Source organism: Uranotaenia lowii, chromosome 3 (genome assembly GCF_029784155.1).
Source record: "Uranotaenia lowii strain MFRU-FL chromosome 3, ASM2978415v1, whole genome shotgun sequence".
Classification (NCBI taxonomy): domain Eukaryota; kingdom Metazoa; phylum Arthropoda; class Insecta; order Diptera; family Culicidae; genus Uranotaenia; species Uranotaenia lowii.
This window is the reverse complement of record NC_073693.1, coordinates 121266376-121338464: the sequence shown is the minus strand read 5'-3', so window position 1 is coordinate 121338464 and position 72089 is coordinate 121266376. Positions and strand designations below refer to the sequence as shown.

The 72089-nt window shown below is 35.4% G+C and overlaps 3 protein-coding genes across 3 annotated transcripts; 2 read left to right on the top strand and 1 right to left on the bottom strand.

The window, feature by feature from the left end:
• The first annotated feature begins 8150 nt into the window (after window positions 1-8150).
• On the top strand, window positions 8151-8834 carry LOC129758410 (claw keratin-like). The gene is made up of 2 exons (XM_055755911.1): window positions 8151-8302; window positions 8421-8834. Exons 1-2 carry the CDS (start codon window positions 8294-8296, stop codon window positions 8667-8669), a joined length of 258 nt encoding a protein of 85 aa, XP_055611886.1. The 5' UTR covers window positions 8151-8293; the 3' UTR covers window positions 8670-8834.
• Window positions 8835-17296: 8462 nt separating this feature from the next.
• Window positions 17297-32844, top strand: LOC129757938 (keratin-associated protein 19-3-like). Its single transcript, XM_055755343.1, has 2 exons — window positions 17297-17365; window positions 32481-32844. The coding sequence occupies exons 1-2, from the start codon at window positions 17357-17359 to the stop codon at window positions 32799-32801; spliced, it is 330 nt and encodes a 109-aa protein (XP_055611318.1). The 5' UTR covers window positions 17297-17356; the 3' UTR covers window positions 32802-32844.
• A 344-nt stretch (window positions 32845-33188) lies between these two features.
• Window positions 33189-55366, bottom strand: LOC129754529 (toll-like receptor 13). Its single transcript, XM_055750659.1, has 5 exons — window positions 54916-55366; window positions 35298-35427; window positions 33786-35236; window positions 33589-33716; window positions 33189-33527 (listed from the first exon to the last, which is right to left on the bottom strand). Exons 1-5 carry the CDS (start codon window positions 55273-55275, stop codon window positions 33320-33322), a joined length of 2277 nt encoding a protein of 758 aa, XP_055606634.1. The 5' UTR covers window positions 55276-55366; the 3' UTR covers window positions 33189-33319.
• Window positions 55367-72089: the final 16723 nt, after the last annotated feature.

Sequence of the window (72089 nt, the reverse complement as noted above, 5' to 3'; positions counted from 1 at the left end):
TCTCAATTTCCAATTTTAAGTTCGAAAAAGCAAATATGTACAAGAAATAAGTTTATTAAAAAATTGCTATAAATTGCTATAAATATGAATATAAATGTTGTTAAATCTTTGATATTTTCTTATTATTCTGATTTATATTTCTCAATAGGTCTTGGGAAATATTAATTTGTTTTTATAAATTTGAAATTCATTTCGCATTGCGAATTGTGTTCGAAAACTTTTATTTCTAAATCTTAATTCAGTTCTAAAATTAATTTTTAAATGGAATTTTGATGTCTGGAGCATTTGGAGATCTACTTTCATTGATTGGCTCTTGAATTTCAAGCTCTCATACTACATATTTAACATAATTTAATCTGGCATGATTTGAATGAAATTCCAACAAATCGTTTCCAAAATCAACAAATCTGCAACAAAGAATGTATGAACAAAGTGCCAAATCGGTTTATATTCCTTGATGAACACATTATTCCCATTTTTTAAGAATGATTTTGAAATTAATGATAAAAATATGATATATTGGATCTAAAATCAAAATAAAGGTTTTAAATCAAAAATAAACTTTTTCGATGACTGTAAGTTATTTTGATGCTAGAAAAGACACTTTTTTTTTCTAGTACTACGATAATTCAGTAGTATGACGACACTTCAAAAAAAATTAAACCAACATGAATTCTTGATATTTTTGAAAGCAAAACGCTTTGCAGTCTTCAACAAGACTTTTAAATGATTTAAAATCTTTAATATCAAAAAATTAAAATGCTGTATTGTGGTATCAGTAACATATATTTTCTAAAATAAATTTTCTAAAAAATTTACATTTTTTTTTTCATACGTTTTGTTTCTACAAAATTAAAAAATGAGGCCAAATCTAGATTCTTCATGAAACAAATAAAGAACGAAAAAAAGGTATGAAATCAGTGTTTAGTTTTTACGCAGGTTTATTAGTATATTAGCCATCAACCACTGCCATCAGTAAAAATTAGTGTATTAGAAAATTTTAACGATTTTTTTTAAAGTGGTGATAAACAAACCTAACCAAATATTCTAATTTATAATGCTGAAATATTACAAAATCAGATTTTTTAAAATAACAAAGAGTCATAATCAATTGCAATGAAAATAATAGGGGAGAGTGAGGATACTTGATTCCTTAGCTATATCTCGAAACTAGAATGACCTACAAGGATCTCATGTTCTAAAAAAATTGCTAAATGGAGCAAAACAACTATGCTATAAGCTCAAAGCATGTAAACATAATATTTTTTTTTTGAGTTATTGAACTTAGTTTGAAAAATTTCAAAAAATGCGACTTGAAGATCTTTTTTAATCACTTTAAAATGTATCTGACATGAAAAACTTAAAAAATAAATAAATATTCCAATGCATAATTCGTTAGATTGTAATATGAACTTCATAATGCCATATATTCAAAACAATGGTAAACTCTCAACATTTCAAGTTTTCTAAAATTTTCATTATGGGTTCAATTGATCCCTAGAAATCGAAAGGTTTTTTTTTTCTTCTAAATAAATCGTGATCATTGCTGATTACAAAACTACGATTATTTGAATCAAAGCAATCGAAAGATTCCTTTTAATTCAACCACGGTAAATGAAAAGTTCATATACCAGTATTTCGATAGCAACTTACTACCTTCTTCAGTGAACGTTTTCGATTGATCAATTGAAAACGTTCACTGAAGAAGGTAGTAAGTTGCTATTGAAATACTGGTATATGAACTTTTCATTTACCGTGGTTGAATTAAAAGGAATCTTTCGATTGCTTTGATTCAGTTGAATCATTCAACCAAGTAGGCTCATACCACAACAGAACGATTATTTATCCAATAACTGATATTTATACCACAATTGTCTGGCAAAAAGGACTAAGAAAGTTGAAGTATGCAATGACTCTAGGGTTGAGACATAGTTTTGGAATTTTTTTCTTCTGACATATATACATTGTGAAAGGAGAAAAAAACATGATCAAATAAGTTATTTTTTTGGCAGGAGTTTAACCCGTTAGGGTCATTCTTCCTCGTCCAAATAAGTCGATTAACATTCTTTTTTGAAATTTTGTTTATTTTTTTCCAAGGACAAGGGCCCCCGGAATTAGCTTAGCTTAGCTTGATTGACTAGTCACATCCACCAAAAACCATTGAGTACGAAATGCTTTATCATCAATTCTCAACAAAGTAATGCTTATGAGACAATAATCAAGTGGTCCTTTTTTCATTACATAGTATTGACCGAGGCCATCAGTTTTGTGCAACGGTCAAAAGAATAATGCTTGGGAGTAGCAGCTCATTCTCATTGCACAAAACTGATGCTCTCTCTTTGAACATCAATAACGGCGCCGGCTACGTCCTAGTAGTCAATAGATAGATAGGAAAAAAGAGAAAAGGATGAAAGAAATAAAATCGTGCTTTAGGACCGAGGTCACCTCTGAATCCTAGCAACATAATTTTGGTTTGGAGAGTTGGGTGGCAGGATATGATCAGGAGACACTTTTGACTAGTGTGATCGATAATTCGAATTCCCTCCTATGTTCCTATTTGATATTTGTGAATGAACTTCTTGAACACAATAAATATTCTTGTTTCCTAATCTTATACTATTTTAATTCAGGAATTTTTAAACTGTCAGATTATTCATAATAATTCATTTCAATTAAAAATTGTATGAGAAAAAATAAACTAGCCTAAAAATGTAACTAACGAATGTAAAATTTTATTATCACTTTAAAAATTTTTTGCCTTTCTGAAATTGGAAAAAAAATCAATTGTCGAAAAAATTTCCTTTCTACTTTCGTTGATAAAAGAATTGAAACGAAAAAAGATGCCTTTAGGGTTCTGGTTTCGCAGACACATATTTTCTTATAATCGGAAATAAGATTAAAATTCATCCGTCATGCTTTATGGATTTAAGTTTTTTTTGTAGAAAATATAAAAAAAGTCTTATGATTTTTTTTCTGAAAGGTTCTTTATAAGGTCCCTTACTAAGTTCAGTTTAACAATATATAACGCGGTATAGGGAGTTCATCAAAACATTTCCTATCTTTTTCAAGTAAATAAACTAATAGGTATTTTCATATGTAATTATCAGTAATTTGATTATTTTGATTTTGTTAAAATAAAATTACTAATTGAAATTGCTAAGTATACATGCCAAGAAACAAAAATCACCAGTGATTGACTCGATAATTTATAAAAAAAATGAATGGAATAAAATGTCTAAAAATTTTATAGTTAGATAGCCCTTAATCAAATTCCAAAAAGGTAAGCTCAAAAAAATTGTAAAATGAAGGTCAAAATTGCCTGCTACATATAAAACGATACATGCAATACAGAGAACTTATCGGTTTAGTTTGGTTTTAATTCATACTTTCTTTTACAGTTGACAATTGAACAATCCTTTTAACAAATTAGGAATTTTCATGCGACGATCGAATTATCTGTGCAGTTGTGAAAATAACTATTCATCTTGCATAAGAAAATTTAAACAAAAAAAGCTAACATTATTTATTTGTACTATCGTACCTATCGTAGTAGATATTAGCTTTAATATTTTGAGATATCTAGCGTTGAAAATTATATTCTGCTAATTTAATTGTTTGGAATTTCATCTCATGTCATATTCTTAAAAATTAAAGTTAAATGACGTAGTTCAGTTTTGTAGAAACCCTTCAATATTTTCCACATTTTCACAGTTTAGTTTCTCCTTTCAATGACAACCACATTCTGACAAATTTGAAACTTTTCTGCTCTTAATTATTTGTAAACCATTCAAAAACTAAAAAAACTATATGATATTGGTAGGATCAGTTTTGGAAAAAATAAAAAAATCAAACACTATCATAACAATTCCAGAATAGAATGACCACCAAAAATTTAAGCTTTTTATTAAATGACTGAACAAAAGTCGTAAAGTTAAAAAGAAAATATTTTAAATATCAAAAACTCAATTAAAAAAAGTCAATTAAAAAAAATGTTTCACTGAACAACAAATTAAAGGCCTCTATGAAGAAAAAAATTAGCATACTAACGATTCTACAAACGAAATTTACTCCCACATCGCTCGGTAAATCTCAAGCATAAAAAATTAAACTACTCATGTGTTAAGAAAACAAAATTCGCACTATAGTTCCCTTATCATAAAATAGACAGATGATGCTGGACATTGTGGTAAATAAATAAAATATTTAGATAGAATTAAAATAAGTTTACAAGGAATATCGGCTTCGAATCAGAAAAACACTCACAAGATAAAGCGTCCCGTAAATCATTAACAACACTTAATTTGTTAAAATTGATCACTGAATGATAATCTTGAAATTGAAAGAGAAGTAATTGCAATAAAATTCACTTATTCATGCTTTGAAAGACTACATTTTTTTTCTGGAATTTTCATCCTGTTGGACAAAGACTACATTCAATTGAAAAAACCCTTATATACGAATCACTTTGCATTTTGAATGATTAAATGATTAATGATTCACAAATAATTACAAAAATGGAATAAAAATACTTATCTGTCCGTCTGCTACCCCATTGAAAATTTCGAACATGTCATGAAACTCCTCTGCTGGGCTGCTCGTCAATCCATCTAATAATCTGCTCACGAATTTCTCTGCAAGGACTAGGGCCCCCGGAATTAAGGATGAAGTCTCCTTCAATGAAGGATCAAGTCTCCCTTAACTTAAAAAATATCGCTTTTTTTACTTCCACGAAAATGCTTCTAGTTCATCTACGGGTTCATGTATCGTTCCAACTTTTGCAGCATATTAACTTAAAATTACACCCTGTCTGAAAATGCAAAAGACGTCAAGTTGTCAATTTTTTTCAAAAAGATATGATAAAAATAAGAAAAAGGGATCAAGTATCGCCATTCTCCCCTAAACCTATGTTTTGTCAAATCTGAAACAGGATTGTATCTCAATTTTAATTTTCATCATGAGTACCCAAGCAACCAGAAGTCCCATAAACAGGTACAAAATTAACGCTTACTCAGCCCCATCATTGATATGAAGTACGTTCTATGCAGCTCAAAATTTAAGTTCTTATTTATACTTTCAAGTTCCAAAACAAGTCTTAATGATCTTCTATTCAGCTTAAAGCGGCCTCTTAATTCAACTTCCAAAATATCGCAGAATGAGCAAAAAATCTCTCTATCTGAACTGAACCCTTGGCATCGGTTCATATCACCTTCTCTTGATTATTTACTGTGTTCTGTACCGGTGCCGCCATGATGCCACGCGCCGGATTCGAAACTCGACAAATTGCTCAATTGCTTCTTTCCTACATTTTCTTACATATATCCCATCAGAATGGTCACTCAATTACTAAATTACTAATTGAAAAAAAAACTTGGCCGGCTTGGGGATCAATGCCCAACCTTCGTGGTGAGAATCGAAAACGTTACCACAAGACCACGTCTAGATGTTGTTCTTACTGAAACTAAAACTCGAAGTTGTGATTGGATTTTGAAAGCACATCAATGCACTTTTTGTGACTTACCAAATCCCGTATTGAGCACTTTTATGCCCTTTATGTGACATAAGTCCCGTAAAACGTACGTATAGATCACTTTTGCAACTTTCAAGTTCGTTAATGAGTACATATAGTTCACTCATGGGAATTGGGCAAAAGATTGCTAAAATGTCCTGCAAATTTTTCTCCGATCAGCGAAAAGTGTTGTCTAGCTATGGCTATTAAAATCTAACCTCAAACAACAATTTTTTGCTCATTCCAGAGCTTGTAAACTGTTAAGCTGGTACCGAGCAATTTTATCTTGTCTTGTGTTATTTTATCCATCCAATCTCATGTTATCTTATCAAGTCTTGTCTTATTTTATCTTTTCTTATCTCATCTTATTTAGTTCCATCCCTCTGGTTTGCATCTTTAATTACTTTATCTGGACTCGTGTGATTTTCTTGAACATTGTTTTGGTAATTTTTCCTAGATTCAAACTTAATATACCAATGGTTGAGTGAAATTTTCACAATTTAAAATAATCAAATTTAGTCAAAAACTCTATCTAAATAACACTAAATTCCTTTACCGTTACAGTAGCGTCTGCAAAGATCTAAATTTGCATCGTCACCTTAGGCGATGTTTGACGAAGCTCATGACTGATTTACTGGGATATATCGCACGCCTACTAATTAATTAACACTCTGTGACTCTGTTACTCATCTCCGAGTCGGAAGCTGTGCGGTGATTTACCCGGCCGAACCGCGTCTTGTTTACCAATATTGTGCGCCACAACTTTCGCACCACGAAGATGACGATGATGTCTAGTGGAATGATAGAAACTTAAATGTAAAAAAATAGTCGCAGAACGATTAGGGGACGTTGTCTATGATAACAAATCTGAATCACGTGTGAAATATTTTGATACTTTACCTGATCTCTTGTCAAGTTCAACGTTCATATGAACTTTATAATTAAGTTATAATTTTTTTTTCTAGAAATGATGGTACATACACAGCAAAAAAAAAGTGTTGCGATATTACATCGAAAACGTGCACATAACTTGAGTTGCAAAAAGTCTCTAATATTACATTCTTATTATGTAAAAAATCGCAGTAAACAAATTCGAGCACGACGATAATGTTGAGTTCGTATAAATGTTCCAAATGAGTTTGGAGGTTTCGAAATTCCCATAACTCTCTTATAAATTCGATTATTTTTCCGGTTTTTCGTATTTGGAAGTGAATTTTAGGGCCCAGATTTAAGGTGGGGATTTGTATCAAGGTAAAAGTATAATCATCAGGATATTGAGAACAAAGATGAGCAATTATATTCAAACTGTTAATTTCTCATTTATTTAAAATTTGAAACAGAATCTGCATCTGCTTTCTTGCGTTGTTAGTACCCAAACATAAGAATATTTTTTTTCGTGGACAGCACGGACCGGATACACAGTAGTTACTGTCTTGAGCAGTCTTACTAACACTTTAAGCAGGAAGGCTCTCGTGCTTCAAGAATTCAGCAATCGCCGTTGCGTTGAATGTATTTGAATTCTATGGAGTCTGGTGATACATGGCATCTTCAACTGCCGGAACCTGAATTTTCATCTGCAGAATTTTTGATGAAACTATAGCTGTATAAATCAATCCCGAACGGTATCGTCACAGCTCCGTATCCTTGACAATTGGGCCAGTTCGAGGTTCCGTATCCTTGAGCTCGTGTATGTTGTTTACCCGTCACACAAGGGGCACAAGGTGCATTATAAGTAAAAAGAAACCACTCATCTTCACTTCCGAATGTTTATACATTTTAATGCTCAACGGTGTCCTTCCGAAAATTGACCTGGAATGAAAAATAACAAGTAAAACCTTTTCCAATTTTTGCTTAGTTTTTCCGAAAAGAATGATTGTATCTACCAGAAAAACAAACCCTTCTGAGCGTCGCATTTCCATTCCAACTTTTCAACACGTAAAACAAATCAAATGTCAATTTAGAAGAACATTGACTACTTGATGTAATATTATAATGCTGGTTGTGATATTACACTCAAAGACATTGGGTACATTAAAAAGATGTATTATTATAACGAAAATCGCAAATATTACATTAGTTGTCCTACATCATCCAAAATTACATCGGCCATCGTTACATTTTTTTGCTGTGTATAGATAACATAACTGAATTCAGCACAAAATTGCTCATTCTACATTTTTGTTGTAGAATTGATTAAGCTTATCCCAGAATTCTTTCACTTAAAACACAAACTTTCTAAGTAACATCAGCTTAAATTGACAACATATGAAAAAACTATTTTCGTTTCGAAATAATCACACAGCAAATGGGATGCAAGTAATTGAATAGCTCACGCGAATAGTTCCAGATGTTTGGGGTTGTCTGACAGAAAGCACTGTTAAATCGTACATTGGTGTTAATCGAGCGGTACTTTATAAAACTGTGTTGATGGTCGTTAAAATGGTGTAGATAGACAAAACATAAAAATTGAGAAAGGTTTGCGAGAAACAATAACAGTCAACCCAACGTTAACCTGAAAACAATTAAAACCTTCTATAATCTCAATGAAAACCACACAGTTAAAATCAACCGTTAAGCTTGAAGAAATGTTATGACAATTTCAAGAAATCCTACAAAAATCTAGAATTACTCATTCTGAGTGGTGAGCCACCGTCATTGATTATCGAAATTCTAATTATTGAAAACGTAAACAGGGAACCGATCGGGTTTAAATATTACACATCCGGAGCTTCAATTCTTCATTCCAGTATCGATCGAAGACGGAAGAATATCACACCTCGGTAGAAAATGTTCAAGGTAAGATCTAGCTCTAGCCTGTGCGCAGAATTTGCTGGTGTTAATTGAAGACGTCGTTCCCAATAATGGACTTATGACGGATAAGTTATAATATTCCCTACTTTCTTCTCTTTCTTAGAAAGTGTTCCTTCTCAGCGTCATGCTTTTCGCTGTGGTCCTGGCAATGCCATCACCATCACCAGAGCCGTCACCATCTCCTCAGTTTGGATTCGGTTTTGGAGGATTTCCTGTGGGAGGCGTCTATGTTGGAGCACCTTTCGTAGGAGTTGGAGTCGGATATGGAGGTTATGGAGGCTATGGAGGATATGGAAGATATTATGGATACGGAAGAAGATACGGCTATGGTCGGTATGGATATTACGGTTGAAAAGTTTTAAATTTGTTTTGTAAATTTGAGTGTATATGACACGAATGCCATTAGAATAGTGATGTGATTATTTGAGTGTTTTTGTGATATGTTTGGAACGACCGGCTAATTTTAAAGTTTTGTGTTTGAAGAAAAATAAACTTAAACACATAAGTAAACGACAAATTTGGGTTTTCTTCGAAGATTTTTTTATAAACAACAATCAAGAATTGCAGTACCATATATCAATCATTAATATTAAAATGGTTCAAATTATAATGGCTTCAAATTTACTAAGCAGCGAACGAGCAAAACAGGATGGAACAAACCGTCAGACTGAGTCGATTTAGGATCATTTTCAAAATTCCATTTTATTAAAAAAACTCATCCTTGTTTTTTTGTAGAATTTTAAAGTAGGGATAGTTTTATGAGTAAATTTGAACTTTTCGGTTGGTATTAACAATTTTTTATATTTTATTCTAAAGAAAAAAAACATGATTTTACCGATCCGAGCCATCCTATGATTTTGTGCCAATTTATAAATCATTTTTGCTGAAATACTAGTGTACCGTTCATAATTGTATAGAAATTGGATGCACGCACACTGTCACTTCGAATTGAACTTCCATAACTTATTACTCTGATGATATTTTTTGATAAAATTTTCTGCGTTAGATAGACCAACTATCGCAATATTATATCACAAAATTTGAGCTTTCTGGAGTTTGTGTGGCTTGAGATACTTACAGTAGGGGAGAATGAGGATACTTGATCCCTGGGGATACTTGATTCCTTAGCTATATCTCGAAACTGGAATGTCTTACAAAGATCAAATGTTCTAGAAAAATGTGCCAAAATGAGCAAAATAACAATGCTTGTAGTTTAAATAATTTTAACAAAATTATTTTTTGAGTAATTGAACTTTGTTTGAAAAATTTCACAAAATGTAACTTGAAGATCTTTTTTCATCACTTTAAAGTGTTCCTTATATGGGAAAATTATGAAAAAAATATGTGTTCCAATGTATCAATCGTTCGAGCGTAAAATGAACTTCATGATGCCATATTTTCAAAGCAATGGAAAACTCTCGCAATTTTTTTACTCCCACGAAAATGCTTCTAGTTCATCAACGGGTTCAAGTATCGTTCTAATTTTTGGAGTATAGAAACTTGAAGTTACAAGCTGTCAGAAAATGTCAAAGACGGCGAGTTGCTAAATTTTTCTAAAAAGATATGGTGAAAATAAGAAAAGGGGATCAAGTATCCCCACTCTCCCCTAATTCTACGAAAATCGGACTTTTTGGACTTTTCTCATTCAAACTGCAATATCTCAGAAACTACTCTACATTTTTCATTGAAATTTTGCAGAATAATTGTTGAAATATAAAGCTAGCATGTCTGAAGTTTTTGAAAAGTTCTATCGTGGGATCAAAAGTTATTTCAAGCATGAACCTAGAAATGCGATTTCTATAGAATTTTGGACTCCTATTGGAATCCTTTGTAATTCTATTTTATGTTTACCAACCAGTAAATCTTTCTCAATCGAAAAATCAAAACAATATCACGAGATTCTGATTTCAAAACACAAATAGATAATTTATTACATTTTTTCATGTTTTTATCGCTTTTGCCAGACATTTTTTGACTGATTTTTGGATGGAAACGATAAAGTTCTTCTGAATCGTCCAAAATCGCATTTTTAGAATCATGCCTGAAAAATTGTATCTCGCGTAACTAAATGGTAAAAGTCCAAAAAGTCCGATTTTCGTAATTTCCAGAAAGCTCAAATTTTGTGGTATAATAGTGTCTAACTAACACAGAAAATTAGATAAAAAAAAATATCATCAGAGTAAAAAGTTATGGAAGTTCAAAGTCAAAGTGACAGTGTGCGTGCTTTCAATTTATATACAATTTTATTCTGTTTCTATTTCTATTTTTGTTTATTTTAAGAAGATTTTAACCTTTCCAGTCATTCGTCTTCTGCTTTAAGAATTTACATGTTATGTTTTAACTAAATTTTCTTCATAATATTTGCCCTGTGTAATCTATACAATTATGAACGGTATTGTATGTCGAAGATCGTAACTTAGTATCTCTTCACAACCCGAGTTATAATCTGTTGAATGGAGGAATGCTTTTTTAAATTGAAGGTAGTTCAATTAAACTCACAACGCTGCCAGTTTACAAACGAGACATTGCTTGACGAATTTTCTCATGAATGTTTCTTTTCACATTTCAGTGTTGCAGGATTTATTGAACTACCTTCAATGCCAAAAGATTTAAAGCCTGTCCCAACTCGAATGGTTTTTTTTTAAAAAAAAAAAACGCTATTTCTGTCCAGAGATCAACTTTTTCTTCATTTTTTCCTCGGAATTGAACTCCTCAAGATATTTTTTTAGAAATTGCTTAAAAAACTCAGTATTTTTCAAAGAGACAAACATACAGTACCGTTCATAATTGTATAAAAATTGGAAGCAAGCGCACTGTCACTTCGACTTTTAACTTCCAAAACTTTTTACTCTGATGATATTTTTAGATCAAATTTTTTGCGTTAGATAGATCAACTATCACACTGTTATTACACAAAATTTGAGCTTTCTGGAGTTTGTGTGGCCTGCGAAACAGTAATTCTACGAAAATCGGACTTTTTGGACTTTTCTCATTCAAACTGCAATATCTCTGAAACTACGCAACATTTTTTATTGAAATTTTTCAGAGTGATTGATGAAATATAAAGCTAGCATGTCTGAAGTTTTCGAAAGTTCTATCGATGAAATCAAAAGTTTCGCGAGGTGCAATATTTCAGGCATGAACCTTGAAATGCGATTTCTATAGAATTTTGGACGAATGTTTCCATAGGAAAATCATTTTCCCTGTTTAACAACCAATAAATCTATTTCAACCGAAAAATCACAACAATATCGCGAGATTCTGATATCAAAACACAAATGGATCATTTATTCCATTTTTTCTTTTCTTCATTGCTTTTGCCAGAAATTTTTGTTTGATTGTTGGATGGAAATGATATTGTTCTCATGAATCGTCCGAAATTCTATAGAAATCGTATTTCAAGGTTCATGCCTGAAATATTGCACCTCGCGTAACTTTTGATCTCATCGATAGAACTTTTCAAAAATTTCAGACATGACTTCATACTTCAACAATCACTGTGCAAAATTTGAATAGAAAATGTAGCGTAGTATTAGAGATATTGCAGTTTGAATGAGAAAAGTTAAAAAAGTCCGATTTTCGTAGAATTACTGTTTTTCAGGCCGGCAAACTCCAGAAAGCTCAAATTTTGTGTTATAATAGTGTGATAGTTGATCTATCTAACGAAAAGAATTTGATCAAAAATATCATCAGAGTAAAAAGTTTTGGAAGTTAAAAATCGAAGTGACAGTGCGCTTGCTTCCAATTTCTATACAATTATGAACGGTACTGTATGTTGCAGTGCATGGAAAGGATTCATATTTTGGGTAGAAAAATGACTACGTCCAGATATCTCCTAGTCATTAAGTGAAACGAACAAAAATAAGTCGAAAGGGAGCGAAAGTTTGCTTAGTATAACTTACTCACAAATGTTGACACAGATACGAAAAGTTTAAGCAGAAAAAATATTGAATCACAGTTAAATCTCGTTCCTCAAATCACAAGTTAGGAAAATCATTTTAAAGATACCTACCTTTTATCATGAAAAATTTAATATCATTGAAAATTGAAAAAAAATATGGACAATCATTTTTGGTCCCTTTTTGGTATGGAATTACTACAAAGTGCCCTGACAGAAGTAAAAAAAAATCTTTTGAAACATTCACCACACGCTTGTGTTCATGATCATTTACAAAACATTTATTACTTTTTATTCTTCATTTCAATACTCAGAGATCCTAAAACCATTTGATTGCTTTTAACTGTATGATTTCAAGTCGTTTTGTAACGTTTCCATTAGAAGTTGGAGATTTTTTCGAATTTCGAACAAAATAAATTTTCTACATCGTTATTCAAGTGAGAATTTTTCAAAAACTTTAAAAAAAACAATAAATTCCAAAAAAGTGTGTAAAATATATCTTAAACTATCAATGTTAGGGTGGCAATGGATATATGAGCAAAATTTCATAATCAAATTTTGAAAACGGACCACATACATTTTGTAGATTGGTCCAAAAAAATAGACCTTTATGAAATTTCATCCTTATCGGACTTGATTTATGGGTACATCAAAGCACTCGAAGTTTTTAATGATTTTATAATCACCTCTAACATCACCAAAATGCGTAAAACGTAGAGATCTGGTGTTATCTCGAAAAAACAAATTTTTGGCCAAAAATCAACAGCCATAAGTCGGATTCCAAAAAAGGGCTGGTTTTTGGGAAATTGAAATTTTAATGTTGATTGGTGGTTTTTTAGGGTAAAAAAACCGAAGCTTTGAGCGCTTCGAGGCATATCTAAATCAAGTCCTATTGAGCTGAAATTATGCACAGGTCAGTTTTTAGGCCAATTTTAATAATGTAAATGGTCGGTTTTCGAGATTCAACATAACCCATTTGACAACCACCCTAACCTACGTGTATGTTAATTTTTATGAGAAAATATTCAATGATTTTATTTTACTGCATTTTTTTAACTTGATGCCATTTGAATTGGAACAGGCTTTACCTCCTATCTAGAGGATATAATTCGATTATTTGAAGGAAAAATGAGTAACGATGCCAAACAACGTTGTTCAGCAGAAAATTTTCTTTTGAGAATTGGCACAACAACAACTACTTGGCTTGATTTTAGAGTTAGAAGAAAAATCATGTTCATTTTTTTCAAATCCAAATAATAAATTTTCTCATACAAATATTAGGGTAAAAATTCACTCATGAAACGTTACTTTCAAGTTCTTAAAAAAAAGGACAAGTTTTGAACCAAAACGAAACTTTTAAAACCTTGAGGTTTGAAAATTCAAAAACGTCCCAAAATTGAGTCATCTAATGTTTACATTTGAATTGAAACTATTCTACATGCCTTTAAACCACAGCAACAATTTATTGGCTAACCCTCAAAAAACAACAACATGTCTAATCGCTGTTGAATTGCATCAATGGAATGTTAGATGGGATAGATAAACTAATCAACCAAAACGTATGTACTATGACAAGTACCAAGCAAATATCACACACTTGATGACTTAAATCATTGATTATTATATGGTTATGCCGTTTGCATTTGGAGTTAAAATGTCAATCAGTTGATAATAACTCCTGTGTAGGAAATAATAAAATTGTTAATTTTAAAAGTTTCGAAAATCAAGTTTCAAATTATTTAATTTGAAGCATCATCAAAACCTCAAAAACAACAACAATAGATCTGAATGCTTAAGATTTCCTCGTTAAAAAATAATTTAAAACCAACCTACTTATCTTATGAAAAATTTTGACTTCTGGATTTTAAAAACTTATCTGAAAAAGTGGAAAACATTTATTCTTTGATGATTTTTCTCCTGGGAGTCGTCCGAATTTTTAACCAAATATTCTACAAACCTCTACTAATACTAACTCGTACTATCGTTTGCATCATGCTGTTAGCTTTGAATTAAAAGAATGAAATTTTTTGACATAAATTTGTGCTTTTTTTTAAACTTAAAAATAATATGAAGAGATCAATCACCGCAATTTATGTTTTTTTACTATATTTGAAAAAGGAAAAGGGAGGTTTTTTAGTAAGAACATCTTAAGAATAAGAATTTTTAAAGAAAATTATAGAAGAAATGAAAGATGAGGAAATGAACGGGTGTAATTTATTCAGAAGCATTAAATTTTAAATTTTTAAGATGTTTTGTTCTTACTAAAAAGGACATCACTTTTCACCGATAAGGCCGATAAATTAAGTAAATAGAACAAAATTTCAATGATTTTAAGCTTCTCTTACTGCTTATTTTTTAATAGATTAACCGAACCATGAGATGCAATTAAGCTTAATGGTAAATTCAACGCGTTTGTTTGTTCTTAAAAAAACGTTTGGAAATAATATTTTGAACACTGACAAGCATTTAATTGAGTAAGTACGTTGCCTTAACTTCAGGGATAAAAAGGTATTTTATTTCAATTACATCTAAATTTACTGTCGATAAATCTTAGGAAGAATTTGTTTAATCTATATATTTTCACTGAACCTACAATCAGATTCACTGGGGATAGCCTAAAAAAGATGAATTTAACGTATGCATTAAAAAATGGGCAAAATTTGGCGAGTTTTCCTGGGTTTACCTATCAACGCATCAATACAACTGCATTCTCTTCCACATGTCTCGGAGCTGCAGGAAAAATCGTAGAAGCAGCAGCTGAATAAAATGATCAAATTTATCGTAAAAATGGAGGAGGAATTGAAAAATTAAAGAAATGAAGAAAAAAACTCCAATGGAAGCTTAAATATTTTTGGTCGTCGTAAGAAAGGTTTCAATTGATTGAACATTTTGCAATTTGCTTCAAGAAAATTAAAGATGAATTAATGAACAAAACAAAGAAAGACCTCAAAAACATGTCAACACGATTATTTTTGTCTGCAGTTTTGAATTTTTCGATGAAATGCCGCAAGGATGTTTAAAAACTATTTTTTTAAGTAAGTTCACTTCAAACCTTCTGTAGAGGTTTATTTCTAATCGTGAATTGAAAAAAGTCTAGTTTATTATGCATTCGTTATCTTAATTTATATTGAGGAAAAAAGGATTCTGGATTCTCTTTTCAAAAAAAATTTAAGTAGATTTAATTTCAACGGATTTTTTTAAACTGTAGACTCTGGATTAAAGACGAACAGTGAACAGTCAAAAAGAGGTTCCTGAAGTTCTGGCTCTTTTTCAAACCACTCTTGAGCGGCCAATTGGCTTTAATGGCAGTTCTCGACATATTTTTAAACCGGAATTGGTCACCAGGAGACCCTGCGGAAGATCCGGAACAACCTTAGAATGAAACAATATCCAAAACAAATCATAGAGTTTTCCGATTCCGTCAAGATCACTACAGAATGGTCAACTTAGTTGGAAATGATCAATTTATAGTCTAAGTCTCCATTTTCTTGAATTAAACGAAGTTTCTTGCAAGCTATTCTCGATTTTTTCATCGATATTTTTTAAACCTTCACAAAAATCGTTAAAAAAAATCAGTTTTATTGGTGTAGCTGGTGAAAATTATAAGTTAATTTTAAAAAATCCACACCCCCTACATGATTAATGCTTTCTAAGATAGTTTTCTGCTTTATCACAATGCTGAATACGAATTTCATTCACAAACTGTTTTTATGGACACCAGCTTTTTCGATTTCATCACTGTTCGATTTTTTCAATACTCGCCAAATTCACGCACAATTTTATCTTTGTTATAGTTCCGATTTCATCACGTTTTTTTTTCGTTTTATTTGGAAATCATTCAGAAACCATTTGCATGACCTTAATATTCATTCAACAGCGTATAGCGTCTTTATTCATGGCATTTGTATGGTTTATGTTATGGTATAGAAGCATTCAATGATATGAAAATGTCATTGAACGGCTTACTTTAGCTGTAAAGTGCTCGTCATTTGGATTTTTAAAACGTTTGTAAAAATCAACATGATTAGTCGCTCTAAAATAGTATAGTTTGTAAGTTATGCGAATCATAAAAAGATGTGGGTTAATGTTAGTGTTCTTGAATAGAGATTAGTGTTATCTGTTTTTTTTTTTAATTGGTTCATTTGAGAGGGATTTATGTACAATCCCGATTGGGCTGCCTTTACTGCTGTTTGAATAGATATTTTTTATGAAAATGAAATTTTTCTAGCTTTGCCTTAAAATATGTAAAAGGGTTACAGATTTTTTTTTCTGCAAAATATAAAATAGAAAGGATTATCCGACCATGAAGTAAATTTCAAGAAACACACTTTAAAAGTCTAAGTTGTGAAAATTTCAAAATATTTTTCAAAAAGGTAAATTTTTCAGTCAGTCAAAGGTGTGAAGATCAAAATATTAAAATTTTAAATGCGATAATTTTTTGATGCATTTTTCTATAAAATCCATTTTAAAATCAACATAAGTGATAAAGACTGTTACGTTTCCATAAAAACTAAATCACTTTTATTGACTGAACACTGCAAACTGAAATTTCACTTGCTTTTTCGTCAAAAAAAAATCTAAAAATGGCTATAGAAAAGAATAATTTGAACATTAGACATTAGTATTAATCATTGAAGACGATAAAAATACATTTTTTCACTTTAATTTTAAGTTCTCCAAATTCACGGTTTCTTCATTATCACGGTGTATTTTTTTTTGTGAGCGTGTTAAATAAGAAAAATTTTTGTTTTAAACTTAATGATGTTTCCTAAAAAGTTAAGAGGGTGATTTAATTCACTCAGCAGATAAATTCGATTAAGACAAGCAAAATTACAAGACCTTTTCAATCAAAGGTTGTAGGATTCTTCATTCTGTAAGAAGGTGAAAAGAAGGCTGATTGAACGAAATGACTTTTTTCTTGATAATCGTGACCTCAATGCTCAGAACATTTTCCATACCTTACTTTTTTTTGTTTCAAACCAATCGTCACTGTCGTGCTAAAAAATGTAAATTTCATTTAGCACAACACAAACAAACAAAATTGGGGTTTCGCCAAATAAGCTGCACCAGGACCGAGGTGTCCGTTTAGTTTTGATTTATCCGTCGTGAAGCAAGTAACGAAAAGTTTCGTATCCAGCATCATGTTTAAGGTGAGATACAATTTGGCGTTTGTGCCATATATTTGATTGATTGAACATAAAGTGAAAAACAAAAGAGCATAAAGTTCGTTGTTAAGTTAAAAAAATTTCTTTGATCTACAGAAATAAAATGTATGTTAATGGTGCGTGTTAAGTGACCGTGATGAACTTAATTTTATAGTAAATTTACTGAGCCGCTAAAAAATAATTTTTTTTTCATACAATTAGCAAAAAACACTCAAATGTCCCGATCTGCGATTTGCTGAAAGTAGCTAGTCTATAATTAAAAAACATTTTAAGGAACACGGTTAAAATCCAACGTCATTGAATTCTAGCAAATTTAGTCTAAAACGACACCTAAGTAACCATGGGGCTGCAAGGGCTGAGTATCTGAATATACATACATCTGTTGGAAAATATAATATTTTTTAAATTTGTGATTTATTCATCAAGTATTTTCCACTTATCGCTACCTTTTGCTAATTTTTCCGTATCTCTTTGTGATCCTTATCTAATTAAATTTTTTAAGAAATTTCCTTTTTTTGTCAAAGAATATATAAGATTCAAGCTTAAACAAATCATTTTCAAACCCAATTATTTAAATTTTGTTCAAGCCACATAGGTATTTCCAATGTTTTTTTTAACATTTTTTCAAGGAATGCTCAATTGCTTTGAAGCATACCTTTCAAAAATAAATAGCTTTGAAATTTTTTTTTATATAATTTGTTAAAAGGAAATGTTTAAAAGATTTAAATTTTCAGTTGATTTCATGAGAAGCTTACTAAATTTAATGGAAAATTTCAAATGAAAACGTAGGTAGAAGTGATATGTTCAAATTCCAAAAGGAATGTGTTTATTCAGACAATCACTGGTGAATCTAACCAAATTTGTATTAAATTTTATCTTCCTAAACAAAAATCCGATGAGATGTACAAAATAACACTAGTTTTCTAAAATTTAAAAAAAATCGTAAACTTCATCAACGGACCGAAATTTTAATTTGAATCAGCGCTGAATCCGAAAATCATATTTAAAAATTTCAATAGAACAGCTTTTGAGAAATGCTCCACATATGAAATTTTGGAAAAATAAAAAATGTACTTGGACTTATATTCAAATATCTCGAACTGCCTAACATTGTATTTAAACCTCTTTTTTCAATTTGCTTTCGATCATTTGAACTTCATTTTTACGAAGGTATAATCAACAGTATTGTTGATATTAGTGAGGTTGTTATAGAAAAAAAAACAACTAACAAAATGCAATTTTTTCTAGAAAATTTGGTTTTTTCGACAGTTTCTGACTCGATGGTAACATTTTAGAAGTCGTATTGTGTTTAATTTACTCATTATGTGTAAAAATTACATTTTGCGGAAAAAATACAATCTTTGAACGACAATAACTTTTTTGTTTTAAGTCCAATCGTGTTGCAGTCTTCGAGTTAAATTTTTGTCTCAAAATAGACAATAAGAAAAATATTTATAAACTCAATCAGACAATGAAGAAAATAGTTATTGTTAAAAAATTAGTGTTTTTTGCTACTCTCTTGCAAAATACCTTAGAATCCCATTCACGCTTGGGTCTCATATGCAACCCCTCCCTATGGTCAGATTTTACTGAATAAGACATTATTTTCTGATACATCGATAGTGGAGTAAACTATGATTTTATGCTTAAAAATCATACTGAACTCATTAAAATATGCTTTTAATGGCTTTGTTCTATCACAGCCCATGATTTCGTTTTAACGCGCCAATCGGAATATGCTGAAAATAGCATTGATTTTTCAAACCGGATAATTATCAGTAATAGTTAACAAAGAGTTAAAAACCATTTTTGAGCGTTAATTTAGACCAAAAACACCCTTTTTTTTAATTATTATTAGTCCATAGTCCATGTAAAAAAAAAAGCTTAAATCTGAGAGATGTGCACCACACGGTTTGTATAACATTGCCGGAATCTGGCTTTCAGGTGTGTTCGGCTGCTAGCAGATCCCGGCAATGTTATACAAACCGTGCTCCACACATCTCTCAGATTTAAGCTTTTTATGACAGTTTTAAACTTTTTTCTTCAGATTTGAGCTTTAATCTTCTTTGCTCTCAAGGCAAAAAAAAAGCTTAAATCTGAGGAAAAAAAGCTTAAAAACGAAATTCACCAAGACTTATTTAAAAGATGTTGGTCACACGATACATAGACAAATCGTGTAACGTTGCCGGGATCTGGCAGCTAGGCGCGTACTTGCAACACAGTTTTACTCTGAGGCTTTGAATATGGTTTAAAAAATCAAGTTTTGAAAGCAACTGAATGAATTTCAATGATAAAAAATCATAGGAATTTGTAAAAACACTATTATTCAACGAGTATACTCGTTATTTAAACAAAATATACGTGGAATACATAGCAAATCAGCGATTCGATTGGGTGGGGTGGGGCATAATAGAACATATTCCCCTATTGAGATCGTGGAAGGGAATTTCAAGCAATCTTTAATTACCTTTTGTTTGATATTGTTGCCAAAGTTCCATTAGCTTGTTGTTCAAGTGGTTCGATTTGATTAATTAATGAACATGGTTACGGTTTCAATTTTTTTTTAAAGCATGAGAACTCTATTGGTATCCGGTATTTAGGTAATTCTTGAAAATCAGTCATTTTTATCCGAAAACTTCAGTCAAATTGGTGTAGAAAAAAGCTGAAAATCGATGGTGACTAGGCTTTGTATTTCCTCCTTATTTAAGAGAAATTTTGAAAATTTTATGAAAAACATTTAATAGCTATAGGATAGGTTAATAGCTGTCAATTATTTTCTTGTGTTATATCAATAATTACGACGCTTGTATAATCTGATCCAGCAATGTTGTTAAACTCTTTTCATGAGAAAAAAAAACTATTTATTTTTGGAAAACAAACTTTTTTTTTGTAAATTGATCAATTTGCGGTATTATTCAAACAAATTTGTTGGCAGAAAATTATTTGAAGTTGATTTATGGAAATTTCAATTGATTTACATGTAGATACAAAAACTTTTCAAGAAAACGAAATAAGAAACATTATCGGAACAACGTCAGTATGTTTTCCATACAAATCAAAGGCCAAGTTGCAACCCTCATCTCCAATTGAATATCTGGAATAATAAACATGTTCCTGTGGACCAAAAAGGTGTTAGTTTGTTCGAATAAAAATTAAAATGGACTCATCAATCTATCTCATAAAACGAAATGGTTTTATGTGATTTTTTTTAATTGATAATTGAATTTTTAGTGCATCAAAATTATTTAAATTTTTTCACTGTTCTGAATTATGCTTAACCCTAATCCGCTCTTGAGTATCAATAGGACACTATTCGAATTTTGTAACTTGTAATTTTATTCGGGTGCAACCAAAATATACAATTTCTTTGGAGACCCTCGATGAATTCTAGAAATCTTTAATTTTGCGTCATTTTTTTAAGAACGCACCCTTAAAACGCAGGAAAAAAATTCCCTAATCAGACCTTGAGTGTCAATTTGACACTCCTCACTTAAAACCGCTTTTTTCTCCTGTTTTTCAACCATTTTGTACAAAATTTTAATTTCGGAAACTTTTTAATGTAATTAAAATTTGTTTCCAAACATTATTCACCTACAAGGTATCAATTTTCCGTTATTCATAGTCTAAGAAAAAGTCCAAAAAACATGATTCGGAAAAAAGACTGTAGATAAGCTATGAAATGCTTAAAAACTCACTTGGTTTACTGGAAAGCTGAAATTAGAAGCTGTACGATGCAAAGAATATATTTTTTGAAATTTTTTAAGACCCTGACCACAACAAATGTAATTGAGTACTGTAAAAACCATACATTTCAATCAATGAACCGTCAAAATTGTTTTAGTCATAGCAGATAAATTTTGAACAGAGTATTGGAAAGTTGACGTAGTTTGGCACAATTTCGCATCTTTAGAATTTTAAATTACGGAACACAAAAATTTTGACGAAGTTTCAAAGGTAAATGTTTTCGAATTTTGTGCCAGATTATTTAAACTTTCCAACCCTGTCTTCAAAATTTATCTAGTGTGACTGAAACAATTTTTACGGTGCATTGATTGATAAGTCCGGGTTTCCCACCTCTTTTTACATTTGTTTTGTTCATGATCTTAAAAAAACAAAAAATTAAACTTATGTCAAACGTATGGGTTCTAAATTCAGCTTTCTCGGACACTTGTTTAAATTTTTTTAAGCATTCTGTAGCTTATCTACAGTCTTTTATTTAGAAGCATGTTTCTTGAGATTTTTTTCTACTTTGAATAACGGAATTTAATGTGTTGTAAGTTTATAATGTTTGAGAAACATTTTTGAGTTATATTACTAAGTTTACAAAACCATCTATTTCATGGTGAAAAGTTCCCAAATAAATTATAATAATACAGACCCCGTTCGTTTTTGGCAACACGCCCGTGAATTTTATGTTGCCAAAATCGAATGTTGCCAAAATCGAACGGTTTTTTTTTGTCACTTTTTTATTTCAAATTTTAATTTTAAATGATTCAAAATTGATGTAAAACCTTATAATAGCATGAAATTTTTCGATTTGGCTCAATTATATTAGTTTTAAGCAATAACACATGGAAAAAATCGTGTTTTTACAGTTTAAAACTATTATAAATAAGCCAAATTGCAAAAATTTCATGCTAATATTACGTTTTACATTAATTTTGATTAAAGTGAAATGAAAATAGAAAATGAAAAAGTTACAAAAAAAACCGTCGTTTTAGGATGTTGCCAAAATCGAACGGTTTTTGCTCGGATGTTGCCAAAATCGAATGTTGCCAAAATCGAACGGGGTCTGTACTAAATTTCTTTAGAAAATCATCTGAGAAACACAAGAGATATATTAGTTTTAGCCAGGAATTTCAAATTGACACTTCAGAGACTGTAACGGGTTAGAATTTCAGGAACGGATGAGGGTTAAAATGAGTACCTCTCATAGTTTTGAGATTATAGGGCCGTAGGAATAACCGCCGCATGGGTAGGGGGAGGGGTAAGGTGACATTCTATGATATTTTTATTCGAACTATGCACACAGCAAATTATATTTTGCTGGAATCCAGCAAAATTTTTCTGGTTTTTGTACCGCTGGTTTTCCAGCAAAATTTTCAGGAATAAAAATTACTGGAAACGATCAGCAATCTCAGTTGCTGGGAAATCAGCAATCTTAAAGTGCTGGAAATAAGCAAATCCTTTAAAAAAAAACCGGAAATTTTTTGATTCAAATTTTAGTTTAAATTTCAATGGTTCTCAAGCCAGGCATGTGTCGAAATTGTGTGTATTCATTGTTGTAATTTGATCTTTATTGACATACTAGCTGACCCGTTGTGCTTTGCTACACCTTCCAGAAATAAATGTAATTTGTAAAAATTTATTCAAATTTAGATTTTAGAGAGCATTTTTTTTAAATCAAACTTCATCATACTTCAGAACCAACAACTTTGAAATGAGAGCTGCAGCTGCAGTTCTGAATTGCAATTCAAAGATGGTATTTATTATTTTCTGAAACTTGATCTCTGAACTCGTTTTTCAAGATCTGAAATTTGTACTCTGTACCCAAAAAAACCTTTTTAAATATGGCCCTCCTTTGAAAAGATCTTTATCTTAAATTTACATGGGAGCTCTCCCATCTTTTTCAATTTTGTCCCCCACTGCTTGAAGAAGGTAGGCAAATTTAACCGGCTCGATACCCAAACAGCCCTTACCATGGTAATGAAAAATATATTAAATTAGTTATGTATTAAATACAGTGCAAATTTCTTTTTTTCTAAATAAATTTACTACGGTAAACATATTAATATATTAAAAATATCAGTTGCATCACTTAATAAGTTCTTAGCGTTTTTTTTATTTTCTCTTTGAAAGTCAAATATTCAAAAATGAAACAAATTTCTAAGTTTACATTTGTTCCGTTTATTGGGGCAAGTGTCAATGCAAAGCTTATTTACAGATGCGTCAGGCTTTAAAATGGATTTAATACGAATTCCTGTTTTTTGTTCTATCAAGTTTCACTGATATATCTGCAGTATTCCTGCAATATAAATTTAGGTTTGTTACTCCCCTTTTGGTCTTTCCAACATATTGAATCATTTTAAAGATGAATTTCTTAAAAGTTTGACGTTTGCCCTTGCCCCACCGTGTAAGTTGACAGAAGGGAATATTGTTTTTAACACTTTAAGGGTAAACTAAAAATTTTGCGTCCAGTTGAATATCAGTTCTAAAGTCTCCCTTTTCAAAAACGAAGCGGATCAAAGATCTCTTTTATGCAGCCATCCAACACAAAAACACTTTTCATGTTAAGTACGTACTTGAATTGGTATGTAAGCAAAAAGTACGATGGTTTTTCAGAATTATTTAAAATAAAAAGCTCCCATTTTCATTTCTAAATTCGTTTCAGTTGTGTTTTTGGGCCGAACTAACAATTTCTAGAAGAAAACATTATTTTTAATTTTTTTAACAGTAAAAGTTGAACGTTTGAACATGTTCTAATGTTCCTTGAATGAAAAGTCGAATTCTACTTACATTAACACGAACTAAATATGGAAGTATTTATGCAAATCTTTCAATTGGTTTTGATTCGATTGATAAAATTCCAATCCGTGTCACATCGAGGCGTCATTTATTACCACGTGCTGTGTACAAATCAAATAAGCAAGAAAAAACACATCTAGGTTGCATATCGCCCCACGTGTTTGAGAAACAGGCGCTTTATTGTTAAATTTTCCAGCAATCAATGAACAGTGCTTTGGTTACTATCCTCTTGCGACGACGTTTGCTCGCCCATGGAGACGAAAAACAAACCCCTCAAAGAAAATATGCTTGGTTGAGAAATACGCGCCAAAATATTCCTGCTGATCAGTATGCTATGCCTGGGTTACTTTCCTTTTGCGACGTCGGCTTGCGACGCCTCGACCATAGAGACGAAAAACAAACCGCCCAAAGGAAAAAAAAATCTCAAGAAAATGGATGTCATGACTTTAATTTGTTTCGAAAAACTACAAATTTTGTATGGAAGCCTCTCCTTCCTTAAGTCGGATAGAGTTTTGACTATAACAGAAACCATCCCCGGTCTCAAAAACCCTCAGATGCCAGTTTTGACGATGATCGGTTCAGTAGTTTCCGAGTCTATAGGGAACAGACAGACAGACAAACATTCATTTTTATATATATAGACTAGCAGACCCGGTAAACTTCGTCTTACCATGTCCATTTTCGCTCTTTCGTAAACATGTCCTAGTTTTTTTACATATCCTTCCTTTCCGTTTACTCGAATTGTCCCTCTTAATTCTATCGGAATCAAACCTAAGAATTTTAACTAAATTCTACGGGTCTTCACATAAATAATCAAAGAAATACATACTTTCAATCAATCTTACATGCATCTTACATCTATATGAATACTTTTCATTTACTTTTCTGGGATTCGGATGCTTTGAATATTGCCGAATGGTATCAGGTATCAGCTTTCCGTTGCAAAAAACATTTTTTCAACACTCAACGTAACCACTCTTTGTAAGTTGTTCCATAAATAACAACATATAAACTGATAATATCTCTGTTTCATTTATTGAATACCATTTAGTTGATTTACTCCGCTTTGCTCGAGTTTACTTTAAGGTTGAAATCGAATTCAAAAGTTTCTCATTAATTGGAATTAATTGCATTAAAAATTTATGGAAAAAGTATTTGCCCAATATTCTGTCTAACGCAGCACTTTCAGCTCCCGAGTAGCTTCGGATCGTATATTTTTTAGAACCGAAGAAATAAAAAACATTAGGGAAGGTTTTTTACTAACCATTTTCAAGCAGCTTTTTGTTCACTATCCTTACCCTTGGAAGAATTGGTTATTAAATAATATCCATATTTTCATCAAAATCATGTCCAAAATAAAAAGTTCGACGTTTTTTAATTTGTTCGAGCAAAACATGCAAATTAAATTCCATTGAACACTAACCCAATTAATCAAGAAAATGATTTGTTTAGAAAGGAGCAAAATATCAATCAATCTAAACAGTTTGTTATTCAACCGAATTGCAGCATTTTTATTTTCTTTTTTATCCTTAAGTACAATTCTGCCAATTTGAACCATTGGTTCTAAAGATTCTAACCGAAGCATTGGGGTGTTCTGAACAGTGTTGGAGGTGATCTGCGATTTTATTTAAGATTATGTAATGTTTTCAAAATTCAATAACATTTTAATTGCAATGCAAGAAAAATCAAATAGATCGAAAAGAACTAATCTGTTAAGGCTACGGCGATTTCATGAATTCATGTAAATATACCATAAAATCTCAAAAAACATTTAAGTGTCTTATTTTTATTTCAAATTGTAATATTCAATAAACAAACATCGGGGCAAGAGCGAACGGATATCATCACAGTTCAACTTTCATATTCTTTCAAAACAAAATATCTAAGTATAGATTTGTCTCATTTATTGATGGAAGTGAAATCACATTGCTCTTTTTCAGATGCGTCAGTGTGAAGACTTTAAAATGAGTTTAATACTTGTTCCTGTTTGTCTTTTTTATCAACTTTCAATGATACATCTGCAGTTTATCTCTAGAATAAAATAATGATTGGTACTTCAATTTCACTGAACACTGTTTTATCATAAGACCTACATTTACAAAGACATTGAACAATTATTAATATCCGCTTCGGGATACCCTTTCTGATCATTTTAAAGAAAAACAATCCTTAAAGGTATATGTTTCATGGCTTAAAGGCGCGTTGCCACTTGTTTCACCGTGTGAAATGACAGGAGTTTATATAATTCTCAACATTTTTAGGTCATAATTATAATATTGGTAAAGATAGTTTTAAGCATAGATTAAGAAAACAGTCTAAATCATATTAAGTTGTCGAAGACCGTAAACTATAAATAAAAATGAAATAATAAATACTTATCAAAAAATTCTGCTTCTGGAATATCAAAAACAAAAAAAAAGGTTTTTAAAGTCTTTTCTATGTAGCCGAAATATGTTAAACAAAAACACACTTTTATTTATCTTCAGTTGAGCACATTTGTACATGTTCGAAAAATGTTTCTAGGCGTATTGGATTATTCAATCGTACGTAAATACGTCCGCAAAGAGTCATACCATTTTTTCATATGCATCAGTATCAAATTCATGTTTCTTAGACAAACATTGCTGGTTCAATTAACATGAAATCAAAACAGTTTTAATATTTAAAATCGTTTTAATGGTTTTGATTTGATCTGTAAAATATCAATCTGAGTCACATCTAGGCTTCATTTATTCATATGTGCTGTACAAATAAGCTAGGAATCAAGTGGAAAATAAAACACATCTAGGCTTCATATCGCCGCCACGTGCGATGAAATTATGTTTGGTTGAGAAATAGGCGCCCAAATATTCCCACTAAGCAGTATGCTATGCCCTGGTTACTATCCTCTCACGACGTTTGCTGGCGACGCCTCTACCATAGAGACGAAAAACAAACAGCCCGCCTGGCGCCCAAAGTAAAGAAAATCTCGAAAAAATCGAAGGCCATGACTTTAATTTGATTCAATTTATTACAAATTTAATGATTACGGACAATTGATGCAACTTTTTGTTGTTTTTATTCGATATAAACCGATTCGCATGCCTACAGAATATTCTAAAAATAATTTCATTTGAATCGTTTGGGTAGTTTCGGAGGAGTAGTACTACAAACACCGTTACAAGAGAATTTTATATAATAGATTGAAGTTAAAATGAATCAATATTCTTCCTGCAGCGGAATGCGGCTGTGCGCCGAGGCTTAAATATACCAGCCTCCATATGATCCTTGGTTTCATCGCACCATCGCTGAAATGTGGAGGAAAACAATGGCAATCGTAAATTTATTGAAATTCATTTGTCAAATAAAATTTACCTTCCAACTCCGTCACCGTCATTGTTGAAACGACAAACAGTCGCAAACATGCAGCGAAAAAAAAACTGAAAAAAAATTCAAGTTTGACAGATCGATTGCTGGTTTTTCAGCTATGCAGATCAAGTGCTGGGAAGCAAAAATTTCAATTGTTGGACGTTTCCAGCAATTTTTTTTTGCTGGAAATCGAGGCAAAAATTTACTGTGAATGGTTGAAAAAAAAAAACCGTTAAAAACATTTGTTGCACTTGCATTTTATTTTAATCGTTCTTTTAATTTTATAATATTTCGTTTCAAGTAGTAGTAACTTTTAAAAATGCAAACTCAAAACTTCAAACTAGTATGCTTTATTTGTTTGATGAAATTTTTCAGGATTAAAATAGGGAAAATAGATAGTTTAAATCATTGAATTTACTTAAGAGTCTGGTAGATTTAACTTATTTCATTTGAGCAAAGAATATGTTCTCTTATGAAAACCTTCAATTTCTTTTAAAAAAAAACAAAAAAATAGAAAATAAATCGACTTTTAAAGGTAAAATTGAGAAAATACAAATTAGTGGTTTCAACCACTTTTTTACAAACCGAATTACAAACTCTATCCAAATTAAATTTTAAATTTAGAAATTGCGTCGTAAAAAACTGGAATATTCATACGCCATGTTTATATAGATTTTTTTTAATTATATTTTATGCTTGTGATTTTCAGTTCATTTGTGTAAAAAACTGACTTTGATCAATAATTTTAAATTTTTCAATTGAATTAACAACCAAAATTATAATTTTTTATATAAATGAAATTTGAATTCCTCAACAAAATATTATTTTTTCTTGATTTTAAAATTCATTTTAAAGCTTATCTTTTTGATTTTGAACCTGAATTCAAGATTCGAATTCTTCAATCATGAATAAAAATGCTAATGCTTTTGGAGCAAATCTTAATTCATTTTTCCATATATTAATTTTCAATCCGACTTGTTTGTCAAAAAGAAATCAATGTCGAGAGAAACAGAAAAAATATGATTTTTCTAATTCAAGAACTCATACCTAAAAGCGTTGAACATTCACCATTCAAAAATTATGAAAACTCGTGCATTTCGTGTAAAACTGTTTTAATATACTTTGAACTACACATAACTCTTGAATCTTTTTAAAATTTAATTCAGTAATGTTTTAAAAATCCAAAACGCACATTATGACAATCTACCCCAGCACTTATTCACTTAAGTTGTTTTTTATGTATGCCTACTACCAAAGTTTAGCCTCTATACCAATCGTGAGTAATCAATATCATAGCATCATATTTGAATATGGGTACAAGTACTTTTTTTTTTAGTTTTACAAAATATAATATTTGGAGCATTCTTCAAAACCTATTTTTCTGAGAATTTTTTTAAATTTCATTTTTGGACTAGCTGATCCCATACGAACTCCGTTTCGTTTTGAACTTGGAATATGTCATGAACAGTTTTTATGTAAGTCAATTGCCGAACATTTTTCAGATGCACTTCCGAATTGATTGTTAAGTAATAATTGCAAACATATTGGACGATTACTTTTTTTGTCGTCTGCTACTAAATTTAAAATCAGGAATCAGTTTACCGTGCCAAAAAACTCCCGTTTATAAATTTTGACTTAATCGTTGCATAACAACGCAATTATTGCCAAAAAGTTAAACCCCTTTCGGTGGCCTCTTATACACTCTCTGATACCTGAAATTGATTGCCCTTCTCTCAAAACTCCCGTGTGCAAATTTTCAAAGCAATCCATTGCATAATAACGTCAATATTGCTAAAAACATTGAAAAATTAATTAATATGGACGACCCCTTTCGTCGACCCCTGGCAAAACATTTGACAACTGAAATCGATTGCCCGTCCCAGAAAACTACCGTGTGCAAGTTTTCATTACAATCCGATGTCAAATAACGTCGATATTGCAAAAATATTGAAAGGGTCATATGGACGACCCCCTTTGCCGACCCCTTACACTGAATTTAATACCTGAAATCCATTGTTCGTCCTTCAAAACTCTCGTGTACCAATTTTCAATTGAATCCGATGTATAATAACGACAATACCGCATTTACAGTGAATAGTTAATATGGATGACCCCCTTGGCCGACCCCTGTTTTTAATTTGGATGAGTGAAATCAATTTTTTGTCCCTAATAACTCCCATATGCAAATTTTCATCCCAATCCGATGTATAAAAACGTCAATATCACTAAGATATTGAAAAGTTTATATGGACGACCCCTTTTGCCAGCCCCTTAAACTGAATTTGATGCCTCAAATCGATTGCACGTCACTCAAAACTACCGTGTATCAATTTTCAGCTGAATACGATGTATAATAACGTTAATATCGCAAAAACAGCGAACAGTTAATATGGACGACCCCTTTAGCTGACCCCTTACACACACTTTGACACCTGAAATCAATTACACGTTTTTCAAAACATTCATGTGCAAATTTTCAACACGATCCGACAAAAAAAACGTTAATATCGCGAAAACAAATTTTGTCTTGTATGGACGACCCCCTTCAGAAGGGGTCATCCGTAAATCTGAAACCATTTTTCATCCTTCCTGGTCCTAATGAGCATCCATGCCAAATTTCTGACCTCTAGCTCTTAAGACGGCTGAGTCTATAGAGGACAAACAAACAAACAAACAAACAAACAAACAAACAAACAAACAAACAAACAAACAAACATAGGGGAGAGTGGGGATACTTGATCCCCTTTTCTTATTTTCACCATATCTTTTTGGAAAAATTTAGCAACTCGTCGCCTTCGACATTTTCTGACAGCTTGTAACTTCAAATTTCTATGCTCCAAAAATTAGAACGATACTTGAACCCGTTGATGAACTGGAAGCATTTTCGTGGGAGTAAAAAAATTGCGATTTTTCTGAAGTTAGGGGAGACTTGATCCCTTATTGAAGGAGACTTGATCTTTTATTCAGGAAGCCCTAATCCTTGAATAAAAATCAAACAAAACCCCAAGATAGAATGTTAATTGACTATTTTGGTCATGTTTGTTCTCATTTCACAATTTATAGCAGACATAAGAAGAAAATTCTATAACTTTGTCTCAACGCTAATAACATTGCATACTTAAAGGCGCTATTTTCTATAATTAAGGGAAAATTAATTATTTTTGCTCTTTTCTTCAGACAATTGTTTGATAAATATTAGTTTTTGGATAAATATTAGTAATTTCGTAATCAGAAATCATAACGATCAATTCAGAAGAAGAATATGCCGTTTGGAAGGGGGATCAATTGTACCCAATTCTAGGGGATCAATTGTACCCATAATCAACATTTTAGAAAACTTTTTCTGAAAAAAGTTAAGAGTTTTCCATTGCTTTGAAAATATGGCATTATGAAGTTCATTTTACGCTTGAACGATTCATACATTGGAACAAATATTTTTTCCATAATTTTTCCATGTAAGAAACATTTTAAAGTGATGGAAAAAGATCTTCAAGTTACATTTTGTGAAATTTTTCAAACAAAGTTCAATTACTCAAACAATTATTTTGTTAAATTTTTTAAACTACAAGTATTGTTATTTTGCTCATTTTGGCACATTTTTCTTGAACATTTGATCTTTGTAAGACATTCCAGTTTCGAGATATAGCTAAGGAATCAAGTATCCCCAGGGATCAAGTATCCTCATTCTCCCCTACAGAAATTGCTTTTTATATATATAGGGGAGAGTGGGGATACTTGATCCCCTTTTCTTATTTTCACCATATCTTTTTGGAAAAATTTAGCAACTCGCCGTCTTTGAAATTTTCTGACAGCTTGTAACTTCAAGTTTCTATGCTTCAAAAATTAGAACGATACTTGAACCCGTTGATAAACTAGAAGCATTTTCGTGGGAGTAAAAAAATTGCGATTTTTCTGAAGTTAGGGGAGACTTGATCCCCTATTGAAGGTGACTTGATCTTTAATTCAGGAATCCCTAATCCTTGTATAAAAATCAAACAAAACCCCAAGATAGAATGTTAATTGACTATTTTGGTCATGTTTGTTCTCATTTCACAATTTATAGCAGACATAAGAAGAACATTCTAAAACTTCGTCTCAACGCTAATAACATTGCATACTTAAAGGCGCTATTTTTTTAATTAGGAGAAAATTAATTATTTTTGCTCTTTTCTTCAGACAATTGTTTGATAAATATTAGTTTTTGGATAAATATTAGTAATTTCGTAATCAGCAATCATAACGATCAATTCAGAAGAAGAATATGCCGTTTGGAAGGGGGATCAATTGTACCCAACTCTAGGGGATCAATTGTACCCATAATCAACATTTTAGAAAACTTTTTCTGAAAAAAGTTGAGAGTTTTCCATTGCTTTGAAAATATGGCATTATGAAGTTCATTTTACGCTCGAACGATTGATGCATTGGAACAAATATTTTTTTCATAATTTTCCCATGTAAGGAACATTTTAAAGTGACACAAAAAGATCTTCAAGTTACATTTTTTGAAATTTTTCAAACAAAGTTCAATTACTCAAACAATTATTTTGTTAAAAATTTTTAAACTACAAGCATTGTTATTTTGCCCATTTTGGCACATTTTTCTAGAACATTTGATCTTTGTAAGACATTCCAGTTTCGAGATATAGCTAAGGAATCAAGTATCCCCAGGGATCAAGTATCCTCATTCTCCCCTATAGATTCAACGCCCGATTTCACATCAGAAGTGATCTTCAACTTTCTTAGTTCATAAATGCTGTACACTAGTGTTATTAATGAAAATCGCATCAACGATATCATCTTTGGGTTGACATTTTAATTCCAAGTTGTTCTGCAATTTGAGATATGTCATTTCTAATATCTATGTTTTATTTTCGTAACAAAAATAATTTAAATCCGACCTCAAAGACCCCCTGAATCCTTTCGACGCCCTCTAACATTCCAAAATTTGAGACGGAAGGAATCACTTAGGTAGATATTGGTTCAGATAGTTGCTTATAAAACCTTTAGCTTAAGAATTTTCAAAAAAGTGAAAATAATACATACAATTATTTTGCAATCAACTTATATGATCATTCACTTACTATGTATTTTTATTCTTCTGTCGATCCTGCTTTTTGTTTTGTTTTTTGGTTTAGATTTCCTTTTTCTTGTTGGGTCAATTTCTTTCATGAAAAAATCGTTTAACCATTAGGTACTGATTTTTTCCCTAACTTATAAATATTTCCAGATAGCGGCTATCGTTACTCTACTGGTGACGACAGTGGTGGCCAAACCCCTCCTCGAAACCTTGGTGGATATCGGAGGGTTGAGTTCCGAGGAGCTGGAGGGAGCGGAGAGTGCCCATCACGGCTATGGAGGAGGCTATGGAGGGTATGGCTACGGAGGAGGATTCCCTGGGATTGGAATCGGCATCGGTGTTCCAGTCGTTGGAGTCGGATACGGTGGATATGGTGGAGGACTCGGCTATGGAGGGTATGGCGGATACGGGGGCTATGGAGGTTACGGAGGGTATGGAGGTTATGGAGGATATCATCATCACCACGGATAATTGGAAGGTGAGATTTTTTAAAAGTTTTGAGTGATGGGGTTTTTTTTGAGTGAAAATAAAACTTTGGAAAATATTTGTATGTTTTTTTTACTGCTTGTAAACTAAAAATGTTCATGTAAAAGAACTTCTAGGGAAAAAAAATATTTTTGCTTATAAGAAGGGTGTGACAAAAATGAATTTTCTCAGTTTCATTCATGAAAGTCTTACAATTGCAAATACGTTTAGAGATTTAAAAGAAGACTCAAAATTTAAGAAGCGTTCGAGACTTTAAGCATGTTAGTTGAGTAATTTAGGTTAAGCTGAAAGTACTTGATTTTTAAGGAGGTGGTTTCGGATCAAATGTTTAATCCAAAATCTATTATTTTAAAATTTATTCAGAATGCTTTATGACTAATATTGTACTTTGATATTTACATTAAACGTTCTTCCGATTCAACATTTTCCGATATTCAGCATGACCAATGTTCAAAAAGCACATTTATAATGCGCCTTCAAGTATACTCTAGATTTTTTGTCAATCATTTTGTTTGAAGCAACGCTTTGCGCAAACGCTTCCAGAAAAGCTCACGTGCAAGCATCGTCTCTCTATCGTCCGTACCCTGCTGACTCGGCCACTTGATGTACGTTTTCGTCTTCATCAGATAACTAAGCGTTTTGGGACATTTGCGCCGGGGGATGTCTTCCAGTAGTACTAGAATCAGCTCGTCACGGCGCGTTTCCAGAAGGCTGAAAGAACATATCTGTTCAATAAAAATTTACAATAAAAACAGCACAGATGATAGCATACCGATGCTGTGCCAAATGCATCTCAAACTGACACCATCTACTTAGGAGGAAGCTTTCAGAAACAATCAACATCAAACATCTCGAACGGTCCATGCATGAAATAATATTTTCCAGAATACCGTATCCAACCTTAGTTTAAAATAAAGAAATAATAAAATCAGTGTTCCATAGAATTGATGTTTGTACCTCATCAAGTACCTCAAAATCCCTTTCATGTAAACAAACCGTGATAAGATCTTGCTGTTCCAGGTTCGGCAACATGTTATCCAGCACCCAATTGCGGTCGTTGTCACAATAACTGACAAAAACGTCGTAAGTGTAGCAGTTCTCATCCTCCAGATAGCTTTTTTCCAGATAAACTTTGTCATCGTTGAAAAAACTCAAAATAGCCGAGTTCTTCAAGAGCACAAAGAAGTACTTGATATAGAACCACTTCCAGTAGATGAAAAATATCACAGCCAGAATTAGTAAAACCATAATGCTCGAAACTATGTACAGTACGGTATATTCCTGGATAATTTCTTCCAAAGTGTCCGCATCATAATCTTTATCGTCATTCACATTTGTGTAAATCCCTTCATCTTCTCGGTTGCACAGTGGGATTGTGCGAACACTAACTCTCCGTCTACTGGTGAAATTCATACAAAGATAATCATTCTCGTTGTAGTCAAATAAGTTCAAATGTTCCACCGAAAAGTTTTTAAGAAAAGAAACTTCAAGAGCTGATTTGTTAGCTTCTTCCTCTGCCAGTAGATCGTCACCAAGCGCCATTCGCATAAGAAACACAAAATTGCAACTACACTGAATGTTGTTGTCTCCCAACGCCAAGTATTGCATGTTCTCAAAGTCTCTTAGCATCGAATTGGTTACAAGCTGCAAGTTGTTACTCCTTAAGTTGATCAGCTTCATGTTTGTACTATTGGTGAACAAGCTATGCGACCAGGATTGAACAAAATTATTGCTGATATCCAATATCTCCAAACTCACCAGATCACCAACCGCCGGAACGTCTAGCTTTCCGATGAAATTATTCTTCAGTACCAACGTCTTCAACTTTCCCAACCCGCTTAGCCATTCCAATCCATGGATACTTGCATCCTTGAAGTACAACACTTCCAAACTTCTTCTCAGCAAGTGGAAACTTTCCGAATGTAAAGCCCGTGCACAACCCGGATTCCCTGACAAATCCAGCATCTTGATGCTCTTCATAAGAAACAGATAGTCCATCAACCCCGGTAGATCCGTGTAGCAGTAGCTAACATACTCCAGCCTAGTACCGAGTGAACTCAACGCTATGAAAGCCTTCAACTCAAGCTTACTAAACGATAGATCCAGGAACCTCAACTTTACCAACGGCTCAAAAACGTTACTGTCCAAATCCATCCCGGCGCTAAACTTCATAAAAGGATTTTCCGCACGAACCTCAGCCTCCCGTTGGCTACTATCCATATGGGACAAATCCAGATGGACCAAGTTCTTCGTTGCATAGAACAGCTGACCTGGAAGTTTGGAGATGTAATTTTGTGATAGAAACAGATACTGCAAGTTCGGCGCGTCATGGAAAAAGTCGGGCCGAAGTACCCGAATCCGGCAGTCTCGCATATCCAGTGCTTCCAGGGCACCCATCGGTGGTAGTTTTGGTCTGACGGCTTGAAAAACAAAAAATAGTTATTTACCACTAACTTAAAATTTTAATTTTCTCTAATCTACCTGATTCCGCAGCAAAATCATCAAACGGATTAAGGTACATCGATAGATACCTCACACTGGAAACACTGGATAAAAACTCTAGTGGTAAGTCGTACAGTTGATTGTTGGCAATTGAAACGTGTGTCATTACCTGGAACATAATTTGATTTAAAAATTTGGGTTAGCTAAAGTTGAAGGTATTTTATGGAGTCATGTGGCTTGTTTAAATTAAAGCAAAATTCAATACTTTGAATTCGTTTTAACGTCTGAGCTTCCAAACAACAATCTAGTCATTTTATTTTCTGAAGTTGCTGAGTTAGACTTCCTGAGTTCGAAGTCCTAGAATGAGAACCTACACACTAAGATTGCATTTATTGCGCTCGGGATAATGACTCTTTGAATCACAGGGAAGTTGGTTAATTTCGAATGAAAACTCTCCCGAATCTCGTGACACTTCACGATTCCTTAAATACGGGATGAAATTCCTACGAGTGCACAGGAAATCGAACAATCGTCCAGAAATCGGGACAGCAACCGCCTGTATCACGTAAGACCCATCTGTCATCGCGCTTTTTCTTTTGTGTTGAATCTTTCTGTCCTTTTCTATCGTGTGCTGAGTTATACAACAATGATAATTTTCGACAGTCAGTTGGGAAAATTTCAAGTGCTGGTAATTTTCATTCATTCCGTGTACCCGGCACTGTGTGACCTCAAAATTTGAGGAATTCCTCCAAACCGGAAAGTTCCGGTATTCAAAAGAAACATGCTAATCGTGAAACCGATACAAGGTCAGCGTATGTGGTTTAAATTCCGATCACCAGTTGATTTAAACGGCAGACACTCCCGCAGCGGCACCTTCCATCAACACCATCCCCAGTCGCGCCCCAGCGGCAGAAAAAAAATGAGTGTAGTGAAGTTATACATACACTTTTGGAAAATAAATTAATTATTTTTCGGAAAATAAAAATATCGCTAGAATCAGCAGCATGTTATGGTACAGGAGCAGGTTAGTATTTTGAATCAATTTATAATTGAATTAAAACTGAGATCTGACTGTTCTTTGTTTTCAGGTGAACCCAACCAAAAGGAACTTAACACCAGCAAACTGCAATAAAATGTGTCAATTATGAATTAGGAATATTTCATATTATTGTTTGTTAATAAATTTACATAATTATTTTTTTTGGTATTTTTGGGGTTAAAAAATATCAGAATTCCATGTAAATATGGGACGAAAGCCATTCCGAGCCTACAGGGATACTTCGGAACTCCCTGAAAATCACAGGAGAAACATGTTACGAACCTACGGGTGCATTTACAGTTGTTTTCCTGTAGTGTTTCTCTGTCCTGAAATCGTCCTGTAATTTCAGCTGTTGAAAATACAGGATGAAATCGTCCCGACCACAGGAGAAAAGATTAAGTGTGTACTTGATATGGGTATCTTGAAAAAAAACTAACAATTTTATCATACACATCAAACTAAAATGGGCTGGTAAACGGTGGATAATGTGCAACACGAGACCCCATAGTGGTCATCAGTGTTCCGAAAATCACTCATTTTCAATGAATGTTTCTGATTGCACTTCGCACCAGAACGTACAGCGGTCGGGTTTCGTTATTGATTGCTACTGGACCTACCCGATCATCGATCGTTCAATCCATCGCTAAAATACAGATCACCTCGCACGATGCTTGCTGTCAAAACAGTGCAGCACCATCATCAAATTGGAATCTCACCAATGCGCAATGCATATGGCGAATCATGTTGGTCTTCGATCAAGAGTGAATGTATCAGGCAGTGAGTGAGTGATACATGAAGCCGATCATTAGCGTATTTTGTTTGATTTGATACATAGCAAATTCATAAATTTATTTGTTGTTATAACGTTTTTAAACATCAGTATGATCAAAATCAAATTGTAGTAGTGTTTGTGAGGAAAAGATGTTCACTTTCGCCGGGTTTTTAATTTTTACAATTTCTCTTATTAAACTATCGTCCGTCACGTTAAAACTACTGAGAATTTATGGTGTCCCGCACAACTTGATTTTTCTCGTCCTGCAAAAAATAATTTTGAATTTCATATAATTCAGGCAGATACTGAGTGAGCTACATTCAGCATGGATCAGTTTGTATCTCACTAATCTCCGATACGCGATGTTTGCTAAACCGATGATTCTGAATGATGCGACTCAGTTTGCATAGCTGATAGAAGCGCTGATCGAGATTGCATACCAGCCAGGCGAAGCAGTTGCGAGAGGCGCTTTCCCTTTATACAATCAGAATGTTTCCAACAGGGAACGCATCCTGAGTGTTTGTTTTGATTGATTTTCGGAACACTGGTGGTCATATCACCTCTTATACACAACTCCTATCTCTACCTCCCGCGGTGCCGGCTGGGATGCGAGTAACCTAAGCGGAGATCGGGTTCCCAACCCCGATGGATGCTTTGGTCGCATGCATACTGAGAAGGTGGCCGCATGCGTCTGTTCTCCAGGTCAGGGGCGGCGTGCAACAACAACCGAGCGACTGTTCTCCAAATCAAGGGCGGCTCAAGCAGCGTCTGTCTCGCAGTGAGCGGCTGAATTTATGAAATGCGGGTCCCGCCAACTAAGTCTAAGATGGCAGCTCCAGCGCGGGATAGGGACATTAGGCTAACAACCTACTGCTCCTGATATCTTGTATTGTTACGGAAACTGAGAGAAGAAATAACCGAATTGGAACTTTGGCAACGACTTTTAGCATGAAAACACGTACTAGAATTGGAACTTGGAATGATTTGATCCTTGCCCAGTCAGGTAAGCTGGCTCAACATGCTAGAGAAGCTAGCTGCCTCAAGCTAGAGATATTGGGACTGAGCGAAGTCCGTTGGCCTAACACTGGAGAACACAAGACATAGTCTGGGCAAGTACTGCTTTACTCTGGAATACGAGGAGAACACGCTACTCGGGAACGAGGAGTTGGTTTCCTATTAGGCCCGCAGGCCCATGCGACCCTTATAAGATGGGAACCGATCAACGAAAGAATAATCGTAGCCAGATTCAGAACACGGGTTAGAAACCTTAAAATGGTCTAGTGTTATACGCCAACTGACGTTGCCGATTTGCAGGGAAAAGAGCAGTTTTACAGTCAATTGAACAGCGTAATTGAGAGAATTCCGAAGGGTGACATACAAATCCACTTAGGCGACTTCAACGCAAAGATTGGCTCCGATAATCAGGACTTTGAGCGCATCATGGGGCGCCATGGTTAAGGACAGATGAGCGAAAACGGAGAGCTGTTTGTAGAATTTTGTGGCAGCAACAACATGGTGATCGGAGGATCGCTCTTCCCTCATCGACCAGCACATAAGGTCACTTGGGTATCCCGAGATAGCCGAACAGAAAATCAAATTGACCACATCTGCATCAGCCGAAAATGGAGAAGGAGCCTCCTTGATGTCCGCAACAATCGAAGCGCAGACATTACATCTGACCATCACTTCGTCCTTGGCGAGATACGACTGAGAGTTGCGCGTGTCCAACGGCACGAGGAGAAAGTCGGGTGTCGATACGACGTCTGCCGGTTGGAGAATCCAGAGGTGAAAAGGGCATACGTTGAACAGCTAGAATCCCGAACCTCGGAGTTGCCGACAGACGGAACAGTCGAAGAACAGTGGTGTGGAATCAAGAATGCCTTTATCACGACGAGCCATGGTACTCTCGATAAAGTTTGTGGAAGACGAAGTGAATGGATGTCGGATGAAACCTGGAGGATGATCGATGATCGGAGAAAGGCGAAAGTCGGAGTTGAGCGGGCATGTAACGGGTCAGCCGCCCGCTTACGATATGCGGAGCTGGAAAAGGCAGTTAAATGAGCTTGTAGACGAGACAAGAGAGCCTGGACAAACTTCCTAGCCAAAGAGGGAGAAAGAGCCGCCGCCATTGGAGATATCCGATTATTATATGATATATCTCACCGCCTTAGTGGTGCAAGGACTAATGCTAGAATGCCGCTGAAAGACCGAGCAGGTCAGCTGCTGACAGATCGAACAGATCAGCTCAAGCGTTGGACTGAGAATTTTGAACAACTCGTTCGAGTTACAAATAGCAATGGCCAACAGAACCCGCAGCTCGAGGCGCCCACAGTAAGTCGCTTTAATGGCGTATACTCGGAAGAGCCCTCGCTGGCTGAAATAGAAGGCTGATTGCCGAATCAAGAACATGAAATCCAACAAAGCGCCTGGAATCGATTGCATTCCTGCTGAAATGCTCAAAGCCGACCCTGCCTTGTCAGCACAAATGTTGCACCGTCTTTTCGCTGACATTTGGGATACTGCAACATTCCCGGCCGACTGGATGCAGGGTATCCTCGTAAAGGTCCCGAAGAAAGGGAACCTGACAGAGTGCGGTAACTGGCGTGGCATAACTTTGATCTGTACAACCCTCAAAGTACTCTGCAAAGTGATCCTGAACAGGATCCAGGAGAAAATCGACGCTACACTCCGACGGCAACAAGCTGGATTCCGATCCAGACGATCATGTGTGGACCCCATCACAACGTTACGAATCATACGGCAACAAATCAATGAATTCCAGGACTCTCTTCTGCTGGTGTTCGTTGATTTCGAAAAAGCATTCGACCGACTTAACCATGAAAACATCTGGGCGGCTCTAAGGCGACGAGGGGTCCCAGAGAAACTAGTCCATCTCATCGAAGCACAATACGAGGCATTTTCGTGCAAGGTCTTGCACGATGGTGTCTTGTCCGAACCAATCCCGGTAACTGCTGGAGTGAGACAGGGATGTATCTTGTCACCGCTACTTTTTCTCATCGTAATGGATGAGATTCTGACTGGATCGATCGACTGTGCACCGAACCGAGGATTGCCGTGGAATCCTTCAACAATGGAGCAACTGAACGACCTTGACCTGGCTGACGATATTGTTTTGCTCGCCCAAACACAACCGGACATGCAGAGCAAACTCGACGACCTCACCGGAAGTTCTCAGGGCAGCAGGTCTCAATGTCAATGTCGGAAAGACCAAGTCGATGGAGATCAACACAGGAAATCCCTCCAGTTTCATGGTAGCTGGGCAACAAGTTGAGGAAGTGGAGTGCTTCCAGTATCTTGGTAGCCAGATAACGCCTGATGGTGGTACCAGAAAAGACATCGAAACCAGGATCAGAAAGGCACGGTTTGCGTTTACGAGTCTCCGAAACATCTGGCGGTCACGCCAGATCTCTCTTCGAACGAAAATCCGAATCTTCAACTCAAACGTCAAATCCGTCAAATCCGTATTGTTGTACGGGTGCGAAACTTGGTGCCTGCGGAATATTATCCGTGCTTGGTGGCCTGGCAACTGGATCTCGAATGTGGAACTACATCGCCGGTGTCATCAAAAGGCGCTAGAAACCGAGATTCGGGAACGTAAGTGGAGATGGATTGGGCACACGCTGCGAAGAGATGAAAACGAGATTTGCAGAGAGGCGCTAGATTGGAATCCAGAAGGTCATCGAAGAAGAGGCAGACCCAGAAACTCGTGGCGGCGAAGCCTAGCCGCTGAAATCCGAACTGTCGACGAGAATCTTGACTGGGACCAAGTGAAGACGCTGGCTCCAGATCGCCAGCAGTGGAGGTCTTTTACCACGGCCCTATGCACCGGAGGATCGGCGCGGGATCATTAAGTAAGTAAGTAAGTGAGAATTGAACATCAATTAATGCTTAGAAGAGGCTTCTATCTCTCAGGCCTATTATGTTTGACCATATTTTTTAAGAAACTAAGGTAGATGGTGCAGTGCGGCTTATAGGGGAAAAGTTCATATAACGCCCCATGTGGCTAATACGCTCCACCCTTGTTTTGAAGAATCTGAAACATTTTAAGCCTGCAAAATATTACCAATTTGTTTCAAATGTTGTGATTGGTCATGGCAAGTATGAATTTTTCCTTAAAATGCCCCTGTGTCGTGATAATTTCACAATTTAGGTTTTTCTTCATTTTGATCTAAATTTTAAAACACTTTCAATAAGGTGTCACCGAGTAGAGAACAACGAATAAGACGATATTTTCTGACGCATCTATAGAGTAGAATCTAAACTTTGATTTTATGCTAAAAAACATACTGAACTCGCTAAGGTATGCTTTTTATGGGTATGTTCTATCACGGCCCATGCGCTCGTTATAACGCGCCAATCGTAGTAGGCTGAAAATAACATTAATTTTTCAAAAAGCCCAATTTTCAATAAAAATGAACCAAAAGTCTAAAAACATATTTTGAGCGTTAATTCAGCCCAAAAAATCTGCTTGTTATTTTTTTTAAATTTTGATTAGTCCATTTTGATTTTCTTTTCAGTCAAAGTGTCTGTAAGTATTGGTGTGTTTTCGGTCTTCGGCTGCTCTCGGGTGTGTTCGGCTGCTATTTAAGCGCGTATTGAATAGAAAGCAGAAAGCCCATAAAAATTATAAAAAAGATGCAAATGATATGAACCTCACAATATATTTGACTATCTGTGATCAACTAAATATAGAAATGAAAATCGCACACGAGGAGTATAATAGAGGAATAGAAAGTAATATCAAATCAGACCCAAAATCATTTTTCAGCCTAGTTAAAGATATACAGAAGTCTAGCAATTTTCCGACAAAAATGCAGTTCAACGACAAAATCGGCAAAAATCCTGCGGAAATCAGTAACTTATTTGCTAATTTTTTTCAAGATGTTTACACAACCCGTAATGAAGAGGATCGAGATTATGATTATTTCTCGTATCTCCCTGAATCTTCATTAAATATCACTGTTGATAATGTATCACCCAATGAAATTTTGAATTCTTTAAACACCTTAGACGCCTCTAAAGGGGCAGGTCCTGATGGATTGCCGCCAGTATTTTTGAAATCATTATCAAATGAGTTAGTGAAACCCTTGTTTTGGTTGTTCAATTCATCTTTAAAAAGCGGCATACTACCCCCCATTTGGAAAGAATCGTATTTGGTTCCAATTTTCAAAACCGGCAAAAAGTCAGATGTTAAAAATTATCGTGGAATTGCTATATTATCTTGCATCCCTAAGTTATTTGAATCAATAATTAATCAACACATTTTTTCTCAAGTTAAAAATGCAATCACTACTAAACAACATGGTTTTATTAGAGGACGTTCTACTTCCACCAATTTACTAAATTTTGTAAATTTCTCGATAAATGCCATAGATGAAGGGAATTATGTTGAAACATTATATACTGATTTTAGCAAAGCATTTGATAGAGTTGATATTCCTTTATTGCTTTTCAAATTATCTAAAATAGGTTTCAATCATAAATTATTAAAGTGGGTTCAGTCATACCTGCACGGAAGAACGCAACTAGTAAGATTTGAAGGAAATTTGTCGTCTGTTGTGCATGTTACATCAGGAGTGCCACAGGGATCCCATCTGGGTCCTTTACTATTTATTTTATTTGTCAATGATGTCGAACACATTTTAAATCATTTAAATGTTTTAATATATGCAGACGACATGAAACTTTTCATGAAAATACGTAAACCATCTGATATTGAATCCTTCCAAAGAGAAGTTGATAATTTTTATGTATGGTGTACAAAAAGCTTGCTAGAGATAAACGTAAAAAAATGCATCTCAATCTCATTTACTAAAAAGCGAAATGTAAGACAGGACACCATCACCATTGGTCAAAAATCTGTTGAAAGATGCAATCAAGTCAGAGACTTAGGAGTCATACTTGATTCTGAACTGACCTTTGTAGAACACTACAATAACATAATTTACAAGGCAAGTAATATGCTCGGGTTTATAAAAAGGTTTAGTTTTCAATTCAATGATCCCTATACCATCAAAACACTGTATGTAACATATGTTAGGCCCCTTCTTGAGTACTGCAGTGTTGTCTGGGCTCCATATCAAGGTACACATAAAGACCGCATTGAGTCAGTACAAAAACAGTTTTTATTATATGCTTTACGCAGGTTAGGTTGGAGCTCGTATCAGCTACCTTCGTATGAATCTCGATGTATGTTAATTAAAATAGATAGTCTTGATAAACGACGTGAGTTTGCAATGTTAGCTTTTATAAATGATGTTATTGGGCAAAGAGTAAATGATGCAAACATTTTAGAAAAACTTAACTTTTATTCTCCCACTCGGTATTTAAGAAACAGGAATCTATTCTACATAAATAAACAAAGAACAAACTATGCCCAAAATGGACCTATAAATAAGATCATGATCTGCTATAACAAATACTGCACCATAATTGATATAACAATGAACAAAAATGAACTGAAGAGAGTGCTTCTATCATAACATTATACTTATATAGATTTAAGGCAAACATGTAAAACGGTCTACGCAAATGATTGACGTCAAATAAATAAATACACAGCGGCGCGTATTTGCAACACAGTTTTGTTCTGTGGCTTTGAATATGGTTTTTAAAAATCAAGTTTTTGAATCCACTATAGCAATTTGAGTAATAAAAAATCATAGGCATTTGTAGAAAACACTTTTCTTCAACGATTATACCCATTTTTAACACAATTTGTATGTGGAATACATAGAAAATCAGCGATTCGCTTAGATGGCGCATAATAGGGCATGTTCCCCTATATGGAGTTTCGGCCATCGCAAATTCTGAAGTGGTGGTTACAAGAACCCCACTCGCTCCCAGGGGCTTAAGCGAGGGACTGTCTGTGTCTCAACCATTCGATGGCCAATGCAGATGGACCAAAACCAGTCGAGACTGGTACAAACGCTGTGGAAAGCATCCGGATGCAGGATTCCAAGCTGTTTGCCTAGGGATACACTAGCATACACTACACTGGCACTCACACATATTTAAGGTATTATTTTAATGATTAATGGCATTTCGGAAAAGTATACATTCTAATAGGAAGAATATCAAATGAAAGTAATGAAAATTATTGACGGATAGATTAGATTAGGAAGCATGAAAGGTGTTGAAAATGAGCCAAGAGCGTGTTTTGAGAAATCTTCTTGCCGTACAAGACCATTTGTCCCGCATCGTTTATTTTATTTTTTAATTTATTTACATAGTATTCCGTCTCACAACATAACTTGACGAACATAATTCCTAAAAATCACTCGGTCCATGGCAACCGTTCTCCAATTTCTCGGGTACCCCACGTTCGCCCGATCACGCTCCACTTGGTCTAACCATCTCGCTCGTTGCGCCCCCGCTCGTCTTGTTCCCACCGGATTCGTAGCGAACACCCGTTTTGCAGGACAGTTGTCCGGCATTCTCTCTCTTTTTTTTGTCCCGCATTGTATCATTGTCTAAAAGAAGCAAAGTCGATAGGCAGACTTTGCATTGATCTATACAATGATACTTGGATGGATCGAAACACGTGTTTTTTGTACCCCGATCGTGGTAACTTAAGTTCAACATGTTTTTGGAGAGTCGTGCGAATCTTTTCGCCTGAGCTGCTCCATCTGCTGTTCTTCAGTTGGAGACAATAGTGGTGCTTTCCCAGTTCTTGAGTTTCATATTTAAGGCACTCCACGATACTCCGCAGAAAGGATCAGGTACAATCAACAGGCCCTAAGATCCTTCCCTAGCTAGCTGGTCTGCTTCTTCGTTCCTTATAATACCGCAGTGGCCTGGAACCCAGAATAAAAATACTCTGTTCCGTATGGCCAGGTTTCATAGTACAACAATACACTCCCATACTAGCTTAGAGTAACATGTGAAATTACTTAGTGCTCGGAGAGCGGCCTGGCTGTCAGAAAATATATAGATACTTGTGAACCTGTATCCTCTTTTCAAACAGGCTAAAGTGCATTCTAGAATTGCTTAAACTTCTGCTTGGAATACTGTTGGCCAGTTTCGCATAGGAATTGAGATCCTGAGTCTAGGTCCGAACACCCCTGCCCCAGTTCTATTATCCATTTTTGACCCATCAGTAAATAATTTAATCGATCCGGGGGAACCGCATGACCACCTGACTCCCACACGTCCCTATCGTTGATTGTTACATTGTATGGTATGTCTAGGTTGAAAACGGGCTCCATCTAGTCATCATTTTTTACAATTAGTGAGTTGATTTTAAATTTATTCAGAATTTTTAATGTCCTGTAAGATCCCCCTCATAGAGAGTTTTGATTTTTGAGAGTCTCAAGGCACTACGTTCTGCCTCTAACTCAATAAATTGATGTAGAGGCAGAATATTTAGAAGTGCATTCAGAGCCTCGCTTGATGTGCGCCAGTTATAGATAGCGTTGCTATTCTTTGAAGCTTCGCTAGTTTCTTCCGGGCCGTAGCTTGCACAGTTTTGATCCACCATACTAAGGAGGTATAGGAGAATTTGGGTCTTATTATAGCTGTGAATATCCAATCGATGATTTTCGGCCTTAGCCCCCATTTTTTCCCCTACTCCTTTGAGGCAGACCCATAGAGCTGTTTAGCCTTGGCTATTACATGCTCTAATTGTGGGTTCCATGTTAGTTTTGAGTTTAGTATGATTCCTAGATATTTCACCTGTGATTCGAAGTTTAGCACTTCCCTATCTAGTGTTAGAGATTTTAGTGCAGTTTTTCGTCTCGTAGTGAATGCTATAACAGTAGTTTTGGAAGGGTTAATGTTCAGTCCCTCTTCCCTGCACCAGAATAGTGCGTAGTTAAGTGCAGATTGCATCTGCTTTCGAGTTGACTTACCCCTCGCACGAAGTGTGACCTGTTTATGATGCTCATTAGACCAGTTGTTCTCCACGGGCACGAGACATGTATGTTGCTCGAGAAGGACCTGCGTACACTCGAAGTATTCGAGCGACCAGTGCAGTGTTAAGAACCATCTTTGGCAGTGTGCTGGAAAACGAAGTGTGGAGGTGAAGGATAAACCACGAGCTCGCGCGAAGGGAATTGTTGTCTGTCAGCTTACTCGTTTTCATTAGCGTCGGAAGACGAGTAGTAGACCACTCTGGACGTCTTGCGAACCCACGCACTAGAAATGCAATTCCGAGCATCGGGAGCGGGGAGGTAAGTGCATATTGATTTCTCCATCGAAATATATATTAATTTTATCTAATATTTGTGTTGTTTCCAGCTTCAGAGTAAACCATTTTGGGCCGTGTCCGTCCATTGATGGCAAAAGGAATCGATCCACTAATTATTCCACTGATTTCCCTACTTAACACATTTCAAGGTTTCATTTAGTCAATAAGTAACTTCATCAAAATTATTTGAATTTAAGACCTATAATGACTTCCTCATTTTCGTGTGCAATTTGGTTTTAAAGGGCCTTTTGCGATGCGCTGTATTGCCGTGTATGCAAAATGACGCTAAATAACAGTCCGGGGAATAGGTTTTTCGGTCCTGAGTGCCGGAAGCTACCCTGGATTAAATTTGTTGCTGGGTAAGTAGAATAGGTATTAAATTTTACTAGCCGAGACATTTAGTTTTTTTTTGACTACTACAGAAGAATCCCGAACATTTATCTGCGTTGGACAAGTTTACGCTGTACTTCATCGATCAACGGAGTAGTAGCTATTAGTGTTCGTCCAATAGAAACTTCTTGACGACTGACAGTTCCGCTTAACATCGATTCAAGTAACCATTGAGCGAACAATTCCATGTCATATTTGTGTGCTTCCGATTGTTTAAAGCTACACTTCTTACAACTTTAAGCGGAAAAGCGAAGTTTTGTGCAGATGCAATCAAAGAACGAAATTAAATTTGTCACATTGCAAAAGGACGTTTGCGCCAAACAATCAAAGCAAAAGGTTGTAAGTATTCATTGACTAGTAAGAACAATTTAATGTCCATGTCGAATACACAGACATATTCTTTGTCTATTTTTTAAATGAATACAAAGATTTCAGACATTCCTAACAATATTTCTAAAACTAGAATTGAAAAGGTGTCTTGAATCTCCACGGCGATTTTCTCGGAACTCGTCAAGTGGCTCATATGACGTAATCAAAACAAAATCTAGAGTTGTTCTTTGAGTTGGAAATAGAATGTGCCGAATTCACATAATGAAGGATCTAGGGAAGGATTTCACGAGTTAACCAGGCACTGATTTTCACTGCTAAATTCGTTGACTACAACACTTGAAATGCACGGCAGCTTCACAAAGTAATCTAACACTGATGTTGTTTCTAGCCACCTGGATGCAACGTTATAGAAGCCGTATGTACACACTATTAATTTTTTGGTGTAAATTTATGTCAAATTGGATGCACAAAATTGAAGCATCACTTTTGACATAAAATTACACTTCAAAAGACAGAAACGCTTGGAGACATAAATTCTCAAACATAAAATTAGGGACCCTACACTATAATATTATATCATTGATGATGTAAATTCCTGCATTTAACTGCATTTAAATTAACAGCAAGGGGATGTCATCGTTCGATTGTTTAAATACATTTATCTTTACTTTCTGTTATTTCTTTTATTTTAGATTTTGATAATGTTTCAATGCGTAAATGTCCTACTAAAGTAAATCTAAAACTACTTTTTAACAAACCTTTGTAAAGTAGTTATAAAGCATTAGATTAAATATAAAAATCTAGAATTCATAATTGTACAATCAATATTTTTTTCAGCTTAAATTTATGTTTTCTTATCATAGCATCGTCAACCCTCTTTTAAAATAAAATACAAAAAATAAAAAGCCATCGGGTGATAATTTGGATCCAAATTGTTTGTTGATGAGGTTTACCGTCAGTCAGAAATTGATGAAAAAAGGGAATATCAAACTCTCATTCGAATAAAAAAAATCAAATTTGAATGAGAATTCCAGATATAAAAGAATGTTATGCAAGTTAATATAATTTAAACTCACCGTTCTTGAACAAATATCGTGGAAGCACTTAGCACGATCATTAAAGCTTAGTTCTTTTAGAAATGGGACACTTTCATTTGCTTATAGCTCGTTTACTAGTAATCGGATATTCAAAATTTTGGCTGCATTTTGCTACCTATGAAAAGCACTACCCGCCCTATTTTTTTCAAAATTTAAAATTTACACGTTTTTGAGATATTTACGATGGAATAGATAAAGACAAAAATAATTTTGCACAGTTTCCTTTTAAATCCATCATTATCAAAATGATAGCAGACAAAACCGTCGATTATTCAAAGAATTAATATGTGTGAGAGGTGGAAAAGCATGCAAATACTGTCAAGAGTATCTACAAAGTTCATAACAAGCATTGGAGTGAAGCACATGATCGGCAACTACGGTTAAGGGTCATCAGGGAGGTCAAGTCCCATACCAGCATTTTTAATTTTCAATAAGCGAAAAACTAAGGGTAGATCGCTGGAATGTCCGGAAAATTTAAAGCGGTAAGCTAAAAGTGTTGCCTAGTAATGGGTCATTCATACCAAACCTCAAACAACAATTTTTTGCTAGTTCCAGAGCTTGTAAGCTGTATAGCCGGTACCGAGGCAATGGTACAGATGATTTCTGATGAAAGACAAAAATTATGAAATACCCCATTTCAAACCAATTTCAGCCTTTGAATCCCATACCATCTCTGCTCGTGGCAAGGTCCTGAGCATATTAAAGTATGATTCTACTGGATGTTTTGTATAAAATAATGATTTGCCAAGATTCTGCTCCAGTGAAAAAAAAACAACAAATTTCAAAACGAAAACTTTGGTTTTCGTTGTTTTTTAAAGCCTAAAAAGAGTAATCTTGTATGTACCTTTTGCAACCTACGATCTATACTAACCGATTATACTTTAAGTTTAATCTAGGGATGGTTTTACTTCGTTATTGTCAGATTTTGCCACCAGAAATTCCATTCAAAACGCTTGAAAATGGCTCAAAAATAATCAAGTTTTGTTAATTTTGAAACAGCTGTATCCACTAAATGGCCCTCAGTTTCTTTTAAAATAAAATTATTAGACCCAAAAGTATCAGAAATTGAAGATAGAGGATGTAGCTACCTGAAATACAGATTTGACGAAGTGTAGCTTTGAAAAACTGATCAATATCATGACTGGAAACAGTGTGCGCTGGGCGATAGGAGGTACCAAAAATAAAGCAAAATTTTTTCTTACAAAAAACGATAAATTTTTTTTTTTAAATTTTTTCATGAATTATCATAAAATTACCTTCATTTCCTTCATATAAAGTATTTAGATCAAACGAATGGTTTTTGAGATACACGCATTCGTAACTGTCCCATTTCTAAAAGAACTAAGCTTTAGAATATTGATACCCTTTAAGATCTTCTAATTGAGCATACTCTCGCTATCCGGGGGAAGAAATCCTTTATAAGAATTGCATTACGTCGTGCAGCATGGCTCTTGCATATGAATGGTGTTCACTGAAAAAGAAGGATTTTAAAATTTCTATTTTCATGCAGTTATTTGAAATTAATTTTACCTCTCTCACACTCTTGCCAACCCGAGCGTTGATTCGGTTCTGTTTGGAATTTCTAAATAAACTGGTGATTCCACAATGCTGTCATTTTCTTCATCGCACCAGTCAGTTAGAGCTGATTCCACAGTGAATGGTGTGTGAAATATCAGCTGGTACCCAAGTGATCATGATTGTCTTTTTGCCAGTAAATTATTTCAAAATATTCCAATCTGCTCCGATGTGGTCGGCGAATAATTCTCGATAACGTGCTTTGAAGCGAATCTATTCGTCCTTTGGATGCTACATTCAATTCAGGGGCAGTCAGTCAAGTTCGACAGTCTGGGAAATTTAAACCAAGTTCACATGCTTCCGAATGCCCTGCTGAGGAAGTCCGGCATTGTTTCTAGTGGAGTCTCAACTGTCCCCAGATGTCAATAGACTGACTAAGCTACCTTAACCTTAGAACTCCTTAGCCACAAACTCCGGCTCCACCACCTTTTCCTACACTGGCTGTGCTTCTTACCCTTAATACTGTCACCGGATTTAGAACCAGGTTCAATGATACTTTAATTCGATGGATTCAACATATTGGTTCACTGATTCAAGTGACGTGTGGTGTAGGGAAGAATTATCCCAGAGGATGAAAATCCCGTACAAAAAAAAATCCAGTGACGTATACATTGAGGTGATCAGTGGTTGCTATCGACTTCGTGTTTGTAGTTATACGTTGTTAACCGTCCACTGTAATCGGAAAAGCCAAGTTGTGTTTCAACTGTAAACCTCCACTTATGGATAATATTCAGGTCTAGAATTAACAATAAATTAAACAGTAAATTAATTAATGCAATCTAGAATTGTGATGAATAGTTACCAAAAACTGAATGACTCCAGTGAACAGCTTCTCGCACAGCATTCCTCAATTCCCGATCTGTTGGTAAATTTCAAACTCCCTAAACACTGCATGTACCTGACCGGATCTATCGGATACATTGTATGGAAAATTCTTCATAGAAATTATAATTTCCAAAGATGTATTTGTAACTCATCTCGGCCAGAAATAAGTTTTGTTTTTCAGATAAGTCTTCCTTCAATTAAAATAGTAGGACATTGTTTTTTAGGTATCTGAGTTACCCACTAATTGAACATGCTTCGTTGTTTTTACCAGTTAACTGATTTCCTTATCGTCAGCTGTTTTCAAGGGACCTAAAAGAAAAAGACAATAAACAATTTGTTACACAAATCCCATGTTTAGAAATCAAAACGGTGTTCAGGCCCGGCTTGAAAATCAAAACACTCCCTCCTTCGACGTTAATGATCAAAGTAGAAAACGTCCCTTCGGGTGGGCTTCAATAGATTATCGAGGTTTACCCAAAATTACGTTTTTCGTTTGGAGTTCTTACCGAAGTCGGGCAATGTGAGTGCTTTGAGAAATTTTGCCTTGTTCGTTGCAGCGGGAAAGTACCGTGAACGGCCCTAATTCTGCGCAGTTAAGGATTTTTCAAATGTTTTAGGTTATAAAAAAATTACCTTTCAACGAATTTCCTCAAAATTTCGTGTACAGTTGGGTTAACTAACAAATTTAACGGCAAAAATAATGAGAGCTCAATTTCGGAGCAAAAATGTGGATTATTTACAACATTTGGAAAAAATGCAAGTGGCCCTTATTCTGCGCACTATTTTCTCTTTGTTCCTAATTCTGCGCATATGTCCCATATTCTGCGCACCCAAATAAAACCAATATACCATTTCGTACTTGTCAGCCAAACATTGAATTTAATTAAAAAGTCTTAAAAACATGTTTTACGCTTAGTAAAGTATTGCAAATTATGAAAAAGGGCCAATTCAAGCCTTGGATCTTTGAACCTTATGTGACACTTTCTTTCACTATTTCATACACTTGCTATATTTTACTTGCAGATGCTTTTTCCTGCAGCTCGCTTACCCAATATTTGTTGACCGATCACGTTCTTCGCCAGATTTGGTCAAATTAACTTGTTTCGTTGGTGTGCAGTGCACACTATTCCGACATACAGAAGAAGTTCCGGCGGGCCACAAAATCGCCCCAGCTGGGGGAACTACGCGCTGCTTCATTTGGTTCAATATCATTCAGTATCAGTTGGTCAACGAGTGCGAGTGAGCGGGTGAACCGAGAGAAGCTTCGCGTAGTTCCCCCAGCTGGGGCGATTTTATGGCTTGCCGGAACTGCTTCTATACGTCGGAACAGTCTGTACAGTTGGGACTGAACGATTAACACGCGAACACGATAGAAAACGCAAATCAAGGTTTTCTTTTTTTTTTTGTCAACAAAAGATATAGTTTCGAAGAGATTCCTAAAAAAAACTCCCAACAACTTTACGGATACACAATCTTCTTAAAACTTATTAGAAAACTGTAATTGAAAGTCTCCCTGCATTCAATTCCTTGCAGCTTTAACATCAGTTCACGCCGGTGCTTTTCATTCTGCGCATTAGGAACATAAGTAAACAAATGGTGTCAAATTCTGCGCATTGGTAAAATCATTGTTTTGATTTGAAAAACCATTTTTTTTCTCAAATTTTTTAGCAGTCATGTTCAGCATGATTTTATCGTCCCCGTAGAGGCATTTCCAATGAGAAAATTCTGTTGAACACTGTTTCATTTGATCTTTTTGTTTTCCTAACACTTAAGCTGGACTACTAACGGCGGCCATTTTTCAACGTTTGCTTCCTACATTTATTTTGATTTTTTCCATTTCTCGCGAACAATTCATCAGATTTCAAAATAATTGGAAGCATTTTGAAGATAAACAGTAACTGAAGAGTTTAAGCTGGTTTCATGGATATTTTGATCATCACATCTAGAAATATTTCTGTTTGAATTTGAAAATGCGCAGAGTTTGGGACTGCGCAGAATTAGGGCCGGTCACGGTATATTCTCTTCCTACTCACCACACAAACGGTCATCGGAACGAAACGCAATGTCCAAATCCTAAAGATTGCATCCTCGACTGCAAAATGCCTTCTCCACTTGTCTCGTTCCAAAACACATAAGCATGCAAAGCTTTTTTCTTCCAGGGCATCACACTGATTCACCGGTACTCAAGGAGTTGACGCGTTGGATCTGGATCTAATCTCCAATAGAGAGTTCTTCCGCAATCTGCTTTCAAAGGAAGGCGGTAAAATAAGAACACACGCACTGCAAAATTGTTTACTTTTCAAATTGTAAACATTCACACGCTCAGTTCAACTTCACCCAAATTGCGTTCTGATGCGCATAATTTTACATCATGCGAGATGTAAATTTGAGTTTGAGGTATAATTTTAACTTTCTTCACCTAGCATTTTGCTACGCGCTTCTAAAATAGATGTCAAGTGATTTAAAATCAGGTCATTTTCAATTTAGATGAAATAAAAATTAGGTCTTCAAGCGTTTCTGGCACGTTTAATTTTATAAAATTTTTGGTGTGTAGAACATCTCTTCAAGCTTTTTATTTCAGATTTGAGCTTTCATCTCCAATGCTCTCAAGGCAAAAAAAAGCTTAAAAACGAGATTCACAGACACTTAGCAAACAGATGTTGGTCACACGATGCATAGAGAAATCGTGTAACGTTTCTAGGTCCCGGAAACGACATTTGTACAATCCGTGTGAAGAACATCTCTCAGATTTAAGCTTTTATCCTCAGATTTAAGCTCTTTTCTTCAGATTTAAGATCTGAACGTTTCATACTCCTGTTTGTAGCACAGTTTTTAACTGAGTGAGATCCGGAGTCCAGAGTGGATTCCAGACCCCTGCAATGATCAGGGGGCGGCAACGATATACAATCCGTGTGGAGCTTAAATCTGACGAAAAAAGCTTTAATCTGAGAGATGTGCTCCACACGGATTGTATATCATTGGAGCCTTGTGGTAAAATCTCACTGTAGGTCAGGGGCGGCAACGTTACAGGATTTGTCTATGTATCGTGTGACCAACATCTTTCAAATAAGTGCTGGTGAATCTCGTTTTAAGCTTTTTTTTCCTCAGATTTAAGCTTTTGCCTTGAGAGCATAGGAGATGAAAGCTTAAATCTGAGGAAAAAAAACTTAAATCTGACAAAAAAAAAGCTTAAATCTGAGAGATGTGCACCACACGGATTGTATATCATTGCCGCAACCTGCTGTAGGTATACACGCAGATTTATTCACTAAACAATTCCCTGTTACAACATGTGCCTCAAGAGAGTCACGGAGAACAATTTCAAACGTTGAACGGCACGGAGTTAATTTTAACTTCAGGCCCCTTTCGATTTTGGAAACGCGCCCAAGTGTTGTTAAAATCTAACCGTGCCAGAATCTAGAGGGATGAATATGTACCTGATTATAATATTTTAATGGTATTGTGACCTTCAAAATACTTCAACTATGCGCTGTCAAAGGGATGTCTGCAGTTTCACATGCCTCATGACCAAACACTTTAAATTTGTACACAGCTTTGCTACAGTTCTGTTCATTCTGTCCTGAAGTATCGGTTCATCGGATTTTGTCCCTACTTGCGAAATGGGGCCAAGTCGAGATTATCCAACCACTATTTGCGCTAAGCTTTGCTGGCTCTAGCAAAACACATTTCATCGTCGAAGCTTATCGTGTTACCGTCAGCAAGAATTCACAGTTCATGGCTACTTATTATTATAGCACATGATCCCTATGGCCAAGTAAATTAATTATTCCCCTTACCAGGTCTTTAAAAAACAATATTACGGTTTAAAGCACCATTAGTAATAACAGTAAGTTTTTATTAAATCACATTCGACACAAAAAACTCGCATCTCTTCTCAAGCAAATACTTCCGATGTCAAGCTCTTTTCATTGTTGTTGTTGTTGTTTACCTAATTGACTGCATTAGCGTTAAACGTCCAATACGCTGCCAATCGACCGAGATAGAGGACATTGGCTTCCAATCAAACCGCTTAATCACCCATAATTGATGAGTTGACAGTTGACGTTCATTTGACGGTGGTAACAAAAATAGTGCAACCTTCAATATTCATCCGATGGGAAAAATTCTGTAACCGAATTGTTAATATCTTAGCATAGAAAAATGTTCTTCTCTGAAATTTTAACTTTTGTCAATGAACTAAAGGCGTGGGTTTTCCAATCACAAAACTGAATTAGATGTGAATAACAGATGACGTCAACTCGAAATCGTTTTTTTTTTGTTTTCGTTTTGAACTTTTCATGTCAGGTGTTATCAGTACATAACTGTCCTCCATTTGTTTTTTTTTCTTCTTTTGAATTTTATCGATTAACATTCATTCTCTAAGTTGTTGTTTGATCATCAATGAATTAAACCATACTAACACTTAGACCGGTTTTCATATTCGATATGAGCGTCACGAGAGCATTGTTGGTAAGCCGAAGGTTGGCCAAATCCAGCGGCCTAGCTTCGTATCCGAAGAGCACCAGCGATCCGTTTGGAAACAGCCATGGCATGTAGTTGAGTGCATTCCCGAGCATACACTCTGAATCATCGCTGGATTTGTACTGGTACTTGTTCAGCCGAATGTTATAACTTGCTTCCGCTTCTATCGGCAGAAAGCTCTCGAACCCATTGCAGTTCACGCGCTTCGACTGATCACAACTCTCCGGCACATTGTTGCAGGTCACTTGCAAAACCAACCTCAGACAGAAAATCACTGTCCAATACTTTGGCAGTTCCATCCGACCGACAAACAGCGTTCAGACATCGCGGTACAAACTTCCGCCCGAAACTGACCCGAGCTGTGCAAACTTCCAGGCGATTCGGCCCATTCCGAGAGTCCACCCACGACTTAAATCTATCTGTTTTTGATAATTATTATTGATAACACCGGTCGGTGGACTAGTGGACACTCTCTTATCAATTCCTGTTCCCATTATTTTTACTCGACACATCTTAGTGAGTAAGAGTCTTGGTACAAGAACTAGCTTTACCCGTTTCTGGTTGACGATCTCTCTTATCGCTTTTCTACTACTCACCGTAAAGAGTTCGGACACCCAATACGTCACACTTCGTCATTATCACCTGCTTCAGATTCGAGAGGCCGAATATTACCGAACGCTTCGCGAACATAAACAAATACCTCAATCGGGAAAAGTCGGTAGGTAGGTACCTATCTACATCTTATCTTTACGACATGCCGGTCGCTTCAAACGCTACGAATCACGAAGCTAATAAATTAATTACCTACTGATTTGAGTTCTATTTTTCCTACCTCAGGTACGCTTACTTATCACACTTGTTTGCTTTTATCTATAGATGATGTCGCGATTATCGTTGACTTCCGATTAATCTTTTATTTTGAATACCGAAGCTTTAGCATTAAGTAAGCTTTCGACAATGGGAACGATCGAAAGTCAACTGGATATTTGTTATGTTTGAAAGTGCAAGGCAGTTTGCAGTATTTATGTTTACTAAACCGGTGGCTCTGGTAAGCGTGGGGGGAGGGGGGTAGGGTGGTGTGGGTGCATGCTGGTTATGGCTTTGATTGCTTTTGAATTTATAATCATCAAAAACATACATCTATAACGCTTTTCCGGCGATTTAGCTCAACAAAATTGTTTTACCATTTGATCGGCTTGAAACTGATGTATTAATGTATCTTATTCGATAGATTTATATTGATTTCTACATTCAATTTTGAAAGTCTGTAAAATCTGTGCCCTTTTAGCAAAAATCAGAGCGAAATATGGATCTGAGCAATATCTGGACGAGTGGTCCAAAGTCTTTGTTTAACAGACAAATCAGGGCACCTGGAAACCCAGAGCGCAATATTATCATAATGACAGTCAGGGATGTCAGGTGTTAGGACGAAAAATCTGGGCAATTTGGGAAAAAAATGTGTATGTCTGTGCACAAGGAAGACCAAAAATGTAGTACCAAAAAAAAATTTATGATACGTGTGAGCGGGGGGCGGAAGAGGGGTGTTGGTTGTGTATGCGTGGTTACATAATCGGGTTACTTTCGAGTTGAGAACAACATGTAATGTTGATTTGGCTGTAGAGGATTTCTCAACTGCTTATCGCTAAATAGTTCAACAGCTGGATTTGGCTAGTCTATAGACATACATTATACAATCTGATAGTTAGTTCTCAAATATCACTGATGCTTGACTAGACCTCGAATTTTGTATTAACAAGCAAGAAAATTATCTGACTTTGAGGAAAAATAAGCCAGTAGTTATTCCTTATAGAAGAAGTCGACTAGCAAAAAGCGGAGAGGTAGATATAAATTTTTGTCAGTTGATTTTTTTTCAAAAACAATATTTAATGTTTTCAGAGGACGAACTTTGAACTCCGAGGGGCGACCCGGGAGGTCCCCGTCAGCGAGAGCAGAGCGAAGAGTGCCCTACGCAATTGCGAGGTCTGCCCTCTGCAGGGCAGTCAAGGCGAACAAAAAGACACGTTTCAGGCAACTCTGCAAGGACAACTCTGACAGGATTTTCATGACCAAGACGCGAAGTGAGGGTGTACCACAGGAAACGTGTCCGAACAAACTGCTCGAAATCGTCAACGAGCTGTTCCGACAGCACGAGGAAGTTTCGTGGCCGAGGGTCCCATACGACTGGGACACGTGTGAAGAAGAGCAGATTTCGCTGGAGGAACTACGGGACATTGCTAAGTCCCTTTAGCTGAAGCTCTGGGTCCGGATGGCATCCCTCACGTTGCAGTGAAGGTCGCGCTCATGGAACATGGAACATGGAAAATGTTCCGGTTATCACTGCAACAGTACGTGGATGGTAGGGTCTTCCCAGACGTGCGGAAGCGGCAGCGATTGGTGCTCCTGCCAAAACCGGGTTAGACCCGCCCGATATGTCTCCTGGATACTGCTGGAAAGGTGCTAAAGAAGGTGATTCAGAGGATGCCATTCGACGTGTCATCGAAAGGGCAAACGAAGCCATGCTTAAGAAGAGGAGAGGAGACCTTTTTTTCGCAGTGGTCACCCTTGACGCGGAGAACGCCTTCAACAGCGTCAGTTGGGCAGCGATTGCGTCGTCGCTAATTCGTATGAGGATTCCAGCATATATCTGTAGGATGGTGGAGTGTTACTTCCGTAATCGCCAACAACAGTATATGAACGGTGAGGGACTGGAAACGGTGAGTGTCTCGGCAGGGGCTCCACAAGGATCGATACTTGGCCCGGTATTGTGGAACATCGTTTACGACGAACTGCTGAGACTGCGTCTCCCCACGGGAGTGGGACTTGTGGGATTTGCAGACGACGTGGTTCTCCTGGCATCGGGCCCAACAACCGGTGAGGTCCAGCTACTCGCCACAGTAGCGATTGAGAAGGTGGAAAGTTGGATGCACTTCGTCTGGCTCACCACAAAACCGATATGGTGCTGATCACCAACCTGATTTCAACACAATCAGGGACGATTGCAACTGGACCGTGCGCAATCGAATCCAAGCGTGCGATCAAGTTCCTGGGGATGATGATCGACGACCGGCTGAGCTTCACGACCCACGTTGACTACGCCTGTAAAAGATCCGCTGCAGCAGAAGGAGCGTCCTGGCGAGTATGGCCTCGTCCATTTTGCGGTACGGAGCGGAAGCATTAAGCAGGCAGTGTAACCTGCAAAAGCTCTGCAGTGTGCAGCAGCTGATGAACCTGCAAGTAATCAGCGCACACTGAATGGTGTCCTTGGTAGCTGCTGATGTTGTTGCGGGGGTCATGCCCATCTCGGTCTTGGTAGTGGAAGATATCTTCTGCTACGAGCACAGGCACATGCCCGATGTGCGGAAACATGCCTGAGAAGCCTCGATGTCCAACTGGCAGCACCAGAGGGACAGCTCGGAACGTGGCCGGTGGACCCATCGCTTGATCCCTAAAGTTGGATTCTGGATGGATTGGAGAAATGGAGACGCGGATTTCTGCATGACACAATTCTTGACTGGTCACGGATGCTTCATGTAGTTTGGACACGTGGCCTCGCCATTCTGCCCAACCTTTGGTGACATAGTAGAGACACCAGAGCAGCTAACATGAAATCGTAATAGAAATAATAATCCAAATCGAATATTAAGACATTTTCAATAACCATCGTAAACACGTTGGTATTGAGTGATTTTCTATCATTCATATACGACAAGCTTTGCCCAAGAAAAGTTGAATCGGATAGTTGTTTAGTCAACTCGTAAATATGTCTCAAAAAAGTTGAGAATATGCTTATTCGACATTTATGATTTGAGTGAACTGATTTACGATAAATGGGCGGTCCTTCTATTGACACTCTATCCGGTCTCTTCCTTTGACCGGTTCGTAAAAAGAAAATCTCACCTATAGAGCTATAGCGTGGACCATATCAACTGATGAGTTGACATCGTGGTAAGATACCGTACTGCGAACTCGGAGGACTGGGGTTCAAATCTCGGTCGAGGAAATTTATTTTCGTATATTTTGCTTTTTGTGGGAAAATCGAATCGTTGGAATCCTGTCATTGTAGATATATCGCCTCCACTTTTGTAGCTATATGCTATTTTGGTAAGTTTAATACAATCTTTTTATCTGGTATATTTGTTTGAATAATTCTGTTGTTTTTGCGTTATACCTTCATGAATGTTTGCTGGGCGTAGTGTTCAACTGTCCGAGGTTCGAAGGAGTACGCGTTAACATGCTTGTCGCATGCGGACCAGACACGACAGCCGACAACATCGTGCGGAGGATGTGTGAGGATGCCAATACTTGACGCGTGGTCAGTGAAGGGTTTACCCGGATTAGACTGCTCTGCTGAGGAGTTGGAACCAGCACCAGTCCGCGACCGGTGTAGGATGACTTCTTTGTCGGGGAGCATCTGAGTAGTGTGCGTCCGAACCTGGCAGTAAAGCATATAAAGATAAGACTTTATCTTCTACGTACGCCGAGCTGTTAGGTACATTGAGAACGTTGTGTAGGATACCTCCACCGCCGCGGAGTATCTGAGTAGAACGCGCTCTTTACGACGGAAGTTGCGGGGATAAGACTTGACCTTCTCCGCAGTCGAGCTCGTAGGGGGAAGAGTATTTACGCCGCGAAATACTCTCGGGTAAAGTGACTTCAAATCGTCGGCGGGTGAGTCACTCGAGTCGGTGTAGGATGACGTCTTCGCCGGAAAAAAAATCCGAGTAGTTTCCCAAAGCCCCGGACGTGTACTATGACAGACGCGTGTCCAGCATAAGCTGCTCTCGATTCCGCACACGGCGAGCAAAAAGCCTAGGATTGCCAGCCAAAAGGGATGAGGAAGACCGGATCACAGTCGGAGTAGAATGCCCTTTCGGCGAGGGGCATTCGAGTAGTTACTTTTAGAGGTCTACAGAGGAAGAAGTAAAACACCTAAAATTGTTGAGGAAAATCCAACGGTGGAGTGTAGAGTGTCCATTTCCCGGCCATTTCAGCGATCCCGGGAATCGGGAAATCTGACTATCCTTTTCCCGGGAATTCCCGGGATCCCGGGAAAAATTGAAAATGAATATTTCAACATGAAGATCTTAACCCTCGAATTCTTACCAATATGGTATTTTTTAATTTAAGATAGTACCTAGTATTGCAAAACTTTTTCTTATGCCTAAAAAATTCAATAAGCAAACCAAAGACCCAAAAACAAAGTAGGTACCTACTTTAACCAAAAAACTGGTCTGATTCTAGCTGCAAAAATTTGAAATTATTGAGAAAAATTTCGCACTATCGATAGATGCGTTAGCTAGACTTCAGGTTATTCATCAAATATTGTAAATTTTCAGATAACTATCCATTTGTTTAACAATATGTAATTTTTTGCTGATGAATTTGCTATTGCCAACAGTATCCGAAACGGAAGTTCTAATTGATGAGTGTTGCAAAATAGAACATTTAGATTCTTTCCGTAGCGTTAATTATTGGAATTTTTATGTTTTAGATTCTTTTTGTCGTTTTTCACTTTTACACTAAGTTTTCGATTGGAAAAACATTTTTTTATCGAATTCAATGTATTAACCATATTTAAGACAAAAAAATATTTTAGACTAAGCCATCAAGGTAGAACCACTAGCAGAACTATCATTTTTCTAGATCAATCTGATTATTTTTTTCCAATTGAGATCGTGTAAATTTGTAGTAATTTAGCACATTTGACTGGCTTCGGGAATTCCCGGGATTTTTTACGCGTTTCCCGGGATTCGGGAATTCCCGAATTTTTCTAATTCCCGGGAATTCCCGACCGGGAAATCCCGGGTAGGACACTCTAGTGGAGTGGCAACGAGTTTGGCGGAATATTCGACACCGACATCTATCATTAACTGAAAAATCTCTGTACTATCTTCTGGTGAATCGAAGGATACCGCATGCAGCGTTGTTGTATCGACAAAATAGAACAGACAGTGAATTTTGTGAGCATTGTCCAACAGTGATCGAAGATCTTGAACATAAATTCTCAAATTGTAGTAGAATTTTACATCTCTGGTCTTTTATAAAACCAAAACTAGAATCAATTTTGAATAGGAGAATAGTTTATAGAGATTTAGCAATTCCTGAATTGAAGCGAACAAGAGCAACAAACAAGAGAAAAGCGCTGAAAATGTTTATAGTTTATGTAAACTTTATCTTAGAAGCTAGTAATGATTTAACGGTAGGTGCTCTTGATTTTGTGTTGCACTGTGAAAATTTGTAAGATGAATGCTTTGTAGAGAAGAAAATCTAAATAAATCTGTTTGCAAAAAAAGTAGCGTGCGTCCGATCCTCCTTTCCTACCTTCTGCGTACGCCGAGCTGTTAGGTACGTCGCGAACGTTGTGTAGGATACCTCCACCGCAGTGGAGTCACAGGTGGAGTATCCGAGTCGAACACGCCCTCTGCGATGAAGGCTGAGGGGATAAGACATGACCTTCTCCGCAGTCGAACTCGTAGGGGGAAGAGTATTTACGTCGCGAAATACTCTAGGGTAGAGTGAATTCACGTCGTCAGTGTGTGAGTCACTCGAGTCGGTATTCGGACGTGGGCTGTGACAGGCGCGCTTCCAGGATAAGCTGCTCTTGATTCGACATACGGATGGGCAAAGAGGGGAGGGCCTCGAGCCAAACAAAGCGGAACCAAGATCTCGAGTCGTTAGAGGAGTGGTCTCGAACAGAGGCAGAGCGCACAATAGTCGTGCAAACCAAGCGGGCCTCGAGCACACGTCCGGGGCTTTACGAAAAACTACTCGGAAAACTACACAACGATCGCGACGTACCTAAACAGCTCGGCATACGCAGAAGGTATTGTCTTATCTTTGTATGCTTTACTGCTAGGATCGGACGCACACTACTCGAATCCCCCCGCCGAAAGGGCATTCTACTCCGACCGTGGTCCGGTCTTCCTCCTCCCTTTTTGGCTGGCAACCCTAGGGTTTTTGCTCGCCGTGTGCCGAATCGAGAGCAGCTTATCCTAGACTCGCGCCTGTCACAGCACACGTACGGGTCTTAGACGCTTGTGACTCAGATGAATCCCGACGGTGATGTCATCCTACCCGACTCGAGTGGCTCATCCGACGGCGACGTGAGACCACTCTACCCGAGAGTATTCCGCGACGTGAATACTCTTCCCCCTACGATTTCCATTGCGGAGAAGGTATTGTCTTATCCCCACAGCTTCTGTCGCAGAGGGCGCGTTCGACTCGGATACTCCGCGACGGTTACGTTGGAGATATCATACACACAGACGCGCGACGTACCTAGCAGCTCGGCATACGCAGAAGGTATTGTCTTATCTTTGTATGCTTTACTGCCAGGGTCGGACGCACACTACTCAGGTGCTCCCCGACGAAGGAGTCACCCTACACCGATCGCGGACTGGTGCTGGTGCCCTTGGAGTTGGAGTTTTGACTTGAATTGAGTAAGCCGATGAGCGCTTAAGCGCGGACTGGGTCTTCTATCTCAGGTACAGCCTTCGATGCAGGTCCGAATGGGAATTATGGCCAGAGGCCCCAGGTGGACTTTATGGCGTAGGGGTACATAGTATCATGAGTCGTCCAATTGCACCCGTGGACCCAGAGTAGCATACTGGGGGGACTCGGTCGCTCGTAGTGCCTTGGAATGCAATCCGCAAAAAGGATTTATAACCTGGGTGATCAACTAATAAAAAAACACCAATTTACGGTACATAAAATTTGTTTATCATTTTCCGGAGTTTACATCCACGATTAAGATCCGAGATCAGCACGAAAATCTGGTTTAAGTCCCCAGAATCCGTGATCAGGATCTGGATCAGAATCTGGACTCACGATCAATACCGGTTATACAAAAATTACGATATATTGAGGGATCAGGATTCAAGAATCAGAAGCAAGAGCCAGAATTAAAGATTGTGATCCAGAATTAAGTATTGTGATCAATTATTGAATTTCATATGATTTTTTATCACCGTAATTTTTAAGATTATAATTTTAATGGTATGAGAGAATTTTATTTTTTTTAGAAATTTGAAAAAAGATGGATAGACAGGCATTAGTGCGCCAATAGGAGAAAGCTTGATAGGTGTTGAAGTTTTAGGCTCATCAACATGCCCTCTGGCCTAAAATTTCAACACCTATCAAGCTTTCTCCTATTGACGCACTAATGCCTGTCTATCTACCGTTCTTTCAAATTTCTATAGAATATTAAAATTCTCTCTAGTTTTCATTCCACCAAACATGCCATTAAAATTATAATCAATTATTGAATGTCCGGTATCAGTACCTTGATCGGATTCCAAGAGGAAAGTCGAAAATCGTATTTCATCGTATTTTAGAATATCGTATAAGGATTTAGGATCACAAAGAGGCCGAGATCAGAGTTCGGGATTCTGGATAAGGGATATGGGATTCAAGATCAGAGGTCGGGATCAGAATCCGAAGTCAAGATCTACGATCAGAATTCAATATAATTTATTTTTATGATTTAAGGTCTGGATTCTCAACCTCGATTCAAGATCAGGATCAAATATTCAGAATCCAGGAACTGGATCCATGATCAGGATACAAGATCAGGATCAGAATTCTGGATGATGGCAGGATATGGATCAAAATGCTTAGTCAGGGTGAATGATACGGATTGTGAGGCAGAATGAGGATCTGCCAATATGATCAACTATTGAATGTTCGGTATTAGAATCATGATCGAAGTTCAAGATCTAGTTCCAGGGTCAATTTAAGAATATCGTATCAGGATTCAGGATCAGCCAGAGTCCGAGATCTAAGTTTGAGATTCTGGATAAGGATCTAAATCCGTAATCAGGATAAGGGATCTAAGAGTAGAGCTTGTGATTAGAATCCAAAGTCAATATCTATGATCGGAATTCGGTATCATTTATCGGACCTGATGATTTAAGATCTGGAGTCTCGACCTCGATTCATGATCAGGATCTGGATTAAGGGATCTAAAAGCAGAGCAGTATCCAGGAAGGATATGGGTAAAAATCCGCATTCAGATAAGCGTCTATGATAAGAATTGTGATGCAGAACTAGGATCTACCATCAGGATCCGAATTATAATCTCCAGATCATGATCATGATCCAATATCCGGAAATATCAGCTCAGGATCAGGATGCAGGATCAGAGTCAGATCAGGATCTGTTACTCAGGATCCAAGTTAAGAATCGGAATCATGGTCCAGGCTCTTTATGCAGGATCTTTATGCAAATCGGATTTCAGGTCAAGGGGCCTTAATCCAAATTTGGGATCAGGATATAGTAAGTTATAACAAATAAAGAATTTACAAAATACAAGTTGTCGTATTGGTTGTCTAGATGTAGAATGACCCTAACGGGTTAAACTCCTACCAAAATTGAAAAAAAATTTGTTGTAGCTGTTGGCCAAGATTTTTTTGTAATTCAAAATTTGAATTTCTTTATTAGGAAGACATAGCTTTTGGTTGTTTTAGAGCTGCTAATTTCAAATGAGAAAAAATATTTAAGACTTTCGTTGTGTATCAAATTGGGAGGAAGCTCAAAGTAGTTCCAGAAAGTTAAATTTAAAAAAATTATGGTTGGCGTTTTTTTTTTTGTTTACCGTTTAATTCTTTCCTAAATTGTTGCTCCGTTTATCAATACGAATTCTACATAGCTACTCAAGATTTTTTTTTATTTAAGCAAAAGATAATCAATTAATCATTTTAGCTCAGCTGCAAATATCTTCATCGCCAAACAAAGTTCGGCATTAAAGCGCTAATCGCTAATTTGTCTATTCCGCTTTTGTTTAATAAATATCGTTTTAATTCAGTTTTTTACCAAACGTTTGTACTAACAGATAGACAAACTCCACTACAAGAAATCAGTCAAGGAAGAATGCTGATATATGATTTTTTCTTGTGTCTGGCGTTAAATCGCTAATCGCTAATTAGTCCGCTACTTTTTTGCTGGCAAATTTATTTTATTACGGGATTTCTGTTGCAATGACGGATAAACAAACACCACTAGGTGCCATTTTTCAAACCAGAATGCTGATAAATGTTATTTTCTGCAAGGTGATGGAGTTTTTTCAGCCGTAGTTTTTCTAAAAATAAAGTTATAAAATAAATATATAAACAAAAATGTAGCGGACTAACTAGCGAATAGCGTTTTAATGCCGACCTCTGCCTAACATAGAAGTTATTATCAAATCTACTGCAAGTTAATGGTCAAATGAAAAATGTTGAATTCTGACCTTCAAATACATTCTTTTTGGTCAAATTGAAATGTTCATAAATAATTAATCGATAAGGTAACAAGATGAATGCCAATTCTCGCCAAGCTATGTACAAATTTGGTCAACTGAAACTGTAATCATGCAAGCTATTGCGAACTCAAATTATGAACCAATAATGGTACGGTTGTTACTTTGCTAGCTTGCGAGGTGCCAAAGTCACTGAATAAATCCAATTACGTGCTTTCCATCGTACGTGATCGAATGAATACCAAATTTAACGGATGCTCCATTCGAACTTTACTGCGAACAATTTATCCTACCAAGAGCAAAAACAAAGCAAATATGGACACCTACCTGCCTAAATCCCTACAATAAATTTTGTTGCACAAAAAGCCGCGGGGTCAACAAAAGTTACGGAATCAATTATGGAACAATTGTCAAACGCAATCCACGCAAGTTCAAGTGCAGTTCCATTCAAGTACCTACCTTCTATCACTGTGCCGTTTGGATTGTTCTCTTATATTTTCTATGAATGAATGCGAGGCTCTGTTATGTTGTTTTTATTTTTTTTTATTTTACTTCATATCACACGTCGACTTTATAGCTAATTTATTCATCTCGATTACCGCTGCTAGGGGTATATTTACACACGCTAAGTATTCCGATATGTACAAAACGTTCAATTAAAAAGCAACTAACGTAACACAACACGAATCATTTAGTATCTGCTGATTGCATGGAGCTGTCAAACAGCAGCCCGGAGTGATCAAATTTATCGTGCCACAGCAAGTGCCACTTTTTTGTGGTCAGTTTATTTTCGTTCCAACATACGTCTTCGTACCTAATACTAGTAAATCTAACTTAGGAAGAAATGTTTCGATCACAGTTAGTTTTATTTTTCTTTCGCCGACTTGGAAGCGTTGAAGCTTAAAAACGAAACCGATAAGCTAACCGAATCAAGGGGGAGATCCACAAATAGCTTAGAATTGCGTACTTTTTGTTTATCTTTCATTGGCACGTGAGGCTTTGAAGTTTTTGTTGCATCTTGAGTCAAGCTGAAAACAGCTGTTGTTACAAGGTTAAACTTCGTAGATCGATGATTGTTATTTTCATTGGCAGCAACAAAAACGGCGGCATTGAAACTTTTCACTCGTTAATCAAAATAACGACAGGAAAAAAACGACACGATTTTTAGATTAATTTTTGTGATTTGTGGGGCTGAATTCATACTGAATATTGGATTTTCTTTAACAGCTATACTTTTTGTTATTCAAGAATTTACTTTTGGAAATATAAAATCCTTTCAAAAAAATTAAATTTTTTGGGATCTTTGAAAACATTACTAGATGAACATAAATAACTGATCGTTTCTAAGTGAAGAATAAATTTTAACGAGAATCATATTGTTATCGCGAATACTGTGAAAAGGTTAAAGAAGCACTTTTTTCTTTTTTTTAAACCGGGAGTTGGAAGGATGTAATCAATCAAAAAAGTATCAATTGTATTAACTCGAATGCGGCATATTCAATTCCAAAATGTCAAAACTTCAACTTTCAATTACAGATGAAATTTCATGTTGATCAGACATTCATCAAACAACTTTCAAGTGTCGGAACCAAACAAAATAAAGTGTTGCCGATTGCCGAGGTGTTTGCTTAATTGATACATATGTCTTTTCACCATCGCTGGTTGGCAAGGTTGCCAATCACCAGCACGAAAACATCGGATTTCAACAACATTGACAATACATATTTCGGGAACAAAGCTCAGTAACAATGATTCACTTACGAAATTAACCATCTCGTTAAAAAAAAATTTAGCTCTTAAATCAATTCTTAGCGTCATTAAAAAAAAGTTCCTCGATTATGAACAAGGATGATTACATAATGCAAAAAAAATCACATTTTTCTTATGTGTCTAAAATTTTAGGAATTGATTTTATCAAATATGAATCCAAATATGCCGAAAATTGCCCTTGTTTTTTAAACCTTTTTTGAAGTTTTTGTACTTTTTTGACCAAACCGAATACTCCAAATTAAAAATCATCTTTTTTTCTCCAAAACCCGCGAGTGAATTCAGCGTCTAGTAAGAATATTACAAAATTTTCCTTACATTCATTTTTCTCAATTATTTAAAATGCGGAAGTTTGGACGAAAAAATGTATCGTAGATATTAATCCAACACTATTCAAAACGTTTGGAAACCTTCAATAATGCTGTTAAATGAATCGAAATCTTGAATGTCAACCCTAAGACCTTCTTTTTTAATATCAGAAAAAGATTCAACGATATTTGAAAAAAAAAAAATGAAATTTATAATATTGTATATTGAAAAAGTGGTGGAAAATCAGATTTAGTTTTTATGTGGCATTTTTTGTAGGAGAAATGTATTTATCAATGATTGATTCCGAGAAAAAATTAAAAAAAATCTAACGCCAAATTGCCAAAACAAGAGGTATTAAATAGACAATGACTCGATTTCAGGTTGCCAAAATCTTTCAGTTATTAAAACATAGGCAGCAAAAATGCTGTTTCTTATGAGTTTTTCAACAAATTGAAAAGTTGAGTTTTCCTTTAAATTTCATTATTCAGAATTCAATCAATTTGTAACGTTAATTTTTTTTTTTTTTATAAACTTTGTAAACAATTCGAAGTTGCTTTTTCAATAACTCTTGTTATTAAAATGTAGATACGTACTTAAATTTCAAATTCATGGTTAGAATTCAGAAATGTTTTCAATAAAATAGTTTAAATTTTTTATTTTTTTTTAATTTGTTACTTGTTCCAGCCAAACAACGGATTGTAATACATATTTAAGAAAAGCGTTGATAACACAAGAAAACGACATTTATGGTGCCATTGGTTTATTAATTGTTTTTGAACTATTTGGATTTCCTAAATTTAACTAATTCTTTAGATTTTGATCATCACCTATTCTGATCTTTGGTAACTGACAAACTAATGAAAATACATGAAAACTAAAACAGATTTTTATACAATTGAATATTCTTTCTTTCCTACACGTTTTAGCTTAAGAAATACATCGCTTTGAAAAAATCAATTTTTCGACATTTGGATAGTTAAAATCACAACTATTGCTGACATGATTGAAGAAAGATCAAGAGAGAATGTTGTAGGTTAAATCCCACTTAACCCCTTTGTTGAAGACTGCAAATCGATTTGAAATATGCCTTCAGAAATATCAAAGATTACATTTGGTAAAAATCTTCTTCAATTTCATCAATATTCTCGAATTTTGCAAAATTGGGAAAAATAGGCAAAAGGGCTATAACTTTTTTTCCTCAGAAGTGAAAATTTCACGCAACCTTTGGGGGAGTTGATCATTGAATTGAAACCTTTATTTTCAAATCATTGAAATGTTCTGAGGTTTAACCATTGACGTGCACAAATTTATGTTATGAATTTTCACCTATTTGAAAAGTTATTACAGATGAAAAGTTATCTAGAAAATATGAGATGAAAAAAAAAAGGAACCCAAATTATTCTAAAATTGCACTTAAATTCTTTGCACCTCGGAAAATGGGAATCATGTTGCCTTGTTTTGTTTTGTTTCGATTATAGTCGTTTTAAATCTTTATGGCATTTCCGACTTTATCAACGTTGCAGTTGGCGGATCGTTATTGAAAAACTTATCCGGTACAACTGTGTTCTATGTATACTCTTGGGCTCGAACTCGCGGACATCGGCTCAGGAGACAACAGACTTGCCAACTGAGCTATATCACAAGCTCATTTTGTTGCCTTGTGTAATTTGAGTAACGTTATAAAATTTAAAACTAAGCTCTGAGTTTTACAAATGGAAATCTTTCAAAACAAATTAACTCCTAAAATCAAAAAAAAAATATATTGATAATGTTTGTAACCTCAGCAAACAAAACAAAAATAAACTGTTTTTATGAGTTCCACCGAAAAAAATTGAAATATTTGTAAACGTTGAAGAATTTACGTTTTGTTGTAACGGTTTTAACCTTTTTTCAATTAGGTATAGTTTTTTTTTTAATTTGAGTAACCTATCAAACGTGAGCTTTATAATACAAATTTCATCAGTAAAACTTCGTTACTAAATGTTTTAATAGTTATTTTGCATCAGCAGGAGTTGTTCATTTATTCAACGAGGCTTACCGAAATATTTGATTTCTAACTGCGGACCACAGACGTTCGATTAAAAAAAAGAATTCCAAAGAAACAACAATTTTTATTAAATGTGTGTTTTCAAATTTAGGCCTTGCGTGGAAAACGTTTTGAAACTAGTGATCAAGCCTCACATTTTAATTACTCTTTTATAATAAAGAAAAAAGCACCCCTTTTGTTATCGAAAATTATATGGGGTTTCAGGCTGCGTCAATTTGAGACCAATTTTGTGCTTCTCAAACCCTGGGGTCTTAAAGGCTTCGTTTTTGTTCAAAACTCATCCGTGATTTTTTGCAGAATTTTTCAGTATCGTTTATATGAGCAAATGATGAGTACAATGAGAACTCATGGTTATGAGCTGTTTAACAGCGGTATGTCTTTGGCTTTGCAAAATAATAAACTCAAAAGACATGACTACTTTTCATGCAATACTTCGTGAGGCACCGGCAGTGATGTCAATTTAATTTATTGTTTATCTATCCCAGAAGACATACCCCTGTAATACTTTTTTGCCTCATAAGATACGAAGATAAGGCCTTAGACAAAGTTGTTCAGCGAAAAATTAGCTTTAGAGAATTCATAAATTGGCACAAAACCCATGAGTAGGCTTGGTTTTCCAGAACAAACAACAATGAAACAAAAAATCTCCAAAAAAGTGTGTAAAATTTAAAATGCTGACATCCGAAAAATACGTTAAAAATTGACTTGAAACAGTGCCATCTATTGCGCCGTTCAAAAGTTACTAATCAAATTTTCAAGTGCCCAGTTTTCGAAAAGACTTAATCGTACATTAACTCATTAATAATTAAACTAATGCCGCTTTTAAATAGATCCCGAGCAGACTTTGATGCCCAAATTGATAGCAAACTTAAACCATAATGAGGTGTCAACAGCAAATTGATAGTATCTTTTGCTGTTCAATTTTGTACGAGAGCAAAATAAGGCATAATTAAGCTTTCAATTATTTTCATTTGACAGCAAGCTGAGACCACATTTAGGTATTAACAGCAAACAGTAAGCAAAACTAGATATAAATTGCATTTGATAGCAAAACTAGGCATAATTAAAGTGTCCATTTTTCTTATAAAATACAAAACCCGAGACAGCATCATTTTTTGTTTGGGATTTAAACTAATTGGTTTATTCATCCCCGAGACAGCATCATTTTCGGTACAGCTAACCCAAGAGCAAAATTGAGAATCATTGAGGCATCCTTTGTTTTTCAAAATATAAATAATCTGAATTGTAAAATAACCTGATATAAAAGTATTAATTTATATATTTTTCCATGAAATAAAAATCAGGCAGCTAATCACATTCAATTAGAATACAGGAAAATCTAGTACTAGGTTTCATTTGCAATATGATAAGTCAAATAATTTTTTTAAATTTCAATAATGAAATGACACCAACACCATTGCATAGTTTAGGTGTTATTAAGCTATTTCTAACGATCCTTAATCACTACAAACAAAAACTGTTTTATTTAACAAACGTACATTGTTATTAACTTTAAAAAAAATAGCAAAACTAAGGTTTGGGTTGTGAATAGATTTCTAAATTGATGTTTTTTAAAAAAAAACATAAAATGTTCAAAGTTTTAAATGTAAATTTTCATAAATAGAAAAGGCAAATCCTTTTTAAATTGGTTTTAAACTGTCATTATAACTTGTTTGCATGTACATGTGTTCTGGATGAATAGATTCATCGTTTAGTGAGAAACAATGCAAAAATGATTTAATAATTAATTTTCGATTTCGATTTATTAATTAATTTTGTTTATTCACATTTGTTTTCCGTGATTAGTTTTTCTCTCAAAAATTTAAATTTATAGTATAAATTTTAAAAAATGTTCGTATTATTTGAGTTTCTGAATATATATTTCTAGCCTCATTTGGCATACGCTTGAAAAAGAAAACTGTTTTTTTTTTGCATGTTCGAAAATTGTTGTATTTCGAGAAAATCCTTTAAAATGAATCTAGTGGATTTCAAATTGCTGGATTATTCAAAATACGCTTTCAAATGAACTTACAATTTCATTATCATGAAAATTGAAGCATCTGATCTTTTTTTTCAATTTTTCTTTACAAAAAAAATTGAAAATATTGTAGCTTCTTCAAATAATTATAATTGAACCAGGTATCTATTCACGAATTAAAAGAAAACAAACTGTTTAGACGACCTAGACTTTATTAATTAAATTTTAATTTAACGTGCCAGATCTTAACATCCTTAATTAGATGAGAATTTGTCTACTACATTTATCGTCTGTTTACGTAACCACTTGATCACCAAAACATAAAACAGATACTTATTTTGTGTATTTTTTTACGTCTTTTAGACTTATTGGATAGTTTATGCCCGTACTCCTCACAATAAATATAACATGCACACTATACCACTAAAATAATCTATAACATGAATTGCATCCACGATACAAAACATTAAATTACAAGCCGATTTTCAATCCAAATTTTTATAAACGTATAGCTTTGGCACATTACAAAAAAAGTGTGTTACATATTTACTTTTCCGAGCAATATGAACGAACCGCTAGACATATGCTTGATGTCACTGATTCTTCTGGGAGTCTAAACATAAACAACAACAACAAAAAATGAGCAAACAAATTTTGAAATTTTCGTGCTTGGTTAGCAACGTGATACCATGTTTTGCTAAAAATGATTCCTTAACTACACCTACCATTTCGAAAGATTTGAAAGCATAACGATTTCAAATTTTGCTATCATTGAAAA

Coding starts and splice junctions, on each gene's coding strand:
- LOC129754529 (XM_055750659.1), bottom strand. CDS start 55,275: ATGGAACTGCCAAAGTATTGGACAGTGATTTTCTGTCTGAGGTTGGTT. Junction 33,717..33,785: donor TACATGAAAGGGATTTTGAG/GTACTTGATGAG, acceptor TTTTAAACTAAG/GTTGGATACGGTATTCTGGA. Junction 33,528..33,588: donor ATGCATTTGGCACAGCATCG/GTATGCTATCAT, acceptor ATGTTCTTTCAG/CCTTCTGGAAACGCGCCGTG.